The 72,089-nt window shown below is 47.0% G+C and overlaps 1 protein-coding gene across 2 annotated transcripts; it reads right to left on the bottom strand.

Annotated features, from left to right (window-relative positions):
* Positions 1-29,734: 29,734 nt before the first annotated feature.
* On the bottom strand, positions 29,735-71,882 carry p3h1 (prolyl 3-hydroxylase 1). Of its 2 annotated transcripts, none has more exons than XM_080215067.1 (16): positions 71,858-71,882; positions 70,798-71,237; positions 63,630-63,782; positions 60,861-61,050; positions 57,412-57,543; positions 56,027-56,166; positions 54,565-54,654; positions 53,861-53,913; positions 52,015-52,136; positions 49,218-49,345; positions 47,755-47,850; positions 43,922-44,072; positions 41,401-41,518; positions 35,610-35,685; positions 34,100-34,240; positions 29,735-32,621 (listed from the first exon to the last, which is right to left on the bottom strand). In XM_080215067.1, the coding sequence occupies exons 2-16, from the start codon at positions 71,233-71,235 to the stop codon at positions 32,271-32,273; spliced, it is 2,379 nt and encodes a 792-aa protein (XP_080071193.1). In that variant the 5' UTR covers positions 71,236-71,237; positions 71,858-71,882; the 3' UTR covers positions 29,735-32,270. The 2 variants fall into 2 exon arrangements, with proteins under 2 accessions (XP_080071193.1, XP_080071192.1); XM_080215066.1 differs by lacking the exon at positions 71,858-71,882 and adding an exon at positions 71,544-71,575.
* Positions 71,883-72,089: the final 207 nt, after the last annotated feature.

The raw sequence follows: 72,089 nt of genomic DNA, 5'->3' as shown, positions 1-72,089 counted from the left end.
TTTATCACGTCTCAGGATGTCTCCAAGTACGTTCCAGCTAATGAAGTACATTTGTGACGTGTAATGTAAAATTACTGCTGTCAAAATACAGCAGACCATTTTTGCACAGGAAACAGCAAAGTGGCCAAGACCAGATTATTTTCAATGTAAATTTGGTTGTGAATTGATTTCTGGTCATCCTGCTATAGGATGGATGTTATTAAAATAGAAAGGGTGCAGAAAAGATTTACAAGGATGTTACCGGGACTGGAATATTTGAATTATAAAGATAGGCTGGGACTTTTTTCCCTGGAGCGTAGGAGGATGAGGGGTGACCTTATAGAGGTTTGTTTATTAAACCATGACGGGCATAGATAAGGTGAATAACTAAAGTCTTTTCCCTAAGGTAAGAGAATCCAAAACTAGATTTAAGGTGAGAGGGGAAAGGTTCAGAAAGGACCTGAGGGGCAACTTTTACACACACAGGGTGGGGCGTGTATGGAATGAGCTGCCTGAGGAGGCAGGGTCATTGAAACTTTTTATGGCGGAGGTAGATAGATTCTCGTTAGGCAAGGGCTCGTCAGCCATGATCTTATTCATTGAGGGATCGAATGGCCTACTTCTGCTCCAATTTCATACGTTTGTATATAAATATGCCACACAAGTCACTGCCTTGGCACATTTACAAGAAAGACCCACATGAGCTAATTACCAGTGAGGAATGGTCCTTCAAACAAGTTCTAAGAGTTGGAAGGAATGGTTAATGTTGTAGGGTGTTGGATACTGTTCATCAGGTCTTAATGGACAGTAGTCTTAAATAGATTAACTGTATGTACTTATTAACTACAAGAAATGTGCATACATAGAAACTAGAAGCAGGAGTAGGGGAGTAGGCCTTTCAGCTCTTCGAGCCTGCTCCACCATTCATTTTGATCATGGCTGATCATCAAATTCAATGTCCTGATTCCCCCCTTCCTCCCATATCACTTGATCCCTTTAGCCCCAAGAGCTATATCTAATTTCTTCTTGAAATCAGACAACATTTTGGCCTCAACTACTCTCTACGGTAGCAAACTCCACATATTCACCACCCTCTGGGCAAAGCAATTTCTCCTCACCTCAGTCCCTTCAAGTAATAATCTGTCTTCCTATTATTGTTACCAAAGTGGATAACCTCACCTTTATCCACACTGACTGCCTACACACTCAGCCTGTCCAAATCACACTGATGCATCTCTGCATCCTCCTCACAGCTCACCCTCCCACCCAACTTTGTATCATCTGCAAATTTGGAGATAATACATTCAGTTCCCTCTTCCAAATCATTAATATATAATGTAATAATACAGTAAATAATAATACAAGAGTTCAAGTTGGGAGCTGTTTCCATGCTTGCTTGTGCACACAGCTCTGTCCAACACTGTACTGGGCCTTAGGTGCAGGTCATGTGTTCTCTTACATCACTGTGTGGGCGGTACTGTACCAGTCCCACGTTAACCCTGTATCTGCCAGATCCTATAGCCAAGGGGCTGAAAATATCTTGATTTAGAGCATTTGTGGAATTGGTTGAAGACAGAATTACATTAATACAGCCCTCATTCTCACTCGGTCAGCACCAATCACTCAACACTACACCAGGCACTCCCTGGGTGGAGACACAGAGAATAAAAGAGGTGATGCTGTCTGCAGGCTGTAATATTAGTGCCACTGGGCATAGACGCAGTTCAGGGAATTACTCAAGGGCCTCATAATGTGTCTGAAAATAAGTCAAATGCGTCAGAGACCCAAAAACGCTCCCCCCTCCCTCACACACACAATGTATAAAGTTAGCACTCTGCTAGGAAAGGCCAGCCCAGTAGTAGAGCAGAATGCCCGTCACATCGGGAGTGTTTAACCGTGGAATTGTAACTTGGTAATGACGCCGTTTGTCTGTTATTACTTTGCCCAAGGTCAAGATCACATTAATGGGTAAATAAAGTGCCCATTCCAATCACCATGGAGGTTAATGCATGGTAATGGCCCACATTCTTAAAGCCATCATTGCTTCCTAATGGTAACAATGAACATTCCAGCATTTTTAATTCTGCAAAACAGGAGTTGAGAGCACTTAGTCGCCTCAATGACCCTGTCTGCACTTTGTTCAGCTCCAGCTCCAGCATAAAATGCATATGAAAGGTCACAGAAGGCGTGTGCCTTCAACAGCAGAGGCCCCTCCCTGAACCTCTCTATCCTCCTTAAAGATATCCTTTAAAATCCATCCCTTTGACCAAGCTTTTATCATCAGCCCTAATGTCACTTAATGAGGCTCAAACTTTCTTTGAAAATAGTCTTGTGAAGCACTTGGGATGTTTTATTATGTTGAAAGAACCATATAAAAGCAAATTTTTGTTGTATAGCAGTTAAAGTTCAAAAGTTTATTCATTAGTGTCACAAGTAGGCTTACATTAACACTGCAATGAAGTTATTATGAAAATCCCCTAGGTGCCACATTCTGGTGCCTGTTTGGGTACACGGAGGGAGAATTTAGCATGTCCAATGCACCTAACCAGCACGTCTTTCAGACTGTGGGAGGAAACGGGAGCACCTGGAGGAAACCCACACAGACACAGGGAGAACATGTAGACTCCACACAGTCAGTGACCCAAGCCGGGAATTCGAACCCTGGTCCCTGGTGCTGTGAGGTAGCAGTGCTAACCACTGTGCCACCGTGCCGCCCCTATGCAGTTCTTTATGTAGACAGCTGCATCACCCATTATCAGCATACTGCCATGGTTAAAATTCTACTAACAGCATTAAGAAAGACCATACCATTCGGTGATTACTGCTAGCCCACGTGTGAACCTCAGATAACCAACTAGATTGGCCTCATTTCCGATGCACTGTACAGTTGAATAGCTCCTTGCGTTTGCATGGGAGGGACATGAGCTTCAAGAAGGCATGATGTGGGGATGCCAGCGTTGGACTGGGGTAAACACAATAAGAAGTCTCACAACACCAGGTTAAAGTCCAACGGGTTTATTTGGTAGCAAAAACCACTAGCTTTCGGAGCGCTGCTCCTCCGTCAGCTGACAAAGGAGCAGCAAGCGCTCCGAACGCTAGTGGCTTTTGCTACCAAATAAGGCTTCAAGAAGGCACCAGAGGTGCTGGTGTTGGTGTTGCTGGAGGGGGAAAGGACTGTAGAAAGACAGAATGGTTACAGCACAGTAGGAAGCCACTTGGCATGCTGTGTCCATTCCAGATGCCTGCACCAGCGTTTTGGAGATTATTTTATCCAAACTTGGTGCAAGGTGAAAGGACGGAAATTGGAATGATTTAATTCACAGTTAGTGACACTGAGTGCGAATGTTGAGGCAGTTTCTCTGCACATGTGCCTCTGGCATTCATTTACTCGTTATTGCATTCATTAACAGATTCTAATCGCAATGACCACAAATTGAAACAAGCATGATTCATTACAGTAATTACAGGCCACCTTAATCCCAAAGACCAGTGGGGAAGCACAAGCAAGGAATCCTAAATCCAACCCTCTCAGTGGAGAGTAACATGAAATTATAATCTGTGCAAGAGAGAAAGAAGTTGCATTTACATAGCACCTGCGCTAAATCTTGGCCTAGGACACAAGGGCGAATCTCTTGCTCTCTTAAGTAATGCCAATGGGATCTTATGCATTCACCTGTGAACGATCTTGGGCTAATATCAGATCTGAAAGACGACACCTCCCCTATAACAGTTCATTACTATACTGGAATGTAGGCTGAAGTTGAGGTACTCGGATCTCTGGGTTGGGATTTGAATTCTCAAATTCTGAGAAGGCTTGACAGGATAGATACAGAAAGGTTGTTCCCCCCTGGGCTGGAGAGTCCAGAATTAAGGGGCTCAGTCTCAGGATAATGCACTACCTGCTGCAATAGTGGAGTTAGATACTTTAGGAACTTTCATGTGGTTATTGGGTAGGCACATGGAGCACACCAGAATGATAGGGAGTGGGATAGCTTGATCTTGGGTTTGGACATAGCTCGGCACAACATTGAGGGCTGAAGGGCCTGTACTGTGCTGTACTGTTCTACGTTCTATAATAGGTCAGCCATTTTGAGCTGAAACGAGGAGAAATGTCTTCGTTCAGAGGATTGTGAATCTTTGAAATTCTCTTCCCCAGAGGATTGTGATTGCTCAGTCGATGAGCATATTCGAGACTGAGATTTAGAGATCTTGGGTGCTAAAAGAATCAAATGTTGTGGGGATAGGGCAGGAAGGTGGGGACCAGCCATGATCTAATTAAATGGTGGAGCTGGTTTGAAGGTCTATATAGCCAACCCCTGCTCTTATCTGTCATACTGTATCCCCATCCTCTTCCATCAGTGTAACCACTGCATTGACCAAAGTACTCCAGCCAGTACACCGGAAAGTCTCCAAAAGCACACACCTTGAGTACAGTCCCCATCGGAAGCTTAGGAAAAGCCCTTAAGAGATCCACCAAATATATATATTTTTAATTCATTTTACGGGATGGCAGTGTCACTGGCTGGACCAGTATTTATTTCTTGTCTCTAACTGCCGTCCATTTAAGAGTCAACCACACAGTGCTGTGGATCGGGAGTCACATGTAGGCCAGACCGGGTAAGAATGGCAGATTTCCTTCCCTAAAGGACATTTGTGAACTAGATTGATTTTTTACAACAATCAACACTGGTTATCATTAGACTTTTAATTCCAGATTTTTTTTAATTGAATTCAAATTTCACCATCTGCCTTGGCAGGATTTGAACCCGAGTCCCCAGATCTTGTTGTGCTTCTCTGGATTATTACTCCGGTGACAATGCCACTGTGCCACTACCTCCCCTTTACATTAGTATTGGTATAACATTATTACATTAACCTGTCAGATTAACACCATTAAAGTATAACCTGTGTGAACATTAGTCCACTTCCTCTGAGATTAATTTTTTTTTATTCATTCATGGGACATGAGTGTCGCTGGCTGGCCAACATTTATTGCCCATCCCTAGTTGCCCAAGGGCAGCTGAGAGTCAACACATTGCTGTGGCTCTGGAGTCACATGTAGGCCAGACCAGATAAGGATGGCAGATTTCCTTCCCTAAAGGACATTAGTGAACCAGATGGGTTTTCCCGATAATTGATAATGGTTTCACGGTCATCAGTAGATTCTCAATTCCAGATAATTTTCCTGAATTCAAATTCCATCATCTGCCATTATGGGGTTTGATCTCAAATCCCCAGAACATTACTTGAGTTTCTGGATTAATAGTCTACTGATAATACCATTAGGCCTTTCCCTTAAATGACTGCAAGGATTGTTTGTTTCTTGAATGGACAGGCTATACTCTGTGGCAGTGCGGTGGCACAGTGGTTAGCATTCTGCCTCACAACGCTAGGGACCCGGGTTCGATTCCCAGTCTTGGGGAGGTCACTGTCTGTGCGGAGTCTGCACGTTCTCCCTGTGTCTGTGTGGGTTTCCTCTAGTTTCCTCCCATGGTCTGAAAGACGTGCTGGTTAGGTGCATTGGCCATGCTAAATTCTCCCTCAGTCTACCCGAACAGGCACTGGAGTATGGTGACAAGGGCAGTGTTAATGTAAACCTACTTGGGCCACTAATAAAAAACTTCAAACTTTGAACTGTCAGGATATATCTCCCACAAAACAGACATGCACAACACAGGGCTGAGACTGCACCGCTTTGACCTGTTTGATGTTTAGTGCAAAGCAGCAAGGTTAGTGATTGACTGTCCCAAATGTACCATACACAATCTGCTCTCTCATTAAGCTTACCAGCTGAATGTAGCCAGCCACAGTCAAGAGGGCTTAATGTCAGCTACAGCACAAGTGAGTTTACTGATTAACCCAACAGAGGAAAGAGGACAGCACCTTCTACTCAGAGAGCTCGTGGTGGTGCGACCTGGGTTTGTGCTTTTGTTCTGAGAAAACAGAGGCGATGGCTTAGTGGTATTAGCGTGAGACTATTAATCTAGAAACTCAGCGAATGTTCCAGGCACATTTGAATTCTGCCACAGCAGGTGGTGGAATTTGAATTCAATAAAATATATCTGGAGTTAAGAATCTACTGATGACCATGAAATCATTGTTGATTATCGCAAAAACCCATCTGGTTCACTGTTGTCCTTTAGGGAAGGAAATCTGTCGTCCTTAGCTGGTGTGGCCAAAATGTGACTCCAAAGCCACAGCAATGTGGCTGACTCTCAACTGCCCTCTGAACAAGGGCAACTAAGGACGGGCAATAAATGCTGGTCCAGCCAGTGGGTCCCTTGTCCCACAAATGAACATTAAAAAAAAGACTGAGAATCATGTGCCAGGATGCAGAACACTGCCAAAGCTCACAACAGTAAGAAAAAAGAACTTATATGGCAACCCACCACATCCTCAGGATAAGCTCAAAGCACTTCACAAACAATTATAGCAGTTGGCATGAAGACACAGCTTTTTAAAACACGGCAAAATCACACAAACAGGAGATGATTGATATATGTGACCCGCTGCTGTCAGTGTTTATTGAGGGAGAAATGTTCTTCTTTGGATGATTCTATGTTTGTAACACCACCGCACTGCTCCACTGCTCTGTAGAGCCAGCCTAAATGGTAGGATTGCATTGGAGAGGATGCAGAGGAGATTCACCAGGACGCTGCCTGGGATGGAACATCTAAGTTATGAAGAGAGATTGGACAGGCTTGTGTTGTTTTCGTTGGAGTAGAGAAGATTGAGTGGTGATCGAAGTGTACAGGATTATGAGGGACATGGACAGAGTGGATAAGCAGCTGTTCCCCTTAGTTGAAGGGTCAGTCACGAGGGGATAGAGGTTCAAGGCGAGGAGCTGGAGGATTAGGGAGGATGTGAGGAAAAACCTTTTTACCCAGAGGGTGGTGACAGTGCAGGATGCACTGCCTGGGGGGGGTGATAGAGGCGATTTGCCTCAGATCCTTTAAAATGTACCTGGATGAGCACTTGGCATGTCATAACATTCAAGGTTGTGGGCCAAGTGCTGGTAAATGAGGTTAGGTGGGGGGTCAGGTGATTCTCGTGTGTTGGTGTAGACTCAATGGGCTGAAGGGCCTCTTCTGCACTGTATGATTCTAAGCCTCTAATCCAAACCATTCCACCTCCGAGGTGAAAGCACTACCACCTGAGCCAAAATGTTGCATTCAGAAGATAACACTCGAGATTAATAGGAGCTAGGATTTAGAGATTGTTAGCAGACTTACCTCTCGCCAAACACAAAATTCTACAGCTCACAAGAAATGAGTGTCATATATTACAGCCTATGGAATCTTCAACCTCGCCTCCTCAATAGGAACTGATCCAACTTCCTTTCAAAGTGTTCAAAAGTTATTTATTTATTGTCACAAGTAGGCTTACATGAACACTGCAATGAAGTTACTGTGAAAATCCCCTAGTTTCCACACTCCGGCACCTGTTTGGGTACACTGAGTGAGAATTTAGCACGGCCAATGCACACAACCAGCACGTCTTTAGGACTACAGGAGGAAACTGGAGCACCCGGAGAAAACACACGCGGACAACATGTAGTCTCCACACAGACAGTGACCCAAGCCGGGAATCGAACCCGGTGCCCTGGTGCTGTGAGGCAGCAGTGTTAACCATTGTGCCACCGTCCCACCCAGTCCCTGATACATCTGATCTCCAACCTCCTCCCTCTACTGAAATGAAGAGGAAATGCTGGGACTTTCCAGCAGGTCAGGCACTTTCCCTCTCCGCTGATACTGCCTGAGTATTTCTAGTGGTTTCTGTTTTTATTTCAGGCTTCCACAGTATTTTGCTTTCATTCATGTCCTGTCACTGGAGGTATTGAGCAGGCAGCAAAACAACATAGAAAGAACAATCTGCACCATCTTAATACTGCAATGGGGCGCTATCTCCCAGGGCTGAGAACATTGTGGTGCCTGTCGCTTCAGTGGAGAAATAATTGCCCCTTTAGTGTGACAGAGAATTACCCTCAGTCCATTCAGAGCCATCAGTTTGAGTGGGGGAGGAACTGCATGATGAAGGTCTGCACTCTCAGTAGGCTCTCCAACATTGTATGTGCAGAGTTGTTGGTTCTGAGAACCACACAGTTGTCATTTCATCAGAGCCTTATCTTTTCAACTGTACTTCAACCAGAACCAAAGAAATACTCCAACCAAAGCCCCTGACTCTGTGATTAGTTAAATATACTATTTACTGGACGTTTCCCAAAGCTTCAGGATTAACAGTTGAAAAATACAAAGCCCCACATAAATTCTTAGAAAAACTCTTGAAGGGAGAGAAAATGGTCTTGTCACATGACCCTCGAGACCCTGGTACTGAATGCACCAGCGATTTGAGAAGTGGGTATGACCTAAGTGCCTGGTACTGTAACCATGAGTCACGGTTAGGGTTTTTAAAAATATATTTGGTATGTGGTTACACTGGCGAAGCTTGCTAATCGCCCAAAGATTCCTCAAGGAGATCTTTCTTCTCAGTGATGGTTTGTACAAGTGATCTCACTTGTCCACTTCCAAAGGGGTTAAAGGTTAAGCTCGGGGAAGGTTTTCCAGACCAATATCTGGAATGGGCACATTGCCTTATGAAGAAAGGCTGGACAGGCGAGGCTTGTACCCGCTAGAGTTTAGAAGTGTTGCTTTATTGAAACATATAAGATCCTGAGGGATCTTTACAGGATGGATGTGGAGAGGATGCTTCCTCTTGTGGGAGAATCTGGAACTAGGGGTCACTGCTTAAAAATAAGTGGCTGCCCATTTTAAACTGAGGTGAGGCGATATCTTTTCTCTCAAAGGATCGTGAGACTGTGGAACTGTCTTCCTGAAAAGATGGTGGAAGCAGAGTCTTTGAATAATTGTAAGGCAGAGAATGGATAGAGTTTTGGTAAGCAAGGAGTGATAAGTTGTCGAGGGTAGGTGGGATATAGAGTTGGGGTTACCATCAGCTCAGCCGTGATCTTATTAAATGGTGGGGCAGCATTGGAGGGCTGAATGGTCTCATTCCGCTACCTGCTCAGATCTTCACAATCTGTATATCAGATGAGATGAGTGAGGTTCTCTGACATAAAACATTCTCTGGAGCCATTTTGAAAAGTGTTCAGTGGTATCCTGACCAATATTGATCTTTCAACCAACATTATTTATGAAAAACTGAAGGTCTGGCTGGTATCATGTTGAAGTTTGTCAAAGCTTGCAGTGCATAAATTGACTGCTGCTTTTCTTGCACCACTGAATACACTTTGAAAGTATTTACTTATCAAATACTTTGGTACACACCAAGATGCTGTATAAATTTAAGTCTTAATTTCCTTTCAATCAAATAGAGTGGAATAAAATTCTAGGAACATTAGGGAACCAGTTTAGGTTTTATTAGAGTTTGGGGGTCAGGGGGCAGCACAGTTGTTAGCACTGCTGCCTCACAGCACCAGGGACCTGATTCAACTCCCAGCTTGGGTCACTGTCTGTATGGAGTTTGCACATTCTCCCCATGTCTGCATGGGTTTCCACCGGACGCTCCGGTTTCCTCCCACAGTCCAAAAGACATGCTGGTTAGATGCATTAATCTGAACAGGCGCTAGAATGTGGTAACTAGGGAAATTCACAGTAACTTCATTGCAGCGTTAATGTAAGCCTTACCTGTGATTAATCAATAACTTTAATTTAGATTGGGTGTGTTGAGATTGAAACTCACCACCCTGAGTTAAAAAAGACCATGTGAGCAATGATGGGCTGGATAAGAGTCTCTGGACCATTGAGGTTGTCCCACACATCTGCAATGCCTTTTGTATTTCAATCTAAATACTGTCCACCCCATACAACGGCCAACTCATCGCTTGGAAGAGGTGATGAATCCAATTAACAGTCCAGATTAAGGAGAAGAAAAACCTGGAAAGTTCTTCCCTGATCCCCATAGACGATCAAAACTAATCCGGTGGATTAGTTCGACTATTGCTGTTTTAGCCAATATATTACCAGTGTAAGGAAGGTGGTTATGATCCACCTCACTCTGGGTTATCCCATCATATCTGCCTGGACCTCAGTGTGAATGAGCCCCCAGGGTTCCTCCCAGTTATGATGCTACAATCTTAAATTAAATCTCAAAACATTGACAACCAATTTAAGATTGTCTTTCAAGCTCGCAGTGTGTTGCATTTGCATGAACTGGGAGCTTCATATATTAACATACAGGGTTCTGTTCTTTGCAGACAGAAAGGACAGGTACACACATTGTGCTTGTTTCAGCTAACCAAAATAAGTGACAGACATTCACTGATTCATCCCACAGGGCAACGCCTTGACCAATCAGGCCAGTTGAAATTTCGAACAATGACTGGCAGTTATTTGCCAGTCACTATCAACTGATGCATTCTCTATGGCAACAATTCTACTAATCAGAATCCATTTGCCAACCAATCGCCATTTCCTTCTCATACAGTATGAATTGTAGTTTTTCCCTTCTCCTGTTATTCTTGTATCTTGATGAATCTAAGGTAAAAAGCTTCAACATGTCTCTTTTCCAGCAACGCAAGAGAAATGAGAATCAGGAGGCCATTCAGCCCATTGAGCCTACTGTACCATACAATAAAGTCATGGCTATTCTGAGTGTGGACTTAACGCCACATTATTGTGTGTCCGCCATAACCCTTGATTCCCTTGCCAATCAAAAACCTTTCCAATTCAGCCTCAAACATATTCAATGACCCAGCCTTCCCTGCTCACTGAGGACGTGAGCTCCAAAGACTAATGAACTCGAAGAGAAGAAGCATATCATCCCCAACTTAAATGGGAGTCCTCTTAATTTTTGAAATGTGCGTCCCTAATCCTAGATTCCTCCGAGAGAGAAAATACCCACTCTACCCCATCAAGCCCCCTCAGAATCTTATATATGTTTCAGTAATTTCACCTGAAATGCATGTTCAAGCCAAGACTCCAGTGAATAAGGAGAAGGGGAAATCCACAATTTATACTGTATGAGAAGGGAATGACAAATGGTTAGCAAGTGGATTCTGATTGGTAGAGGTGTTTCCATGGAGAATGCATCAGTTGATAGTGACTGAGAAATAACTGCCAATCATTGCTCAAAATTTAAACCAGCCTAATTGGTCAAGGCATTGCCCTGTGGAATGAATCATTGAATGGCCGTCATTTATTTTGCTTAGCTGAAACAAGCGCAATATGTGTACCTGTCCTTTCTGTCTGCAAAGAACAGGATCCTGTGTATTAATACATGAAGCTCCCAGTATATTCAAATGCAACACAGCAAGCCTGAAAGACAATCTCAAATTAGTTGTCAGGGTCTTGAGATTTAATTTAAGATTGTAGCTTCATAACTGAGATGAACAGTGGGCAGCACAGTGGCACAGTGGGTAGCATGGTGGCACAGTGGTTAGCACTGCTGCCTCACAGCACCAGGGATCTGGTTTCATTTCCTGGCTTGGGTTGCTGCGTGTGGAGTTTACACATTCTTTCGGTGTCTGCATGGGTTTCCTCCAGGTGCTCCGGTTTCGTCCCACAGTCCAAAGATGCGGGGGTTAGGTGGATTGGCCATGCTAAAATTGCTCCTTAATGAAAGGGGGCTAGCTAGGGGTTATGGGGATGGGAACCGGGTGGGATTGTGGTTGGTGCAGGCTCGATGGGCCAAATGGCCTCCTTCTGTACTGTAGGATTCTATGCTTCCCGGCAGCTCTTTCACACTGAGGTCCAGGCAGATATTATGGGATGACCCAGAGTGAGGTGGATCATAATCACTTCCCTTACATTGATAATATAGCGGCTAAGACAACAACAGGGCCGAATTAATCCACTGGATTAGTTTTGGTCATGTGCGCTGTGAGGCAGCAGTGCTAACCACTGTGTCAACGTGGCACCCCGATCCCTCAGATTAGATTCTGGTCTTTGAATGTGGTGCTAAGCAAGGGCCTCTCAGCCTGTTTGAGTGAAGGTCAAAGGTGTTGTGCCAACGTTCAAAGGAGAACAGATGTCAACCAGATGGATATTTCATCTTCAAATACCAGCATGAGAAAATAGGTGAATTAATTATTTGTGAGATTTTTCACCTGCACAGAATGCGTACCTGCAGTGGAGTTGTGGGGGCCCGTGAGGGGGTGTGGGAGAGGTGGGGTAGGATGATGGGGGTTGCAGTCAACATGTCTGTACGTGCCATGTCTGGACATCTTTTACACAGAGGGTGGTGGGGGCCCGGAATGCACTGCCAAGCAGGGTGGTGGAGGCGGACACACTGGGATCGTTTGAGACTTACCTGGATAGTCACATGAGCAGATTGGGAATGGAGGGATACAAACGAATGGACTAGTTGGACCAATGAACGGCACAGGCTCGGAGGGCCGAAGGGCCTGTTTCCTGTGCTGTACTGTTCTTTGTTCAAGCGAACTGCATTTCGGAGTTATCCTGTCACATCAGGCCCACTCCTACCTGGCACCCAACTGCCATTATTTATTTATTATTATTTATTAATGTCAAAGGTAGATTTAATGTTAACATTGCAATGAAGTTATTGTGAAAATCCCCTTGTTGCCACACTCCAGTGCCTGTCCAGGTACACTGAGGGAGAATTTAGCATGGCCAATGCACCTAACCAGCGTGTCTTTCGGATTGTGGGAGAACCCGGAGGAAACCCACGCAGACACAGGGAGAGTGTGCAGACTCCACACAGACAGTGACCCAAGCTGGGAATCGAACCCGGGTCCCTGACACTGTGAGGCGGCTGTGCTAACCACTGTGCCATCATGCTGCCCCAGTAGATCGAGTCCCTCACATTAGATTGAGCCCTCTCCCCTTGTGAATCTGGATTAAAATTCAGCTGCTGCAATGTATGAAGACTTTTATTTGTCAAATTAGCCTATCAATTCTGGGCTTAGATTCCCAGTGGTCCCGGCAGAACTGTACTGAGAAATGGTGGGATTTATCTTTATCCAGAGTCTTCGCCTTCCAAAGCCACTTGAAATCCTTACAGAATTCTTCATCCTCATTTTCAAATCATCTCTAATCCTTTCGAGATTCTTGTTTTGAGTTGGTTCAAAGTACGTCACATACAGTCCCTCACGTTAACATCCTTAAACCATGACAGAAAATAAATTGATGTTCACATTCTCCTTCATTAAGCTGTAAATCCAAGCCTTGCTTCAGTGTTAGAACAGAATAACTCTGACAACTCTTCTCTTCTTCTGGTCATCAATCAGACCTGTATCGTTATAGAACTGTCATAGTTTTGTGGTGGTAATGTCTCTTATTAGCTTACGGATGACATTTTGGGCACCCAGAGAGAGAGAGGGAGTGGGAGCCGGGCCATCAAATTTATTAAATGATGTTCAAGGAAAAAAATTACCAATAAAATGTCACTTTTAGGGGAGGCAATGGGCTAGTGGTATTATTGCTGGACTATAAATCCAGGAAGTCAGCTCATGTTCTGGGGACCTAGGTTCGAATCCCATCACGGTAGATGATGGAACTTGAATTCAGGAGTGGCACAGTGACTTAGTGGTTAGCACTGTTGCCACATAGTGCCAGGGACTCGGGTTCAACTCCAGCCTTGGATCACTGTCTGTGTGGAGATTGCACATTCTCCCTGTGTCTGTGTGCGTTCCCTCTGGGTGCTCCTGTTTCCTCCCATAGTCCAAAGATGTGCAAGTTAAGTTGATTGGCCATGCTAAATTGCCCCTTAGTGTCCCAAGATTTGTAAATTAGAGGGAGTAGTTGGGTAAATGCATGGGGTTATGGGGATAGGGGCTAGGTGGGATTGTAGTCGGTGTAGATTCAATGGGTCGAATGGCCTCCTCTGTACTTTAGGGATTCTACCCCATGATGCAACAGTAGCATCAACAGAGGAGAAGATTTGGAATTAAACAAATAAGATTATGAAGCAGTGTAATTAACTCAATGAGGTCCATGAGGTTGGTCTCTTTGAGTATGAGCTCCCTGATTGAGGCAATGATTGCATACCCAATCAGGGAGCCTCACCTGTGTATGTATTGAGGAGAGTCGGGGTTACTGACACCCCGGATTCTGACTTTGGACCTGAAGCGCTCCAAGGAGTGGAATTGAGTTTGTAAATAAAAGGAATCTGGTGAAGGGACTGAGGAGTTATTATTTCAAGCAGATTCTGACAAAAGGGGACAGAAATTAGGGATGTGTTGCAGAAAATAGAAAGTTTGATGTAAGTTTCCACAAAAGCAAGTGTAAAAGTACTGAGGAAAAATAGCAAAAAGACCTGATCAGAAGTGGAGAAAAGAAAAAATCAAAACTGACTGTAAGAGAGGGAGAAAAACTGTCAGGAAAACAAGCTGGAGCAACAGCCCATGAAACGGCTGTACCACATCCAAAAATATGCAGACCCACTACAATGGGTTAAGCGCGCCTCAGAGTTAATCTCCTTTGTTACAAATGCCAGCAACAGTCACTGCAAACTGCAGGCATCTGCTCCAGCCCTGGCAAATATTTTCTTTAAGCGCCCTGGATGCCCAAGCACAGCCTTCACCTCATGCTGTGCATTCCACGTAATGTCTGAGGCCTGCTGGGCAAGCTGTAATCCTGGAGCAAGTGTAAGCGCATGCTGGACCCGTCTCCACGGCAACTGTGGAGATGGGAAAGCAGTGCTGGGGAGAGGTTGGGAGCTTTCATCTGTAGATTAAACCGAGTTGTTTTAGAGAATTCCCAAACGTAATCAGCTCTCAAAGGGCATGTTTACGATTTCTCGACTTTCGATTTCATGCATAGTGTCACAACTGACTTTACTTTCTGCCTGTCCTCCTTAACGGGCTAATAGATTTGGACATGGTTGTGTTTTTGACGATATCTCCTTTAACTGTGCCACATCCAGGGGGTTTTGGGGCCAGGATGCTTTGCTGAGCATCAGAGGAGAAAAAGAATCGAAAAGTTTGCTAAGATATCATTACAATTGTTTGAAGATTTTACTTTCTTCAGGTGGCACGGTGGCACAGTGGTTGGCACTGCTGCCTCACAACACCAGGGACCCGGGTTTGATTCCCAGCTTGGGTCTCTGTCTGCATGCATTCTGCACATTCTCCCCGTGTCTGCGTGGCTTCCTTCTGGTTTCCTCCCGCAGTGCAGGTTAGGTTGATTGGCTGTGCTGAATTGACCCTTAGTGTCCCGGGACATGTGTGTTAGAGGGATTAGTGGGGTAGATATGTGGGGTTTTGGGGATAGGGCCTGGGTGGGACTATTGTTGGTGCAGACTCAATGGGCCGAATGGCCTCTTGGCTATGCATGTCTGTATGTATCCAGTTTGGTGTTGTGATCTGACTGGGATGCAAAAATTTACTTTACCCTCAACCAAGATTCTATAAACCTCACAAGGCTATTTGATCCATTAATTCATTCGCATTATTTCTTAGCCAATGCAATTACCGAACCCTTAGCGATAGCTTCCTCATTTGCTGAGTTTAAATCCACCACCTGGTCTATTGAGCGGCCAATCCTTCGTCACATGTAGCATTTTCTGTCTCTTTCCACAAGTACTTAATGAGTATATCGAAACTCCGGCAAATGGAGGTTGGCCTCACAGGCTGTTGTCTGTCCTGAACCTGTTTAGTCAGGATCACTGTCACTGTGCCAGTTCAAAGCCTGTGTGACAGATGGGGGTTTGTCACAAGAAACATGTTAGTGGCTTTCTGGAATTCCCATATCATGACCCAAAGAATGTCTGTTGGTAGATCTGTCCAGAAGGGTGCTCCATATAAGGTACTGCTGATGACAAAAATGGAAAATGCACCAGTTGAAGGTGACTGACAGTTAACTGCTGGTACATTTTCCATGGCAATGCCTCTTCCAATCAGAGTCCACTTGCCAACCAATCAACACTTTCTTCTACAGCATGAATTTGTTGATTTCCCTTGCATTCTTGCAAATGTCCTGATGAGTGCAAGATAGAATCATAGAATCCCTACAGTGCAGAAGGACGCCATTCGGCCCATTGAGTCTGGACCAACAACAATTCCACCCAGACCCTAGCCCCATAATCTCATGTATTTACCTTGCTAATTCTACCAACCACTAATGGTCAATTTAGCCTGACCAATCAATCTAACTCACACATCTTTGGAGTGTGGGAGGAAACCGGAGCACGCGGAGGAAACCCACGCAGACACAGGGAGAATGTGAAAACTCCACACAGACAGTCACCTGAGGCCAGAAATGAATGCAGGTCCCTGGCACTGTGAGACAGCAGTGCTAACCACTGTGCCACCCATGATGAGAAACTTCTACAAAAAAAGTCTCCTTCAGCAATTGTCAAGTGCTTTAGTATCAAACAACTAATGAGAGAACAATCGAATCGTACCGACAGAGGAGGGCTTATCTATGCTGGCTCTTCAGAATTACCCAAACTGTCCCCCTCTCTTGTCCTTTCATCAAAGCACCACAGCTTCCTTCTCTTCCAAGTGTCTATCCAACTCTCTTTTGAAATTTACCATTCGGTCTGCTTCCACCAACCTTTCAGGCTCAACATTTTACACAGAACAACTCGATGTGCAAAAGGAAGTCTTTTCACCTCCGTCTGGTTCTGTTACCAATTAGCCCCAGTCTGTTTCCTCTGCTTACCAAGATCTTGCGAGGGGGAACAGGTTCTCTTTGTCTGACTAAAACACACAGGCCAGGGTTTCATGCTCCCTGCCAGAGGGTTTGTGGGTCTGTAGTGACCTTAATCAGGCAATTGAGGTGGGCCAGTTAGAACAAGGGCCATATTGATGGGGCCTGTTGCTTTGTATCTGACCAGGAGTGTCTGTTCCTCTGGGACTCTTAGTGTAGACTGTGAGTTGAAAACACTCTGTATTCTGTTGGCAGACTTGTAAATAAAGGGATATTGGTGAAGGGATTTCTGCTTCCGAAGATTTATTACAGGGCGGTTAAGGGTTATGTATAAAATTCATCAAATGGTCTTCCCTACTGGATTCCCGCCTGCCCCGCCCTCTCACAATTTCACACTGGGAGGGTTAAGGCAGGGCGGAGGGCAAGGCCTGACTGCCCTTTCCCCAACTGAGGCCCTTAAGTGGCTAATTATTGCTCTGAAGGCTTTCTGCTGTCCAGCCTCAATCTTCAAGTAGGTGGGAAGAGTCCCGTGGTATGTGGGGGGAAAATTGAAAATAAGCCTCAAAGTGACCCATTGGGGAGATCTTTATTCAGCTGATCTCAGCATCACAAAGACTTGCAAAAGACAATATGCAGTTAAAAGCATTCTCTATTTGGCCAACACTTGTCAGGACAGAGATGAGTGGGGAGTGGGTGCCACAATCAGCAACCTTCTTTTAACATCGACACCCCGCCATAAGGTGCTGTCACTCCCCGGCTAGCCTCTCCACCGACACTCCAATGCCCTCTCTGTCCACATCCCAGGCCTCACCTACCCTCGCTACTCTAAGGCCCCAAACCCTTCCTGGCCCTGCACTCAGGCTCTGGGGGATTGCTTGCAGTTCTGGCCCTGTCCACTGCAGCTTGTGGCGCTGCAGGGACTAGGGAGCTGATGGCCAATCAGATTGGCCGGCAGCAGTTTGAGGTGAGACTTCCTCCCGATGTGAGGGGTGGAAATCCCATCTCCAGCCATTTATTTGTTTACTTGTAGGAGTATTAAATGGCTGTAGGGCAGCGGGCAAGTGATTCCCAGCGAGTCCATGTATAGTGGGAAGGCAAACCCAGCCATCCAGAAAATCCTGGCCCTCTTCATTTTGAATGTTTCATTAAATCTCTGCTTCGCCTCCTCATTCTGGGGTGAACAATGATATGTTGAATTCCAACTGGATCCTACATACGAGGAGCAGAAATAGGCCATTTGGCCCCTTGAATCTGCTCCATCATCCAATAAGATTATGGCTGATCGGATTGTGGCCACACCTCCTCTCTCCTGTCTGTTCCCCCCAAAACCATTGACTCCCTCATAGATCAACAATCTGTCTGACTCACGTTCTGAATATTTTTCAATGGCCCAACCTCCACTGGTTGGAGGAGTTTTTACACAGAGAGTAGTGAAATTCTAGTAGTAAGAAACCCATGCAGACAGTCACCAGAGCTGGGAATTGAACCCGGGTCCCTGGCGCTGTGAGGGATCACAGTGCTAACCACTGTGCCACCCACAGTCTAGATTTCCCCACAAGGGGAATCATCTTCTCAACACCCTACTCTGTCAAACTCCTCCCCTTCCAACCTCTATAACTTTGGTAAGATGACTTCTTAGGCAAGTGTACAGTCACACAGCAAGGGGGAACATATCACACAGGGAACAAGCAAGCCATGTAGAAGCAATGGTCCCTTTAAGCTGCATAACAGTCTTAAAGGGACTACATATTGCAACAGGCTGGACTGAGCACAACAAACAAAGAACAAAGAGAATTACAGCACAGGAACAGGCCCTTCAGCCCTTCAAGCTTGCATTGACCATGCTGCCCGACTTAACTAAAACTCCCTATCCTTCCAGGGACTATATCCCTCTATTCCCATCCTATTCATATATTTGTCGAGACTCCCCTTAAAAGTCACTACCATATCCGCTTCCACTACCTCCCCTGGCAACGAGTTCCAGGCACCCATTACTGTCTATGTATATCTCTTTTAAACCTTAAACCTATGCCCCCTAATAATTGACTCTTCCACCCTGGGAATAAACTTCTGACTATCCACTCTGTCCATGCCTCTCATAATTTTGTAGACTTGTATCAGGTCACCCCTCAACCTCTGTCGTTCCAGTGAGAACAAACCAAGTTTCTGCAATCTCTCATCACAGCTAATGCCCTCCATACCAGGCAAGATCCTGGTAAATGTTTTCTGTACCCTCTCCAAAGCCTCCACACCCTTCTGGGAGTGTGGCGACCAGAATTGAACATTATATTCCAAGAAGGGCCTAACTAAGGTTCTATAAAGCTGCAACATGACTTGTCAATTTTTAAACTCAGTACCCCAGCTGATGAAGGCAAGCATGCCGTATGCTTTCTTGACTTCCTTCTTCACCTGCATTGCCACTTTTAGTGACCTGTGTACCTGTACACCCAGATCCCTTTGCCTATCAATACTTTCAAGGGTTCTGCCATTTACTGTATATTTCCTATCTGTATTAGACCTTCCAAACTGCATTACCTCACATTTGTTCAGATTAAACTCCATCTGCCATCTCTCCGCCCAAGTCTCCAGCTAATCTATATCCTCTGATGGTCCTCATCGCTATCCACAAATCCACAAACAGAAGTTAGAAGGAATATTGCTCTCAGATACCCAAAGTTAGTGACAAGGAGTATCTTGTATCTTGGCCATGTATATAGATGGGTTTGCTGGTACCCACTACCCAAGCTCAAACATAAATGAATATTTTGGCATTTTGCCATTCAATTGTTCTGTATTTGATTATGTGAGTCTGTTTACTATTGTACACAATTGGTTAAGCCTGGGATTAGGGGAAAAGTAAACAATCGAGACAAGAAGTTAAAAGCTAAAACCAAAAGAGAAAATGCTGGAAAATCTCAGCAGGTCAGGCAGCATTTATAAGGAGAGAAAAGAGCTGACGTTTCAAGTCCAGTTGACCCTCTGTCAAAGCTGAGTTAAAAGCTAACATTGAAGCGTGGAGCAGACATTTCAAAGCACTGTGAATGGAATCTGTTACACACCTAGAAACACTAGTGTCATCTCTGCATAGCTTCCAGATATAAAATGTACAACAGGTGAGGTTCTCTAAACCAGCTCATGCTTTTCGAAGCATGTGTAGCACAGTGGTTAGCGCTGCTGCTTCACAGCTCCAGGGACCTGGGTTCAATTCCCGGTTTGGGTCACTGTCTGTGTGGAGTTTGCACATTCTCCTCGTGTCTGCGTGGGTTTCCTCCGGGTGATACGGTTTCCTCCCACAGTCCAAAGATGTGCAGGTTAGGTTAATTGGCCATGCTAAAGATTGCCCCTTAGAGTCCTGAGATGCTTAGATTACAGGGATTAATGGGTAAATATGTAGGGATACGGGGATAGGGCCTGGATGGGATTGTGGTCAGTGCAGACTCAATGGGCCAAATGGCCTCTTTCTGAACTGTAGGGTTTCTATGATTCTATGAATTGTATGCAGTATCCCAAATGTGGCCTTAGCAATGACTGGTGAAAGAAAAGGAAACAGTTTCACACTGGTTCAGTGGAGTCCTGTGGGACACAGTCCGGTGAGCTTGGACCTGAGCCACATTGATGGGGCAGAACAGATGCAGCTTTACATTCTGTATACATGAGCTATTCCTGACATTGTGGGTGCTGGGTGTCTGTGGCAACAGGAATAGAGAAAAACATCTCCTCCCTTACCTCAATAACCTCAAAATATACTGAAAAGTGGTTACTCCTGAATCTACAATCGTTTGACAACTAGTTAAATCTCTGTGTGGAAAAGTAATGTTCCTGTTCCTTCATCCAAATCCTCCACTATACATCTCTGCTTTCTCAGAAAACTAAGGAAATTTGGCATGTCCGCTACGACTCTCACCAACTTTTACAGATGCACCATAGAAAGCATTCTTTCTGATTGTATCACAGTTTGGTATGGGCTCCTGCTCTGTCCAAGACCGCAAGGAACTACAAAAGGTCATGGCTCAAGCCCAATCCATCACGTAAAATAACCTCCCATCCACTGAGTCTGTCTACACTTCCTGCTGCCTCGGAAAAGCAGCCAGCATAATTAAGCACCCCGGCCATTTTCTCTTCCACCTTTTTTTCGGGAAAAAGATACAAAAATCTGAGGTCACGTACCAACCCGATTCAAGAACAGCTTTTTCCCTGCTGAAATTGGACTCTTGAATGGACCTATCTCGCATTAAGTTGATCTTTCTCTACACCCTAGCTATGACTGTAACACTACATTCTGCACTCTTTTCCTTCTCTATGAATGGTATGCTTTGTTTGTATACCGCGCAAGAAACAATACTTTTCACTGTGTGGGATGCATAGGCTAGAGGGATTAGTGGGTAAATGAGCAGGGACGTGGGGCATGGCCTGGGTGGGATTGTACTCGGTGCAGACTCGATGGGCCGAAGGGCCTCTTTCTGCACTGTAGGGTTTCTATGATTCTGATGAAGGAGGGGTTGAGAATACAAAAGGGTAAAATAACAGCAATGGTACAGGGATTTGACAGAGCAGAAAGTATAGCAACAACATTCCACACCTTGGAAAGGTCGTTGAATGTTAACAATTTAGCTGGCGATACTTAACTCAAAAGCAATCTCTCTGGAATCCTCTCACAGGGTGTTGCGTGGTTCTGGCTGGAGTACATGTTTGAGGGGTTAGGTCACACCTTATTATAATGTAAGCCTTCCTCACAAATCTAATCTCCATTAATTAACTTCCATTCATTTAAGCATGTTATTACCCAAACCTCATCCAAAACATTTGAACACAGTCTTACAGAGAATCACACTGTTGGAAAAAAAAATTTATAGCGTAAAGAAATTATACAAAAGACTTGGATTTATATAGCACCTTTCACAAAGCTATCCCAGAACAATTGACAGCCAATGATGTACGGCTGAAAGTAATCACAGTTGTTATGTGAGAATATGTAACACTGCAACGTTAAAAATTAAACCAGACAATGTTCGGTTCTGTTCCTTTTCCTGAAAGGTCCGACTGATTGAAATCAGCAGGTTAGGTGGGCTTGGCACAAACGGATGGCATCGTCAATTCCCGGTGAGGTTGGGAATGGGTGCGGGCATGATTTAAAAATCACATTCCGGAAGGGATTTCTGGATCCCGGTGCCTCCGGAACGCACTCCGCTTTTCAAAGGGAGAGTGGGGTGGAGGGGTATAATAAGTCCTCGGAAGTCCCTCCACCAGAATTCCTTTATTTACAACATCCAACAACACTACACAGAGTGCTGTCAGCGTGCAGCCGATATCCGGAGTGCCAGAGGAACCGACACGCCTGTACAGAGCGTGGGGTTCCCTGATTGGGACCATCAATCTGGCCCTTAATCAGGAGTTCATATTCAAGAAGACCCACCTCAATTGCCTGATTGAAGTCATTACAGAGGCTGGGCGGTGAGGGGGGGATGGTGGTGTGAGTAGGTGTTACAGGGAACCCGCTCGCCTCATATCCGTGGCCTATTAAGCTCCTTGAGAAACTTATAAACCGGCCGGAGAGGGAGAGACTGCACCTCGCGGAGCTGAATTCAGTGAACCCAAGCAATCTGGTGTACACTGTTCAATGATGGGAGCAATATAAGGTTTTACCAATATGATGAAAGGTCTTGGGATTTGAATTTATATAGCACCTTTCACAAAGCTGTCTCAAATAACTGACAGCCAATGACGTACTGATTAAAGTAATCACGATTGTCATGTGAGAATATGTAACATTGCAATGGATCTTACACTTTACATTTGTCATTTTGTGTGTGTTTAGCTGCTGGCCACTGGGTTTCTGTCTCCTCTCTCCTGCAAGGCAAGTCCCCAAGATGGCAGCCATCTGCCTTCGTCACTTGGATACCGCAAACGATTCCTGCCTACTGGACACCGCTATAAGAGCCAAATTTGACTCCTGATCAATGAGGGCATTTACATTCCAAAATGGCATTGCCAGGAGCAACGGAGTTCACGTTGTCTGGAATGTATCCAGACATTGGGTTCCAGATCCTGCTTTGAAAACCCAGGCCATGCTTTCCTCCCCTCACATGCAGTCCTGACTGATGGTTGAGAGGTTCCTCTGCTCCTGGTTGTAAGGGTCCTTTTCCATTCTTTATGGACAAAAACTGCCCACAACTCACTGCTAATGGGATTAATCCTCCTTTAGTGGTTGATATTGTCAGTGCAGACTCGATGGGCCGAAGGGCCTTTTCTGCAGTTTGTGACTCTATGACTGGTACTCTTACTCAGTAAAACAGTACGATAGAGTCACAGATATCAGCCAGGTTTCCTAAACTGAACTAGTTCTATGTGCCTGTGTTTGGCCCGTATTCCTCTAAACCTTTCCCATTCATGTATCTGTCCAAATGTCTTTTAAATGTTGTAACTGTACCAGTCTCTACCACCTCCCCTGGCAGCTCATTCCATACAGTTCATTCTGTGTGAAAAAGTTGCCCCTCAGGTCCCTTTTAAATCTTTCCCCTCTCACCTTAAACCTATGCCCTCTAGTTTTGGATTCCCCTACCCTGGGGAGAAGACCTTGGCTATTCACCTTATCTAAGACCTTCATGATTTTATAAACCTCTATAAGATCACCCCGCATCCTCCTACACTCCAGGGAAAGAAGTCCCAGCCTATCCAGCCTCTCCTTATAATTCAAACCTTCCAGTCCTGGTAGCATCCTTGTAAATCTTTTTCTGCACCCTTTCCAGTTTAATAACATCCATCCTGTAGCAGGACAATCAGAATTGTCTTCCTGCTGTAGGTCAGCTTGGGTCACTGTCTGTGTGGAGTTTGCACATTCTCCTCATGTCTGTGTGGGTTTCCTCCGAATGCTCCGGTTTTCTCCCACAGTCCAAAGATGTGCGGGTTAGGTTAATTGGCCATGCTAAGAAATTGTCCCTTAGAGTCCTGAGATGTGTAGATTAGAGGGATTAATGGGTAAATATGTAGGGATACGGGGATAGGGCCTGGATGGGATTGTGGTCAGTGCAGACTCAATGGGCCAAATGGCCTCTTTCTGAACTGTAGGGTTTCTATGATTCTATGAATTGTATGCAGTATCCCAAATGTGGCCTTAGCAATGACTGGTGAAAGAAAAGGAAACAGTTTCACACTGGTTCAGTGGAGTCCTGTGGGACACAGTCCGGTGAGCTTGGACCTGAGCCACATTGATGGGGCAGAACAGATGCAGCTTTATATTCTGTATACATGAGCTATTCCTGACATTGTGGGTGCTGGGTGTCTGTGACAACAGGAATAGAGAAAAACATCTCCTCCCTTACCTCAATAACCTCAAAGTACACTGAAAAGTGGTTACTCCTGAATCAACAATCATTTGACAACTAGTTAAATCTCTGTGTGGAAAAGTAATGTTCCTGTTCCTTCATCCAAATCCTCCACTATACATCTCTGCTTTCTCAGAAAACTAAGGAAATTTGGCATGTCCGCTACGACTCTCACCAACTTTTACAGATGCACCATAGAAAGCATTCTTTCTGATTGTATCACAGTTTGGTATGGGCTCCTGCTCTGTCCAAGACCGCAAGGAACTACAAAAGGTCATGACTCAAGCTCAATCCATCACGCAAAATAGCCTCCCATCCACTGACTCTGTCTACACTTCCTGCTGCCTCGGAAAAGCAGCCAGCATAATTAAGCACCCCGGCCATTTTCTCTTCCACCTTTTTTTCCTGTCGGGAAAAAGATACAAAAATCTGAGGTCACGTACCAACCCAATTCAAGAACAGCTTCTTCCCTGCTGAAATTGGACTTTTGAATGGACCTATCTCGCATTAAATTGATCTTTCTCTACACCCTAGCTATGACTGTAACACTACATTCTGCACTCTTTTCCTTCTCTATGAATGGTATGCTTTGTTTGTATACCGCGCAAGAAACAATACTTTTCACTGTATGCTAATACATGTGACAATAATAAATCAAATCAAATCAAACCAAATAATCAGATGAACATTGTGTGCTCTGTATCACTTTGCTAGTTCTATAATAACATTAGATGTGAGAAAATACTTAGCTTTGAAGGTGATTTGTTATTCTAAGAAAAAAAGAACTTTTATTAATATTTCTCATTATTCCTCAAACCTCAACCGTGGTTTAAATTTTACGCGGTGGTGGGGTGGAAGGGGAGGGACTGGTGAACCAGTTGAGTCACATCAGGACAGTGATACCCTCACCGGTCCTCTGGCAAATCAAATAAACCAAATTAAATAAACTGAAGGATGAAGGAAAGTGGGGGGGGAACAGCCCCTTAAAGAGAGGGGACTGCCCAAAACAAAAAAACAAAAGGAAACCTAAAACTTCAAACCAAAATGTGATTAAAGAGGTTAACAACACGCCCCAGTCTCTGTGGTTCCCAACAAGCAAGGAAGGCCTCAAGCCCGTGGACAGTGCATGTTCCCTCTCCAGGGACACTCGGTCACAAATCTAGCTGCGGGAGAGGGGCAGACAGTCAGGCAGTCTCACCCAAGTCACAAATTTGTGGCCTGAAGTCCCACTCCATTTCAGATGCTCAAAATAAATTGCTGCTATTTTCACCCTGACCACTCGGTGGTATCAGTGAGTCAGATGCAGCTGACCGGACTATCACAGGCTTCAGTGCAGTACTGAGGAAGTGTAGCATTGCCAAATGCTAAGGCCACGTTTGGGAATATTGCGTACAATTCATAGAATCATAGAAACCCTACAGTGCAGAAAGAGGCCATTTGGCCCATCGAGTCTGCACCGATCACAATCCCACCCAGGCACTACCCCCATATCCCTACATGTTTACCCACTAATCCCTCTCACCTTTCAGACCCTCCTAACCTCCAGACCGTTCTAACCCTCTCAGGAGAACGTAAGAGCAAGGGGACCTCTCTCGTGTCCAGACCAACATTTGATCCTTCAGCCAGTCTCACTGACAACCAGTGATCTTATTATTTATCTGCTGGCTGAATGTTGGGGAGATTGCTGTGTGACATTTCTCACAGTACAACAGTGACAATGACTTAATGGGCTGTAAAGAGCTGTAGGACACCCTGAGATTGTGAAAGGGGCTATATAAATGCAGGTTCCTTTTTGCTAATGTTGGCTGAAGCCTGGGGAAACAGTTAGTCCTTCAGTCCCGCAGGCTGCGTCTAACTCACTGATACCACCATGTGGTCCAGGTCAAAATAGCAGCATTTTACTTTTGAAGTAACTCCTTGAAGTAACTCACATTGATATAGTTCCTTCTTACACCCCAATGTGCCTTACCATCGACGGACGTTCTACCTGCTTCTGTTGGGTAAAAGATACAAAAGTCTGAGCTCACATATCAATTGACTTCATAACAGATTTTTCCCTACTGCCATCAGACTTTTGAATGGACTTACCTTACATTAAGTTGACCTTTCTCTACATCCGAGCTAGGTTGGTCGGCATGGTGGCACAGTGGTTAGCACTGCTGCTTCATGGTGCAAGAGATCCGGGTTCGGTTCCTGGCTTGGGTCACTGTCTGTGTGGAGTCTGCACATTCTCCCCGTGTCTGCGTGGGTTTCCCCCAGTTTCAACTCCAAAGATGTGCGGGATAGGTTGATTGGCCATACTAAATTGACCCTGGAGGTTAGGAGGGTCTGAAAGGTGAGAGGGATTAGTGGGTAAACATGTAGGGATATGGGGGTAGTGCCTGGGTGGGATTGTGATCGGTGCAGACTCGATGGGCCAAATGGCCTCTTTCTGCACTGTAGGGTTTCTATGATTCTATGAATTGTACGCAATATTCCCAAACGTGGCCTTAGCATTTGGCAATGCTACACTTCCTCAGTACTGCACTAGAGCCTGTGATAGTGTCAGGAGAATTAGCAGGGTAAATGTGTGGGTTTTACAGGGATAGGGCCTGGATGGGATTGTGGTCAGTACAGACTCCATGGGCTGAATGGCCTCCTATACTGTAGGGATGCAATGGATTCTTTGACTGTAACACAACAATCTGCACCCTCTCTTTTCCTTCTCCCATATGTACTCTCTGAATGGTATGCTTTGTCTGTAGACCGTGCCAGAAACAATGCTTTTCACTGTATCCCAATACACATGACGATAATAAATCAATTCAACTTAACTCAGTTATATATGTCCCCTTATTTTCATGCATCAGCCCTGACCCCTCTGACCTCTGAACTGTAACCTCACCTCCCCTGCTCTCTCTCAAGTTCCAGAACAACCAGTCATCGTCCGCTACTTCTCGTGTGCCCCTGCCCCTTCATCCCACTGCCCCCAGTTCCAGAACCATCACACCTATGGTCACTTCCCCAAACTGGTGCCCATTACCTCAGTCCCTCGGTAATGTCCCTCCAATTAATGGAACAGTTTGCTCCGTTGAGAGTGAAATCAGGCTCAGAAATTCTTTCACTCAGGACCTTCAAATTTTCTTCCCCCAATCCCACTGAAGAGACTCATCAACTTCCACCCCAAATTCTGTTTTTCTTTTAATGGGATATGGGCATCACTGCCCATGCCCAAATGCCCTTGAATGAGTGGCACACTCGACCATTGCAGGGAGCATTTAAGAGATAACCACATTGTGGATCTGGAGTCGCGTGTAGGACAGCAGATTTCCTTCCCTAAAGGGCATTAGTGAGTCAGATAGGTTTTTAACAAATTTTTTAACAGCAATTTTAATGGTGGGATATGAACCCATACCCCCAGATCCTTATCCTGGGGCCTCTGGATTACTAGGCCCCTGACATTTTGGGCGGCCAGGTGGCACAGTGGTTAGCACTGCTGCCTCACAGCGCCAGGGACCCAGGTTCAATTCCGACTTTGGGTGACTGTCTGTGTGGAATTTTGGAGTTTGCACGTTCTTCCCACGTCTGCGTGGGTTTCAAACAACAAAGAACAACACAGCACGGGAAACAGGCCCTTCGGCCCAACGAGCCCGCGCCACCATCTTAACAATGTGCTTTTCCTACTCCACCCTTGACCCATGTCTATGCTTATGGTACGTCCATTGGAAACCAGATTCAGGGGAGAATAATTTAGGGACAATTTGTTACACCAATCAGCCTAAGAGCACATCTTTGGGGTGTGGGAGGAAACCGGAGCACCCGGAGAAAACCCACACAACCACAGGGAGAATGCGCAAACTCCCACAGACAGTGGCCCAAATCCATGTATCTGCACAGCAAACAAGGATAGTCACTGAGCTGTCATGGTGCCCATCTGCTGGTCCAGTTTTAAGCACACACAAACGACGCGAAGTACTAGACTACACTCGAAACATCCAAGAGCAGCCCTCGCACGACCCACCGTGTGTTAGACAACAAGGTGGACCTACGCACCTGTGGAGTAAAAGAGAAAAACATCAACACATATAACAGTTGATTTCCAGGAATGTCCCGAGGCTCTGATCCTTATTTAAAACAGTCTCCTATAACCCTCCATCCCTATTTCGCTCATGTATCGATCTCAGCAAACCTTAAACAAGTCCAGCGTGCCTGCCTCCACCCCCTTACTTGGCAGTGCATTCCATACCCCCACGACCCTCTGTGTGAGAAACCTCCCTCTAGCATCCAAATTATACCCCTCTCCCCTCACCTTAAGCCCGTGGCCCCTCGTGATATTTGTCTCCAATCTAGGAAAAAGCCTGCCACTGTTTACTCAATCTATACCCTTCATTATCTTATACACCTCTATTAGATCCCCCTTCAATCTCCGTCTTTCTAAGGAAAACAGCCCCAATTTACCCAATCTTTCCTCATTACCCAGTCCTTCCATACCAGGCAGATGCTCCGGTTTCCTCCCACACTCCAAAGATGTGCAGGTTAGGTGGATCTGCTATGCTAAATTGACCATTAGTGTCCTAAAATGTGTAGGTGAGGGAGATGTGTGAGGTAACTATGAGGGGTTACTGGGATATGGCAGGGAGTGGGCCTGAGTAAGATGCTCTGTTAGAGAGTTGGTGCACACTCGATGGGCTGAATGGCCTCCTTCCGCCCTGTAGGGATTCTCACTATGCCACTATCTTTACTCAGAGAATAGTAAGAGTGTGGAATGCCCTGCCTGCACAGTAGTGGACTTGCCAACATTAAGGGCATTTAAATGGTGATTGGATAAAAGTATGGATGATATTGGAATAGTGTAGATTAGTTGGGCTTTAGATTGGTTTCACAGGTCGGCGCAACATCAAGGGGCTGAAGGGCCTGTTCTATGTACTATCTCCCCCAGTTCCACACTGCAGCATCTTTTACAGGATTAATAACACCCTGATTAATAATAGCCCTGACAGCGCCTTTCCAATAGAGGAATGGGAGGAGGCCATTCAGCCCCTCAAACCTGTTCTACTAATAAATTCGACCTTGCTCCATCTGCATCTTAATAGGGTTTACAAGTCTTGGTTCCATATCCGTTGATAATTCTTACCCAACAAAAATCACATTTTTGAAATTTTCTTCTGATCCCATCCCCTCACCCATTCCACCCCCGCCCCACACACACATCTCCACCTCAAGGAGCTTTTTGGGAGGGAGAGTTACAAATTTCCATCACCGCTCGTGTCAAGAGGTGTTTCCTGATCTCACGGCTGGATGGTCTCACTCAAATTTGACGTTATGCTCTCTTCCACCGGACCAACCCACCAAAGGAAATAGTTTCTCTCTTACCCATCCCGTCCCTTCCTTTAATCATCACAAACACTTCAATTAGATCACTCCTTTAATTCAATTTATTCTACAGTGCAGAAGGAAGCCATTCAGCCCATCGAGTCTGCACCAAACACAGGCCCTATCCCCATGCATTTACCCTAGCTAGTCCCTTTGACACTGAGGAGCAAGTTGGAATGGCCACTCCGCTTAACCAGCACATCTTTGGACTGTGGGAGGAAACCGGGGCACCCGGAGGAAACCCACACAGACAAGAGGAGAATGTGCAGACTCCACACAGACAGTGACCCAAGTCGGGATTCGAACCCTGGTCCCTGGCGCTGTGAGGCATCAATGCTAACCACTGTGTCAACGTGCTGCTCTTTAATCTTCTCTACTTAAAGATGTACAAACTGAGTCAATACAACATGCTTCTGATCTCTTAAAAATAAGTTTGAGCCTCTTTACAACGCGCGTCGGTGGCAAACCAGTCCAGGTGAGTCACAAATCAGAGTCACGCTGAGGTACACAGTGGGGAAAAAAAAGATCGTTTATTTGTGGATAAAACTCCACAAGTGTCCAGTGCTGAAACCCTGATGAGCTATGGACTTGAACATTGAGATACTTAAGATAAAAATACATTGAGACAAGTAGTGTTCTGAAACCTCACAATGCATTTGTGTTACTGAGAACAGTAATGAGTATAAATATGAACAGTGTCAGTCGGGGCTGGTGAGGAACAGCAGGGACAGACCTGTAAATATTTACCCAGGACAGTGCAGAGTGGGGGAAAGATCTTCTCATTCACTGGGGGATATCAGGTTGTTGAAGCTCGAGCGTGACTTCTGCAGTGAGGGGAAAATACTGCTGGAACCATAGTTTGTTACAGAATTATGTTCATAACAGAGAATGCATTTGTAAATTTACATTTGTAAAGGCTTGCTGTTTCGCCGTTTGCAGTTTCCTCTCCATATTTCCTGAAGGCTGTTCATCACCATGGCGATGAACCCCTGGTCACTGGACAGCGATTGGGAGCAGTCATGAGAGTTGATTTCCTTTATTTTGCCCTTTGCACCTTGGGCCATGGGGAATACAAATCCGTTAGCAGCTTCTGCTGGCTTTGAAGCTCTCCCGCCAGACATACAATTATTACAGTGCAGACGGAGGCCATTCAGCCCATCATGTCTGCACCAACTCTCTGACAGAGCATCTTACCTAGGCCCATATCCTGTCCTATCCCCATAACCCATACATTTACCATGGCTAATCCATCTAATCTACACATCTTTGAACACTAAGGGGCAATTTACCATGGCCAATCCACCTAACCAGCACATCTTTGGATATTAAGGGGCAATTTGACATGACCAATCTACCTAACCCATACAACTTTGGACTGTGGGAAGAAATCCACACAGACGTGGGGAGAACGTGCAAGGTCTACACAGACAGTGACCCAAGGCTGGAATTGAACCCAGGTCCCTGACGCCGTGAAGCAGCAGTGCTAACCACTGTGTTACCGCGTGTCACAGAGCAGAGACTGTCAGAAGTGCTGAGATTGTCATCTAAGCTACTTCCTGTTTGAGAGGTGCTAACTCAGCACAGACCAGGAATCAAAGCAGGAGGTATATACTGCTCCAGAATGTCTCAGAATTTATCAGAACAAGTACCTCTCTCTATGAATCAGTCTGACAATTGGTGACTTGCATTCACCCATTCTCTCCAACGTATTTAGAAAAGCCAATCCACAACCTTATTTCAGTGACTCTCTTTGCCGAATGAACATTGTCACAAAGAGAACAGTTACCCACATAGCATTCTCCAATCACAGAATCCATACAGTGCAGAAGGAGGCTATTCGGCCCATCAAGCCTGCACTGATAACAATCCCACCTAGGCCCCATCCCCATAAACCCAGGTATTTACCCTGCAAGATCCCTGACTCTAATTGACAATTTTGCACGGGCAATCAACCGAATCTTTGGTGTGTGGGAGGAAACCGCAGCACCTGGAGGAAACCCACACAGACACGGGGAGAAGGTGCAAGCTCCACATAGACAGCGGCCTGAGGCTGGGATTGAACCTGGATCCTGGGCGCTGTGAGGCAGCCGTGCTGACCACTGTGCCACCCATCCATTCTATGGGCAAACATTTCTCAGATTACCACTTGTATAAGATTTCCTTCATTGGGAACTGAGAGGGTGGTGCTCGTGGGAAGGGGGCAGAGTATCGGGAAGTGTCACAGAGTGACACAAACCATGCACTGAAGGGTGGACAGCAAAGGGGGAATGGCTCTAAGTTACCTTACCCCCAGCACCTTCTGCAGAGGGGGGCTGAACACTGGGATGGGGGTTGGGTGGTGGGGACAGTTATAAATAATAGGATAGAGTGATTGAGGAGCAGCGATCACTGTGGACACAACTCCCTGTATAGGACATGGAGGAATACAGCAAACACAACAGATCTCTCCCCCACTCCTCTACAAATACTAATTGACAGTAAATGTGTGACAGTGAATCCACTTTCCCTTCATGACACCAACCTCTCACTAGACGTGCGAACACTGCCAAACCTGGAGTGCAACCCATGCCTGGCGCTGGGCATCAGTGACCCAGCCTGTTGCCATGACAGATGAGGTCAGAGGAACAACATTCATTCTCCTGTTGCTCGGCAAGGCTGGGCCTTAATAGCCAGAACTTTCCGCCATTTACATATGATGCAAATGCCGGGGTTGCGGAGGAGGGAGTGGGAAGAAGGACCTTACTGTGTAATGGGCAAGGTTCCCACTTGGGTAGAAATGGCAAAGACCAGAGTGTGGCTACATCATCGAGGGTGGGAGGGTCGGGGAGAAGAGGAGGCAAATAGAAGGAGTCAGATGTGGAAATACGTGGTCAAGCTTTGAGTTCCAAAGCCTGCAGACAGAGGAGGAGGAACGTGAGTAATGGGCTCCACAGTTTTTGGGTCTGGAATTGGAAGATTGGCCCCTCAGCAACTCAATAAACAAAACAAGGGTTTTTTTTAGTCAGGCTGATTGGCGCAGTTCCATTGTGCACACTTGTAAATCATATTACAATTCCTGCTTTTCAGAGGGCATGTTCCGAGCCGCCGTGGCTTTTTGATCTAAGACAGGAGGTGTTGTCTCCGGGGAGGAGTCTGATGTGTTTATTGTGGAGGAGTCAGACACGGGGACTCCCTCGCTTGCTGCCTTCAGCCCCTCCGCCTCGGTCTGTTCCGGTGGGCCTCCTGCTTTAGGTTTTGCCGCTTCCTCGGTTTGTGGCTCGCTCATAGGCTCAGCGGCCAAAGTCTCTGCTGGCTTTTGGTCCTCAGGGTCGGGTTTGCTGATCACCTCCTCATCGTTCTGCAGCTCCTCTTCCATCTCAAACAATAACTTCACCAAATCGTCGGCCGCAATCCTCTCCTGAGGGACACAGAGTTTCAGGAATGCTTGTGAGATTACTGTCAAATAAACTGGTTGGACTCTAACCTGGTGTTGTGAGACTTCTTACTACAACACAGAGTGAGCCAGAGGGCTAACCGAAACCAAGGCTAGGCCGCAGCCTCATTCCGAACTATCCCAGAGCACCAGGCTGAAGCCTCGCTTCCTCTCCATCCCCCCCCACCCCCCCACACACAAACCGAGCCGATTCCCCAGGTTCTGCTCACTCTCTCGGCCCCTGAGATCTCAGCCCAGGCTGCTGTCCATCAGTTCCCTAGGCTCAGACTGTGCCAGCGCGTTGGAACACAGCTCGAATGGCTAGAGAGAGAAGGCAACTCAAAGAGAGGAGGAAGGCAAACTTCACCAGGTCATAAAATTATTTTCCACTCGGCTACACTAACTTTAAACAGCTGAGGGAAATACTTTGAACAGAAAATGGCCCAGAGCTCACTCTGCCTACACTGTGTTCCCCTCTTCCTGATTCTATACCTGCTTCCCCCGACACTCTGCCCCTCCCCCGACACTCTGCCCCCTCCCCCGATACTCTGCCCCCTCCCCCGACACTTACCCCCTCCCCCGACACTCTGCCCCTCCCCCGACACTTACCCCCTCCCCCAACACTCTGCCCCTCCCCCAACACTCTGCCCCCTCCCCCGATACTCTGCCCCCTCCCCCGACACTTACCCCCTCCCCCGACACTCTGCCCCCTCCCCCGACACTTACCCCCTCCCCCGACACTCTGCCCCTCCCCCGACACTTACCCCCTCCCCCGATACTCTGCCCCCTCCCCTGACACTCTGCCCCCTCCCTCCCTCCCCGACACTCTGCCCCCTCCCCCGACACTTACCCCCTCCCCCGACACTTACCCACTCCCCGACACTCTGCCCCCTCCCTCCCTCCCTGATACTCTGCCCCCTCCCCCGACACTTACCCACTCCCCGACACTCTGCCCCCTCCCTCCCTCCCCGATACTCTGCCCCCTCCCCCGACACTTACCCACTCCCCGACACTCTGCCCCCTCCCTCCCTCCCCGACACTCTGCCCCCTCCCCCGACACTTACCCCCTCCCCCGACACTCTGCCCCCTCCCCCGACACTTACCCACTCCCCGACACTCTGCCCCCTCCCTCCCTCCCCGACACTCTGCCCCCTCCCCCAACACTTACCCACTCCCCGACACTCTGCCCCTCCCTCCCCTGATACTGTGCCCCCTCTTCTGACAATCTGCCCCCTCCCCTGACACTCTGCCCCCTTCCCCCAACACTGTGCCCACTCCTCCACACCATGTCTACCACCTCAACACTGTGCCCACTCCCTCACTGTGCCCACTCCCCTGACACTGAGTTCCCCTTGTGACTATGTGCCCCCTGACACTGCGCCCCCCTCCCCCCCACCAGCAAGACCGAATCACCATTTTGTTTCTACCATATTCCGCTATGAAAAGGCTGCGTATTCCCGTACCCGTTCCTTATGCCGGGGGTCCAGAGTGAACCACAGTGCCACCGCGCATCGCTGCCCTTTGGTCACAGCCTGGACTCCGTGTGGATTCTCAGCCCCCGATGAAAAGCCCACCACACGGCCACACCTTGGCTGCACCGTCGCCTGTGGGGAAAAAAGGAGATGATTGGGAATAATTTCTCAACGTGGCTCGTGTTAACAAACTGAGGTGAAGTGTCAAGGGTCATAGTGCAGGAATCCACTTCTAGACTTGAAGGAGGGGATGTGATAATCGGCTAACAGCAGTGCTGGGTTATCAAACTGTGTAGATTGTGGGTGGAGGGAAGATTGGGGGCGGGGGGTTGGCTGTGGGGGTAAGACTGTGTCTGGGCTCTCAGAGAGACGCAGTTCAAATGGGGCTTGGTGCACGTTTGAGCTGAATAAGCAGAAAATGCTGGATAAACTCAGCAAGTCTGGCAGCATCCGTGCAGTCAAAATGACCCTTCCACAGTTTGGGAGAACAAGTGGCGCAGTGGTTAGCACTGCTGCCTCACAACGCCAGGGGCCCAGGTTCGATTCCCGGCTTGGCTCACTGTCTGTGCGGACTCAGCACAATCTCTCCATGTCTGTGTGGGTTTCCTCTGAGTGCTCTAGTTTCCTCCCACAGTCCAAAAGATGTGCGAACTAGGTGGATTGGCCATGCTAAGTTGCCCCTTAGTGTCAGGGGGACTAGCTAGGATAAGTGCATGGGGTTATGGGGCTAGGGCCTGGGTGGGATTGTTGTCGATGCAGGCCTGATGGGCTGAATGGCCTCTTTCTGCATTTTAGGGATTCTATGAAGCTTGACTTCAGCGATGAATGTAGGGGTGTCGATAAATTCAAAATAAGGGCGGAATGGAGAGAAGGTCAGATAGTAAAGGGGAGTCATTGGGGCAAATTTTCCCATCCTGCCCGCCGTGGGAATTTGGGGGAGGGCGGGTGGCGGAGGGGTGGACCACACAAAGGTCCATTGATCTCGGGCAGGATTTTCCAGTTTTGGAACGAGTGTGGCTGCAAAATCCCACCCATGGTCCGTCACGTGTTATGGTCTCCCATTAGGAGTGGGGAAGGTGGTGGCGTAGGGAGTAGCGTCTCTGCCTCTGAGCCAGAAGCCCCAGGTTCAGATCCTACTCTGGGACTCGATAGTCGAGGAAGGTGCGTCTATCAAATTTACCAACCCGTGACTCCTTCCAAAGTGCCTACAGCAGACAGGGAGTGATTCCTGATCAGCCACGTCTGAAGTGAACTTGGAACCCATGAAGATATGGCCTCTACTGTCAGATTAGTGACCTGTTCCGGGTAAAACAATACTGGAAGTAGACCCAAGCACACGTTTTGTCTGTCTTGTGTTCCCTAGACATGGGAAGCCTTCTAATATTGGGAGTGAAGGAGAGGCATTAGAAAAGTCTCAGCAGGTAAGAGAGAAGGTATCTTCAAAAAAAATGTATTTTAAAAACTATAAATCATCAAAAATGAATGAGGGGTAATAACTCACGGTGATAACCTTTGCGTCGATTTCGGTGAATATGAAATTTCCACCTTCAAAATCATGGTTTAAGTAAAGAATGGCACTGGAAAAAATACAATCTTTGATCATTACGGATCTGTAACAAACACTTGCCAGCATTCACAGATAATACTGAGTGTACAGGAGAGGCACAGGCTGGGCCTTTCCGAGTCCCATCGTGTAGGGAGCAGGAGGCTCAGAGAGGCAGCCAAACATCCATTTAAAATCCCAGCCATTGAGTGAGTCATTGTAACAGGGAAGCTGGTCATTTGGCCATTCGAAGATAAACTGTCATCCCCTCTGCCAGCAGTGGAGGTACCAGCCCAAAGAAACTGAGGCCAGACAGAGCACCACAACAGAAACCAGCTGATTACAGACAAGAGATTATTCTTTCCATAAGACCATAAGATACTGGAGCAGAATTAGGCCATTCAGCCCATCGTGTCTGCTCCACCATTCATTCGTGGCTGATGTGTTTCTCACCCCCATTCTCCTGCCTTTTCCCCAGAACCTTTGATCCCCTTATCAATCAAGATCCTATCTCTCGCTGTCAATGACCTGGCCCCCATGGCCTTCTGTAGCAATAAATTTCATAGATTCACCACCTTCTGGCTTCTGACATCTCAAATAGTCACTGCAGTAATGTTTTGAGTCACTGGGCAGCAGGTCCATGGTGAGGCCGCAAAGTGGGATTTTTAATTTTATTGTGGATGTTGCAGATAAGGCCAGCGTATATTGCCCATCCTTAATTGCCCTCGAGAAGGTGGTGGTGAGCCGCCTTCTTGAACCGCTGCAGTCCATGTGCTGCTGTTAGGGAAGGAGTTCTAATATCTTGATTCAGCAACAGTGAAGGAACAGCTATGTATTTCCAAATCAGGATGGGAGTGTGGCTTGCGGAGGGAACCTCCAGGTGGTGGTGTTGCTCTTGCATCTGCTGCCCTCATCCTTCCAGGTAGGAGAGATCACAGGTTTGGAAGGTGCTGTCTCAGGAGCCTTGGTGAGCTGCTACAGTGCACACTGCTGCCACTGTGTATGGGTGGTGGAGTGAATGTTTATTTACCATTCAGTCACCAGGGAGTTGGCACGTGGTAATGCCAGGTGATCTATTTATCCATCAGAGAGCTGGCATGAAAAATATTTTGTGGGAATGATATGACTGTGCAGGGTTCATTAATGGTGATGAAGTTCATTAATGGTGATGAAAAAGCAAAGAGTCTTTACACTCTGGGTAAATTGGGATCTTATTTTCAATGTCTGCAGTTCAGAGTACAATACATGGGGGAGAGGGGATTGCAAAGAAACTTATAAAATTCTAACAGGGTTAGACAGAGTAGATTCAGAAAGAATGTTCCTGATGGTGGGAGAGTCCAGAACTAGGGGTCATAGTGTGAGGATAAGGGCTAGGGTTAGACTAAGCTTTTAGAACTAAGATGAGGAGAAATTTCTTCACCCAGAGAATGGTGAATGTGTGGAATTCACCATCACTGAATGTAACTGAGACCAAAACGATGTCTATTTCAAGCAGAAATTATATGTAGCTCTTGCGGACTGAAGGGATCAAGGGATATGGGGGAAAAGGGGATGAGGATGTTGAATTTGATGATCAGCCATGATCAAAATGAATGACAGAGCAGGCTCGATGGGTCAAATGGCCAACTCCAGGTTCTAGTTTCTATTGAGGTTGAGATATCAAGGATCTAGCTTGCCAGCTGGAGAGCTGGTGAGAGGCCTATGCACTTCCTCTTTGCTGGAAGGCCCACTGAGCCACAAGCCAGGGGCAGGGCCTCCCACTGGAATCAAGACTCTGGGGCGAATTTTCCCCTTCCGCCTGCCACAGGAATCGTAGCAGGTGAGGGGCAGATCATGGAAAGGTTTGTTGACCTCAGGCAGAATTTTCCGATTTCGGAGTAAGCATGACCTGAAAATCCCACCCCCTCGGAGCAGAAGTCTTGCCCACCTAAAATTGTCAGCCAATCAAGAGGCCGGCAGCTCTTGTGCTCAGCAGCACCTTGGGAAGACTGTGGCTACTGCTGGTTATGATGTGGATGTGCCGGCGTTGGACTGGGGTAAACACAGTAAAAAGTCTGACAACACCAGGTTTTAGTCCAACCGATTTATTTGATAGTAAACTCATCAGCTTTCGAGGGGACTCCCTCTTCGTCAGGTGAATGGAGAGTTACTGCCGGTAGGACAGGTACAGGAGTCCCAGGGTCGTGAAGTGATCCAGTTCTAGGCCACAGGTAAGTTGGGTGGGGGAAGGGTTTTGCAGGGTGGGGGTTGTGGGGAAAGGAGTGCAGGGGGTATTGGCAGCAAGGATTGGCAGCTCTCTGTGTCCCTCCCCACTTCCCAATGTCCAATCCAATTGATCAGGGGACTCCCACATTCCCCCACTCTCCCACATCAAGGTGACAAGCAGCCTATACAATTTCACCTGACGTGCATGCCACATGGCGATAGGTTTGCCAGCAGCTGGATCAACACCAGCGGTGGTGGGATAGGGGCTTTAACTGATCATTAATTGGTCACTATGAGGTGGCGGATGGGGTAGCATGATCAGCCATGGGCCTTCACACCCAGAACGTGATCGGGGTGGAGGTAAGGAGCTGACAGGATTCTGGTACATCACCACCCTGCCTAAGCACATGCCTTTCTGATCTTCAAACACATCACCAGCTGCACAAGGCACAGGGGTGGCATGGTGGCACAGTGGTTAGCACTGTTGCCTCACAGCACCAGGGACCTGGTTTCAATTCTGGCCTTGGGTGACTATCTGTTTAAAGTTTGCATGTTCTCCCTGTGTCTGTGTGAGTTTCCTCTGGGTGCTCCAGTTTCTTCCCATAGTCCAAAGAAGTACAGGTTAAGTGGACTGTCCATGCCAAATTGCCCCTTAATGTCCTGAGATGTGTGGGTTAGGTGGATTGGCCATGATAAATTGCCCCTAGTGTGTAGATTAGGTGGATTGGCCATGATAAATTGTCCCTTATTATCCTCAGATGTTTGGGTTAGGTGGATTGGCCATTGTAAGTTGCCCCGAGTGTATCGGCAGGTTAGGTGGATTAGCTGTGGTGGATGAGGCAGGAGACAGGCCTTGATGGGATTGCCTTTTGGGGGGTCGGAGCAGACACAATGGGGCAAATGGATTGTATCGCTCTTTCCTTCTCCTATTTGCCTGAGAAGATTTCTATTCAGAGACGGAGAAATCCCAGCTTTCACTCAGCGAGAGAAAGCTTTGACGTATGTGCTGCAATCTTTAGTAAATTAGAAACCATTTCATAAAATGGTGGATTCCACATAATTTGTCTTTATTCTCCCTGTCCAAAAGTGGCTGCACTCACTGAGAGTGGCACATCTCTGAAATCGAAAGATAATTGTGTGAGGAGCTGTGTGTACGCTCCATAAACTTCAGTTCACCCAGAATCCTGCGATCGTATCCTAACTCACACCAGGACCAGTTCACACACCAGCTGCTGAACTCACTGACCTACACTGGCTCCTGCTTGACCAATGCCTCAGTTTCGAAATTCTCCAGCTTGTGTTCCAATCCCTCTATCTCCTCACGCCTCCTCGTCTCTGTAACCTCCTTCAGCCCCACAGTTCCACAAAAGTGCTGCCTGTCTCCAATTTTGGCATTCTCTGTATCTCACAATTTTTACCATTCTGCCAGTGACAGCTGTGCTTTCAACCTAAAAACCTTTAAGTTTTTAGATGGTGAGATCACCAACAACCTGTCCTGGTCCCCCCCACGCCGGACTATAGTTAAGAAAGCCCACCAATGCCTCTACTTTCTCAGAAATCTAAGGAAATTTGGCATGTCCCCTTGACTCTCACCAACTTTTACAGATGCACCATAGAAAGCATTCTTTCTGGTTGTATCACAGTTTGGTATGGGCTCCTGCTCTGCCCAAGGCCGCAAGGAACTACAAAAGGTGGTGAATGTAGCCCAATCCATTACACAAACCAGCCTCCCATCCATTGACTCTGTCTATACTCCCCGCTGCCTCGGAAAAGCAGCCAGCATAATTACGGGCCCCACGCACCCCGGACATTCTCTCTTCTACCTTCTTCCATTGGGAAAAAGATATGAAAGTCTGAGGTCATGTACCAACCGACTCAAGAACAGCTTCTTCCCTGCTGCTGTCAGACTTTTGAATGGACCTACCTTGCATTAAGTTGATCTTTCTCTACACCCTAGCTCTGGCTGTAACACTACATTCTGCACCCTCTCCTTTCCTTCTCTATGAACGGTATGCTTTGTCTGTATAGCACGCAAGAAACAATACTTGTCACTGCCTGTTAATACATGTGACAATAAATCAAACCAAATCAAAAGCTCCGAGTCCCCAAAGTCTGCAATAATAAATGGATCGTAAGCCAGGTGGCAAAGTGTGAAAATAGTCAGCCATCCTTTTCTTGAGAGGAGGTTTATTCACAGAACGCAGCTTTATCCACCAGTTTCCCACCCACTAGCAGTACCTTTTCATCCCCTTTTAATTAAACACATCATAGAATCCATACAGTGCAAAAGGAGGCCATTCAGCCCATCGAGTCTGCACCGACCACAATCCCACCCAGGCCTTATTCCTGTAACCCTACATATTTATCCTGCTAATTCCCCCTGACATTATGGTCAATTTAGCATGGCCAATCTACCTAACCAGCACGTCTTTCGAACTGTAGGAGGAAACCGGAGCACCTGGAGGAAACCCACGCGGACACGGGGAGAACGTGCAAACTCCACACAGATGGTGACCCAAGGCTGGAATTGAATCCGGGTTCCTGGTGCTGTGAGGCAGCAGTGCCAACCACTGTGCCACCGTGGTTATGGTGGCACAGATTAAACACAAATGGCAGGAGGCGTTGACAGCCACTGGTGGGGTTCACTGCAACTAAAACTAAATATCAAAGAAAATCTCACTAACTAAATAAAACATCCTTCCCAGGGTGGGGGATGTGGGGGGGGTAAGAGGGGGTGGGGGAGGGGATGATGTACTCCAGCCCCCACAGAGCCTACCAATAATGGAAGGCCTGAAGCATGTTGGTGGACACCACGTTCCTTCTCAACAAGACCACCCTTCCGGTGAAGGTAACCACGGCAGAGGGTGAGGTCGGGTGCCCCCCACCCTCCCCCCGCCCCCCGAGTGCCTGCTGCCTGGACCTGTTAGTGACCATCTCGGCCAAGCCCAAGGAGCAGGCTTATAAGGAGGCACTCACCCCTCCTTGCTATCCGCCACTGCTACCGCTGTCACCACCACCACCCCGCTCCACGCCCCCACATTGAATGACCCAAAGGTGAGGAGCGTGGGGCTGTGGTGCATCTAAATGTTGAAAAACAGCCCCTTTAAGTTAAAAAAGAAGGTCGCAAGCTTAGGTAATCTATATAAACATGGAACACAGAATCTCTCAGGTTACAAAAAAGGCAAGTTCCTTTTTATGTACACTCTGAATCGCCCACCTGTGTATCCTTAACACTAACTATGTTGTTAGCATTAACAATTAACTCTGATCCTAAATCTCTCAGTCCCCCTCTTCCTCCTTCATGACCAATCAACCAATTTGACCAAACATTTTGTCACTGTTTCTAATATCTTTGTTTCTGTGAGGAAACTTGGGATGCTGCACCCCGCTACAGGTGCTTTATAAATGCACATTGCTGTTGTTTTAACCGAGGGCTCAGTGTCCCTGGATGTTGAGGGACACTTTGTGCGGGACTGTGACCACTGACAAAAGGTCAGTGAATTACGACTCTTACAGAGCAGCCACTGACTAGTTTCGGTTTTACCTGTAGTCCCTCTCAGTGTAGGCCGGATGTTCTTTCCGACACTCCAGTGCCTCGGAGTTTAATATACAGTTGTCAGCGTGGACTGAGTGACTCAAGTCATCCCGGTTGTCCTGAGTTCCTGGCAGAGGGGACGAGAAACCAAGGTTAATATTCCACAGAAATCAGACTGTGAGAACAATCTAACGGTGAAAATGTAAGAAAGGAAACAAACGTAGAAACATACATAGAAAACAGAAACACGAGTAGGCCATTCGGCCCCTCGAGCCTTCTCCTACATTTGCTTTGATCATCAAATTCGATACCCTGATCCCAACTTCCCCCTCCCCTATCCCTTAATCCCTTTAGCCCCTTGCCCCTGTCTACACCAAAGGGGACAAAGTAGAAATGGTCGAGAACTTCAAGTTTTTAGATGTCCAGATCACCAACAACATGTCCTGGTCCCCGCATTGCCAACACAATAGTTAAGAAATCCCACCAATGCCTCTACTTTCTCAGAAGACAAAGGAAATTTGGTATGTCCACTACGCTTCTCACCAACTTCTACTGATGCACCATAGAAAGTATTCTTTCTGGAAGGATCACAGCTTGGTCTGGCTCCTGCTCTGCCCAAGACCACAAGAAATTACAAAGAGTTGTGAACGAAGCCCAGTCCATCATGCAAACCAGTCGCCTGCACATTGTCATGGTCTACACTTCCCGCTGCCTCGGAAAAGCAGCCAGCTTAATCAAGGACCCCATGCATTCTCTCTTCCACCTTCCTCCATTGGGAAAAAGATACTAAAATCTGAGGTCATGTACCCACCGACTCAAGAACAGCTTCTTCCCTGATGCTATCAGGCTTTTGAATGGACTTACCTTGCATTAAGTTGATCTTTCTCTACACCCTAGCTATGACTGTACCAGTACATTCTGCACTCTCTCATTTTCCTCTCTGTAAATGGTATTCTTTGCCTGTATAGTGCGCAAGCAACAATACTTTTCATTGTATCCCAATACATGTGACAATAATAAATCAATTCAATGAATTCTGGAAATCTGAAACAAAAGCTGGAAATACAATGCAAGTCCATCAGTATCTGAAAGGAGAACTTCAGGAACTCCCGAAAACAGCAATTGATACAAAAACATCTGTTCATGCAGTTCCTTCAAAATTAAACTATAGATTCACTCTGAAGAAGAGTCACACAGACCCGAAACATGAACTCTTGTCTCTCCCTCCACAGATACTGACAGCCCTGTTTTCTTTCGGTTTGGGGAGGGCTAAATTAGAGAGCCTAATGTCACAACTGGAATTCAGGGAAGGGTAATGGGAAGCCTCCACAATTATTCATTGTTGTGATGGTGAGTGTCAGTCAGGTGGGAGGGAAGGCAGGTTGTAACAAGGTTATTAACAGTTTACAGAGAGATTTCGAGTGCGTGGGCAGAAAATTGGCAACAGGAATTCAATTTGGGGAAAATGTGAGATTGTTCATTTTGGAAGAAAGAATGAGAAGGTGGATTATTATATCAATGGAGAGAGGTTACCGAGTGCTAAAGCAGAAAGGGACTTGGTGGGAGTGGGGGCGTCCTTGTTCATGAAGCCTAGAAAGCCAGCAGGCAGGCACAGAAATAGGGAAGGCGAATACTGCCATTTATTTCAAAGGGGCTGGAGTATAAAGCAAAGTTGTTGCAATGGTCCAAGGTACGAGTGAGGCCACATTTAGAATCCTGTGTACAGTTTTGGTCCCCGTATTTAAAGAAAGATTTATTATCACTGGAGGCAGTACACAGGAGGTTTACTAGGATGATCCCGGGTATGGAGGGACTGTCACATGAGGAAAGATTAAACAGGTTGGATCTGTACTCATTGGAGTTCAGGAGAGAGTTCAGAAGGTCCTTGCCTTTGACCAGTCAGGGAGGGCCTCAATGGCCTCTGGTGAGGCCAACACAACTGCTCCAGTTACTGGGGACCAGGTGTTTTCCTGGCTGGAGAGAACCTCTCCCAGCGAGGACACAAAGGCAAGTGAGTCTGGACAATAGTGTCCCAGGCTGGCTAAACACATGGAAATGAAGATTAGAATAAATTTGAATGGTATACCCAGCCTCTCCCCAGAAATGTGCTAGAGGGTGATCACGCCGGATATCTGGTGCCAGGAAGATTGCAAGAGGCGAGAAATCGGGCGTAATCCTGATTTCTTGGTTCTCACACAATTTTACTGGCTTGCCCCACCGCTGGAAACTGACGATAAACGGATACCTTCACTGCCAGGGAATACATACGTACAGAGTATACATACCCCTCCTACAATGTAAGTACCTTTCCTGTGCCCAACCTCATGCATCACTCACTGTTTCTTTCAGTGTGCTTGTCCGAGGCAGATTAGGTCCCCTCTCTGTGAGACCTGCCCTTATGAACCCCATCCAGGGAAAGGATGAATCATGGCAAATCCCTCCTGCATATTGTCACACGCTATAAATCACAAACACGCTCACAGTCAGCAAGAAGACTTGCTCTCACGGCAAAGCTGAGGAAAAATCTCACCTTCCACTGCGGTCCGACAGACCAGGTGTGTATAGGAGAAGTAGAGTGGAGTTTCCAATCGGAAATACGACTCGAGGATCCGTCGGACTTTCTCGCTGATATCGTAAAACAGCTTGGATGTTTTAAGCGGAACTCTGCCTTGCTGACTGAGCTGTGGGAGAACACATGGTTGTGAAGAAAACACAGAAGGCAAATGGTGTCCAGCAATTATTTTATTTATTAATAAAGAACAAAGAACAACCCAGCACGGGAAACAGGCCCTTCGGCCCAACAAGCCCGCGCCGCCGCATCACCCTACACCTATTCTACCCTGCGTGTCTACGAATAGAACCCCTGACTTAGCCAGATTCAGGGGAGAATAGTGTCAATTTGGTAAAACCAATCAGCATCTTTGGGGTGTGGGAGGAAACCGGAGCGCCCGGAGGAAACCCACGCATCCACAGGGAGAATGCACAAACTCCCACAGACACAGGCCCAAATCCATGTATCTGCACAGCTAGCAGTGCTAGTCACCGAGCTGTTGCGGCGCCTGTCTACCGGTCCAGGATCAAGCACACACACCGACACGAAGTACTAGGCCACTCCCGGAACCTCCAAGAGTAGCCCACGCACGACCCACCGTGTACATGCCCCTCGTTTGACAATGAGGTGGACCTCCACCTGCGGAATAAAAGACAAAAACGTTAATCACAAGCCTGCCTTCCCGGTGTCTCCCGAGGTTCTAACCCTTATTTAATATCCCCTACCATAACCCTCCATCCTCATTTCACTCATGTGCCTATCTAACTGAACCTTAAACGAGTCCAATGTTCCCGCCTCCACCACCCCACTCGGTAGCGCGTTCCATACCCCCACAACTCTCTGCGTAAAGAACCTTCCTCTCATATCCAAATTATATCTCTCCCCCCTCACCCTTAAATCATGTCCTCTTGTATTTGTAACCAATCTAGGGAGCAGTCTCTCACTATTGACTCTGTCTATTCCCTTCAGTATCTTATATGCCTCTATCATGTCCCCCCTCAATCTTTGTCTTTCCAAGGAGAACAGTCCCAGTTTCTCCAACCTTTCCTCATACCCCAGCCCCTCCATGCCAGGCAACATCCTGGTAAACCTCCTCTGCACCCTTTCCAGAGCCTCCAGGTCCTTCCGGTAGTAAGGTGACCAGGTAGTAATGACACACGTAGGTTTACATTAACACTGCAATGAAGTTATTGTGAAAATCCCCTAGTCGCCACACTCCGGCACCTGTTCAGGTACACTAGGGTGAATTTGGCATGGCCAATGCACCTAACCAGCACATTTTTCACACTGCGGGACGAAACTGGAGCACCCAGAGGAAACCCATGTGGACATGGGGAGAATGTGCAGACTCCACACAGACAGTGACCCAAGCCAGGAATTGAACCCGTGTCCCTGATGCTGTGAGGCAGCAGTGCTAACCGCTGTGCCAGCCCTAATTCAATTCAAAACATGCCTCATGCACGATAGAAAAATCCACCATAAAGTGATATGGAACGCCGGAATGTGCATAAATAATAGGTTCGGGAGTGATTGAATGACAGCAAATAAATTGATCAAAAATTTTAACTCATGAATTGAACTTTATTCCCCTTGGTATTCAATATGTTATATAATTGCTGCTGTATTTCCTTGTGCCTTCAGTTCACTGTATGAACATGAGAACTAGGAGCAGGATTAGGCCATTCAGCCCCTCGAACCTGCTCTGCCACTCAACACGATTGTGGCTGATCTCATCTCAACCTCACTTCCACCATCCTGTCCGCTCCCCATAACCTTTCATCCTGCTTCTAATTAAAAACCAATCTTAAAGTTGTTTCGTGTTCCAGTGTGCACTGCACTCTGATGTAGAGAACTCCACAAATTCACCATCCTTTGGGTGAAGCAATTCCTCCTCATTTCTGTTTTAAATCTGCCACCCCTTAGCCTAAAACTATGGCCTCCTGTTCTAGCATGTCCAACAAGGCGAAACATCCACTCTATGTCTACCCTGTCAATCACCTTTAGCATCTTACATACCTCTAAGGGGTCTTCTCTTATTCTTTTAAATTCCAGAGAGTATAGGTCTGCTCAATCTCTTTTTGTAAGTCCATCATCCCTGAACCACCTCGCACACATTTACATCTTTCCTTAATTATGGGGATCAAAACTGCACAATACTCCAGATGCAGTCTCACTGATGCCCTATACAGTTGTAGCAACATTTCCTTACTTCCAAGCTGGGGTAGTAAGAAAGGGCTTGTGAGATTCAGCACTCACATTATGTTTGTCAGACGATAAGTTAAAAACAAGGCAACTATGGCAATTTTGGATTTTTCATTAAAATATATGCCAACCAATTAGCAACCTTTTCTCCTGCAGTATAAATTGTTGTTTCCTTTGAAATTTGGCATTCTTGTGTCTGTCCTGATGAGTGTGAGACATACAGTTTCAACAGCATGTCTCTTTTTTTTAGCAATAATCACATTTTGTACTATTATGCTACAAGTATTTATTAGTTGCTTTGAAGCAGTTTAAATATTGGTGTGAATCAGCTATTGGCTACTCATTGTACAAGTTTACTTCTGTGTAATTACATACTGTGTAAATAAATTTGACTGTTAGCTTGAATGACACAGTCTAATTGTATGATGCTTACTTTTGCTTTTGCATCAACATGTGTGTATGGGTTTTCAGTGCTTACAATCATGGTTAAAATGTGACTGTTGATTGACTGACACACACACTTTTCAACTTCCAGCATGCATAAGGCCATAGTCTTGAGGACATCGGGGTCAAGGGATCTGCTTGCATTAAATGTTATTGTTGTAAAGACAAATAGGAAATGCTGGGAGAGAACCTGAAATGTAACAGTTGGTGGTAGCTAAAGTTGGATAACCATCTTCAACACAAGAATTAGGCCACTCAATGCTTCAAGTGAAACGTTGGAAGTGAACAACAATGTTGTAATATTTAAACAAAACCATAGAAACATAGAAGATAGGAGCAGGAGAAGGCCATTCGGCCCTTCAAGCCTCACGATCATAGCTGATCATCAAATTCAATAGTCTAATTCTGCTTTCTCCCCATAACCTTTGATCCCATTCACTCCAAGTGCTATATCCAGCCACCTCTTCAATACATTCAATGTTTTCATTTCATGAATTCCACAGACTCACCACTCTTTGGGTGAAGAAACGCCTCCTCATCTCCATCCTAAATGGCCTATCCCGAATCTTCAGACTGTGACCCCTAGTTCTGGACTCCCCCACCAGAGGGAATATCCTTGCTGCCTCTACTCTGTTTAGTCCTGTTAGAATTTTATAAGTCTCTATGAGATCCCCCCCCCAATCAACTGAGCTCCAGCGAAAACAATCCTAATTTAGTCAATCTCATACATCAGACCCGCCGCTCTCGGAATCAGCCTCGTCAAAGAATTTCTCCTCTACGGTGTTGTGGCTAATTTGATTTGCCCAATCTACGTGCAGATTGAAATGGCCCACGATCACCGACATTCCCTTATCACATGCATCTTTAATTTTGTGCTTAATGCCATTCCCAACATCATCATTGTAGTTTGGGAGTCTAAAACTAGACAGAGCATTAGCCTGTTGGACAGTGGAGAGAAAAGACCAGGGCCGTGAATAACAAAAATTGCTTTAAACTAGAGGCTGAAACAAAGGCTTGGAATAGAGATTGAAGAAAAGGAATAGGAACTCCCAACTCAAGGAGGAACAAGAGGAGATGAGTGCTAGGGGGAAGCATAACTCAGGCACGAGACAGGGGAAAAGAACAGACTGTGCCAATGTACTCTCAAGGTTGCTCTAATCACTCACCTTTAATGATTTAAGGACTGTCACTCCCTGGAATCGCTCATTTGGTGTATGTGGAGACTGTTTCCCTTGGTAACCATCACCTGCTGAAGCAGCCGCCTGGAAATCCAGAATTGGAAAGTTAAGGATAGAAAAATTATAAGGAGAAGATGGCCCTTAGCAAGATTGTTATCCCTACAGCAAATTAAACTAGCACTTGGAACCTATCTGTACTGCCTACTTTCACTCAAAATATGATTACTATTTATTATTTGGATGAAAATGTTCACACTTGTAGTCCTCCTTCAGTCTGAAAGTGAATTGAGTGGCACGGTAGCACAGTGGTTAGCATTGCTGCTTCACAGCTCCAGGGTCCTGGGTTCGATTCCCAGCTTGGGTACTGTCTGTGTGGAGTTTGCACATTCTCCTCATGTCTGCATGGGTTTCCTCCAGGTGCTCCGGTTTCCTCCCACAGTCCAAAGATGTGTGGGTTAGGTTAGGTTGATTGGCCATGAGTAAGGAGCTGTCACTCACAGGTTGAGTTGAGTGAGGAACTGTCAGTCACAGGTTGAGTTGAGTGAGGAGCTGTCACTCACAGGTTGAGTTGAGTGAGGAGCTGTCACTCACAGGTTGAGTTGAGTGAGGAACTGTCACTCACAGGTTGAGTTGAGTAAGGAGTTGATACTCACAGGTTGAGTTGAGTAAGGAGCTGTCACTCACAGGTTGAGTTGAGTGAGGAACTGTCACTCACAGGTTGAGTTGAGTGAGGAGCTGTCACTCACAGGTTGAGTTGAGTGAGGAACTATCACTCCTAGACTGAGATAGGTAAGGAGTTGTTACTCTTAGGTTGAGGCAGATTAGGAGCGGTCACTCCTAGGCTGGATCAGGTAAGAGATCCTCACTCCTCAGGCAGGGAGGTAGTTGTCACTCCCAGGCCAGGTCAGGGTTATATCTATATATTCAAAGGAAATATGTCTCACTGGCAAGCCAGAATCACTGCCCATTCCTAATTACCCTTCAGCAGGAGTTGGTGAGATATCTTCTTGAACCACTGCAGTCTGTGAGGTGTAGGTGGACCCACAGTGCTGTTAGGGATTGAGTTACAGGTAGGCAGCTCTGAGGCCGGGACAGGGAGGGAGCTTCCAAAACTGAGCTGAAGCCAGATGTGTCCTGAGCTTGGAGAGGAAGATGACATTTTGGGAACATTTCCTGTGCAGGATGAGATTAGCTGGAAGGTAAAAACTTGGGAGTTTGTGTCCAGATCAATCTTTGCTTTCTACCCTAAAGGGCAGACTGAACTGAATCACCGGTGACTCACACCTTGCTCCTTGTATTGCTTCAAATACACTCTCCCCTGTTAAATCTCTGTGGCTAACACAAAATCCCTCCGCTCTGATGGACATTAGAGAGCTCGAGAATAATTCAAGACCAATTACATAGATGTCAAGCACATGACAAAGGACAGGGTGTTGTTGGAGGGTACTCACATTGGAGAGATAACGCAGTTCCTCGCATTCCTTGTCAGTGATCACTCCATCGAGCACCACCCTCTGAGTTCCATTCAAAAGCTTCGCGTTCATTAACACCTTGACTTCATTGTATAGTAAGGGGCCCCCTAGAGCAGGACAAGGGAGTTCAGGAAGATTTAGATATACAATACTAGGATGAGGAGCTGTGTCAGGCTAGCATGTAATCTTACTGTCAACAGTAGTTCCTGAAGCCTTTTCCCCATGATGTGACCCCTCCTAACCCCCCCACTCCTAGGTTGGGTTGCATAAGGAGCTGTCGCTCCGAGGTTGGATTGCGTAAGGAGCTGTCACTCCGAGGTTGGATTGCGTAAGGAGCTGTCACTCCGAGGTTGGATTGCGTAAGGAGCTGTCACTCTGAGGTTGGGTTGAGAAAGGAGGGTGGGAGTTATGGGAAAAGGTTTCAGGAACTACTGTTGACAATAAGATTGCATGATAGTTCCCCACCCTCCCCAGCACTCATAGCACATATAAAGGAGGTTGATGTTAATTCAATCCAGTGGTTAGCAGTGTTGCCTCACAGTGCCAGGGACCCAGGTTCAATTCTGGCCTTGAGCAACAGTCCATGTGGAGTTTGTACATTCTCCCCGTTTTTGTGTGGGTTTCCTCTGGATGCTCCAGTTCTCTCCCTTAGTCCAAGGATGTGTGGGTCAGGTTGATTGGCCATGCTAAATTGCCCGCCCCTTAATATTAGAGGGATTAGCAGGGTGAATATGTGGAGTTATGGGGAGAGGGACTGGGTGGGAATGTGGTTGGTACAGACTTGATGGGCTGAATGGCCTCCTTCTGCAGTGTAGGGATTCTATGATAATTTCCTGTGGGATGAGTTCCTGATCCTATATTCCCAGACCTGTGCCAGGAAAAGCGTAGAAACGCCCTCTTCAGTCCTGTTTCCTGTTGATCTCTAACGTGTAAAGGTGCAGCAGCTGAGCTCCCATCACCAAGTCTGCGTTAAAGGTTTACCATTTCAGGACAGATTTCATGCTTCCAGAACTACAATAAGTCTGAGGTAAAAGACGGAAAGATACAGTAAGAAACTTTACCCATTGGGAAACAACAGAAAACAGGATTGATGAAGGGGTTTTTTGCTGTTTTCCTACTCTTGGTCTGGGAATAGCGGCGCAGGAATTCAATCTGCAGGGAATTATGGATTGAACTAGCTTCATTGGCACTGCTGACATGAAAGACAAATATTTGTTTGGTGACTTTCATGAGCTCAGTGTGTTGAACGGCACTTCACTGTTTGGAAGTGTAGATGGGATTTTACAGCCACGCTCGAGTGAGACCAGAAATTCCCGCCCAATTTCCGTGGTCGGACACTCGCCTGTTCCAATTCCATGGCAGGCCGGGCAGTAGAGTTCTGGCGATAGTCACTATCGTAATGTTGAGGAACAGGAGAGCAAATGTACACACAGCAAGATCCCATAAAGAGCAACGGGTTCAGCTACCAATTAAACTGTTTACTAACACTGAGTGAGGAATAATTATTGCTCAGAAATCTAGGGGGATCTTCCATCTTCAAATTGAAATCTTATTGCACCCATTTGTGGGAGCAGGTGGGATCTCGGTTTGACATCTCGTCTTGGGACAGTGCAGCACTCCCTCGGTACTGTGCATATAGCATCAGCTTAGGATGTACTCTCCGGAGAGAGGAATGTACTCATGAGATTTCTCACTCTGAGGTAAGAGCACTACTAAGCTAAATATCTAGAGAGTTCTATCGCATTGTAGCACCAATTCTCAGATCCACGCACCTTGACAGCATGGCCCTCTGCTAGAACCACGGGACCATAAAACTACAGTCACATCCATATGGGTTGAAGACCGGTAATGAGATCAGGCACTGCTGCGGTGCTCTCCGTGGTCCTACAATGCTGACGTTCATTCAATATCACAGAATGAAGAAGTGCCACTGAGGGGGAAACTTGAGGACTGTTGGAATCCATGGGCCTGAACACCAACCAGAATCAGAAAGGAAATGGAGGGGATGAAATGGGATGATAGGGAAGGAGGAACAAGGGTGGGTGGTGATAGGGAAATAAGGAAATTAGAAGGAATATGGAAATTAGTAGGCCATTCCATCCTTCGAGCCTACTCCATCATTCGAGCCTACTCCATCATTCATTTTGATCATGGCTGATCATTGAATTCAACATCCTGATCCTCCATATCCTTTGATCGCTTTAGCCCCAAGAGCTATATCTAATTTTTTCCTGAAATTAGACAGCGTTTTAGCTTCAGTTACATTCGGTGATAGTGAATTCCACAAATTCACCACCTTCTGGGTGAAGAAATTTCTCCTCTAGAAGGTTTATCCCTTATCCTCAAACTATGACCCCTAGTTCTGGACTTTCCTCACCAGCAGGAACATTCTTTCTGAATCGAGCCTGTCTAATCCTGTTAGAATTATGTAAGTTTCTATGAGGAAGGGGGCACAATGGTGGGGGTTGTGATAAGGAAGGGAGTCTTGGCACGGTAGGGGAGAGAGGCAATGTGGGGGCAGGGTAGGGCAAATGGAGGCTGGAGTTGTGGCAGGGATGGGAAACGGAGATGGGGGTGATGGTAGGGAAGGGGATTGGAGGAGAGGGTCTTGGCAAAGTGGAGAGAAAGGAGGCGGGGAAGGGCAGTTTGTAAAAATGGTTTTGATGTGGGACAATTAAATCTTTGTTTGAAGAAAAGGTCACCCTTGCATGGTAGCATTGCCCTTGCGTCTGCACCTCTGCTCCATAAACAGCAACCTCCTCTCTCACCATCTTACCCTCTTTCACCATCTTCACAATCTCCGACGATTCTTTAGTCTTCTCGTCGACCAGATGCTCAATCTCCTTCATCAGGTTTCCAATTTCCTCGCTGATCCGAGCTGCAGTCTCTCGCTCCGCCCTGTGTCAAAGATTGTGTTTCTTTTAAAAGAAGGGTGTGTGAAGGAACAGATTTTTAAAAGGTTCTAAGTTTCCCCGGGGGGGGTAATATCTCACATTGTGGTAGATTTCACACTGGAGTCTTCACATTGAGTTTGTGCATTCGTGGTTGAGGTTTGGACATTGTCGTTGGGCCAAGCACTTTTCCAACCTAATGTCAACGCACTAGCTCACTCAGAAATCACTGAAGGCCAGGCTGGTTTTTACCCCACTTCCCCCAGCCCAGGGATTGGCAAGTGTTATTGTAATGAGGCAATTAATGAGATGGGCTTGTTAGAATATAAACTCCCTGATTAAGAACCAAATGGATAGGCCACTCAGGGAGCCTCTTGCTTTGTATTTAACCAGGAGTGTCAGTTCCTCTGGGACTCCTCGTGTAGACTGTGAACTGAAAGCGCTCTGTATCAGACTTGTAAATAAAGGGATTTTGGTGAAGGGACTCTGGCCTCTGGGGATTTATTACACTTATTAACAACCAGGCTGAAATCAGGCCTCAGCCGGAGTTAGTTCAGGCAAGGGCCTGAAAATAGGGCCTTCCTATCCGTGTATCTCAGTAGCTGTAAGTCAGTACGGAGGGGTCTGAATCACAATGTGAACCAAACAGTGACACCGGTCACGGAACCAGATCCCAGTAGATTCTGGAACCGGGTCCCTCTCCCAATCAAACTCAGGCAGTCAATTCCTCACAGTGCACAATGGAGAGAAGGGGAATCGGATTGTCACTTTCCCCCATTCAGGAACCCACAGCCTCCCAGTCCACCAGACAAATAAATCTTCACCCTTCCAAACTTCTCTAGTCACAGTTTTCCTGCCTGAATTTAATAATCCATTTAGATGGTGTCTTTCTCCCAATTGGTATTCTAATCTACTTTTTTTTCCAGATATGGTCGGATGTCAGGTAAAGGACCACCTCATCAAAATGACTTCCTTATCAACCAGCTCCCTCCACCAAACGCTGAGCTCCCCTGCACCCACTGCTAGCATCAGTTACCAGGGAGGGTCACTGAAGCTGACAGTGTGACGGCCCAAGAGGCAAACACATATGGGTGATGGACGGGGGGACACAGGAGAGATGACAGATTGATGAGGATTGTGTGGGAGAAGAGGAGCAAACTGACTGGACACAAGCTGTCACAGTCATTTCAATTAAATCAACTGGGATTCCTGGCCTAAAGCCAGCGGAGTTTGCTACAAATAAACCTGTTGGACTTTAACCTGGTGTTGGAAGACTTCTTACTTCATCTTAGAACACAGAAAATAAAACAGTACCGCACAGGAACAGGCCCTTTATTTAATGTGGCCAATTTAATTTTGGCCCTTTGACGCCAAATTAAACTATTCCCTTCTCTCTGCCCTTTGTCCATATCCCACTATTCCTCGCATATTCATGTGCTTATCTAAAAGTCCCTTAAATGTCCCTAATGTACCTGCCTCCACCGCCACCCCTAGCAGCACGTTCCAGACACCTACCACTTGTTATGTGAAAAAACTCTCACATCCCCTTTGAACTATCCCCCTCTCAGCTTAAGTGCGTGTCCCTTTGTATTAGACATTTAAACTCTGGGAAATGTATTCTGACTGTCAACCCTATCAATTCCTCTCATAATTTTAGAGGCTTCTATCAGGTCTCCCCTCGGCCTCCGCTGCTTAATAATCGACTTCAACCAGTGAGGGTTCGAATCTTACTTTTGCTTCTCTTTGAGCTTAACAGGCATCACGTCCTCAGGTGTCCACTTGTCCTGAAAAAGCAGGAGAAAGTTCATCGGTCACTTACTACTGGAAACCTTGGGGTCATTGTGAGCATTGGTTTGATATGGGGGATATCTGCACAAGTCTTTTGTTCTTCCATGGAACATGGGCATCTCTGACCAGGCCAGCATTATGTTGCTCATCCCTAATTACCCCTGCGAAGATGGTGGTGAGCTTCCTTCTTGGACCTGCGCAGTCCAACTAACGTGGGTACACCCACAGTGCCGGAGTGTGCCGACTGGGGGATTTTCACAGTAATTTCATTACTGTGTTACTGTAAGCCTACTTGTGGCACTAATAAATAAACTTTAAGTAGGCCTCTGGTGAAATGGGTGCTTTTCTGAGGTTGGGGCTAAGCAGAGTTTCACTCAGTACCTAACTGCAAAATCCTGTGTGGCTTGGCGCTGACTCCAGGCGCTGGGGTCTCCACGATTACGACGCTAACATCTTTCCACTTAATGAACACAGGATTGGCCAAGTGAAGCTCCCTCGGGCCCTGTGTAACAGAGTGTTTTCAGAGGCAGCCCCACTGCCAACGTTCAGAAGACAACAGGGACCATTTGCAATTGCTCTGCCAATCAAACTGAAGATCCTGACTGTTTTTCCTGAGGTTCCGCTCAGCCAGCTGACTCCATACTCACCGGGTCAATGAAGGTGATGCCAAAGATTTCGTTGGCAAAATAAAGCAGCTCTTTCTCCAGCAACGAGTTGTTGATGTATCTCTGGATAGGCTGTGGGGAAAGTTTGGAATTCAGCACTGTCAGATAAACCACAGCTATTTCTAATAGCAGCACTCACACAGCATAGAAAGATCCCAAAATGGCTCTGCACACCTCCAATCCCTGGAAGGGGGGCGTCACTGGAAGATTCCCATACTTGCACTAGGTTACCAGGTGGAAACGCCATATTAAGGACTCTTTCAGCCCTCTGCTTACCTTCTGTGCCAGGAGTAGCCACCTGCCCGTACCGAGCCCCCCTCACCCACACACTCATACACTCGCCAAAGCTGCCTACAACTTGAGAACCAATCTGTATTTTTAAGTGTTGCCCCCTTTGGGGTGAGTGGGGGCAGATGGTGGGGGAGGGGGGGAGGTCCAGATGCCTTGCCAGGCTGCACCGCACCAGAATGGGGAAGGGGCCCATTACTCCCACACACACTCTTCCTTGCCTGATCTTACTCAGGATACCGGCTGCCACTGAGAAAGTGGCACAGTCTTGCAGAAACTGGCAGAAGTGGTGGCAGTGGCTGGGGTGGGGTCCCCCTTTCCACAGGAGTTCTGCCAACCTCCTGCCACCAGACGACGAGGGGGTAAGAGAATGGGGAATAGGGTTAATGCATGAAAGTAGGATTAATGATTTAGTGGGAGATAAATACCAACATTGATGAGTTGCGCTGAACGGTCTGAGCTAGATGTTGTAATTTCTCTGCAATGCTATGTAAAGGTTCCTACGCTATTCCAGAGCACTCAAAATTACCAACACAATTCCAACTCCCTGTATTGATGGTGAGCCAGTGAAATCTCTGTTCACATCGGAGGAAGATACCACCAGCATGGGGGACTGCAAAATTCCAGCTTACTTTTCAAATTACTAGTTTGGCTATAAGGCCCTCTGGGCATTCTGCAACTGTAGAATCATAGAATCCCTACAGTGCAGAAGGAGGCCATTCGGCCCATCGAGTCTGCACCGACAACAATTCCACCGAGACCCCACCTTCTAAGCCCACATAATCCCCCTATCCCGAAGGAGATATCCCACCCAAACCTGTAACCGCAAGTATTTACCCCACTAATCCCTCTAACCTAGACTTGGGACACTAAGGGGAAATTTAGCATGGCCAATCCATCTAACCTGCACATCTTGAGTGTGGGAGGAAACCGGAGCACCGGAAGGAAACCCACTTAGACACATGCTTACAGACAGTGACCTGGGGCCGAGAATTGAACCTGGGTCCCTGGCGCTATGAGGCAGCAGTGCTAACACTGTGCCACTAGGTGAAAGGCACTATTTTAATGCTGTTCTTTATTTGTTATTGAGAAGAATATTTGAATTGGATGGAAATGAGGAATGATGTTGAAGTCTCCATATCTGGAGTAGGTGTACCTCTCTGTGGCTGAGGGATTTGGCCTGTTCTTCTCCCAATACTGCCTGGTAATACTGCAGGTTCTGGATCATTACTTCATCACTCGGATAGAAAAGCAGATAGGTCTTGGCACATTCTATGGCCTTGGGGTAGTTTCCAGCTGAAATTAGAATGAAGATGAAGTAGTTAAGAGCTGAGCCCCCAAAATGTGCATTTTAAGGAAACAGAAACTCAACAAACTCTGTTTTATTTTTCACTCAATAATCCAGCTGCCAACAGAGAAGGTAATCTTTTAACACCTTCCAATTGGGCTTCTCAAATATGGTCAGGCCAACGCTTACTCAATGGGCAGGATTTTCCATCCCCGCTTGCCTCAAGACTGGAAAATCAATGTACCTTTGCATGGTCTGCGCCCCCTCCATCCACTACGATTCCCGTGGCGGGGCGGGATGGGAAAATTCAGCTCAAATCTGTTGTTGAATATTAAGCTAGTAAACACAAATATTTTTCAAATTGGCACCGCTTATTTTCATATTCTTTATTCCAATTCAATCCAATCAAATCAAATTCAATTCAGAGTCCCAACAAGTTGAGACATTCCCGATCCAAGCTGACAAATCAGAGCTCTCACCTCCTGTCCTGGGCTTGATCTACATGATCCAAGCTGATTGGAGCAGGCATAGCTCCTCCTCCAAGGCTTGATCTCATTTGCATCTTAGCCAAAAGACCGAGATGCTGCTTTTAAAAATTGCTTCAAATGAAGCTTAAATGTAACCTAATGACTTCAACCAAGCACAGCATGTCCATACTACACTTGATCTTAGCCAAATTACTTCACAAGAAGAAGCTAGTTGGTTCAACTTGCCAGTACTAGTTCTTGGAAAGAGTTGTCCAGTTATTTCCACTTTTCTGTTCTTTTACCAAAGACTTGTAATTCTTTCCTTTCTAAATATATCTCATTATCCACAAAACACGTTCAGTAAGGTCAGGAGTGCGATGGAATAGTCTCCAGTTGCCTGGATGGGTGCAGCTCCAACGACACTCAAGAAGCCCGACACCATCCAGGACAAAGCAGCCCCTGCCTTCCACAAACATTCAATCCCTCCACCACGAACACTGGCAGCCGTGTGTACCATCTACAAGATGCACTGCGGGAATGCAACTAGGTTTTTTATTCATCATCCAAATGCATAGCCACTACCATCCAGAAGGACAGGAGCAGTGGGAACCCCACTACCTGGAAGTCCCCTCCAAGTCACTCACCGTCCTGTGTGAAAACCTCCCAGCTCACAGCACGAACTGAAACATTTTGCACGTTCTGGACTCCAGAAATGTAACCCCCTCCCCGTCCCTTGGCCTGATTCCGAGGTGACACCACCCCTTAAAGAAGACAAGACATACTCACAATTGTAATAAGCGAATTGAAGGTAGTCAAAATGGGCAGGGAGGAAGTCCTCGATGGGTGTTTCTCTGTCAGGTCGACTGGCCAGCTCTATCACACAATTCTGTTTGCAGTTCAGCACCTGAATATAGTGGTCTGAAAGGAGATGGCAAATAAGATGGACACATCACACTGCAACGCACCAATCCAAGTACATAAAAATCTGAACATGGCTCCAGCCACATTCACACACTTCCCATCAATACTTCCATAGACCCCTACAGTGCAGAAAGAGGCCCTTCGGCCCATCGAGTCTGCACCGAACACAATCCCACCCAGGCCCTACCTCCATGTCCCTACATATTATACCCACTAATCCCTCTAACCTACGCACCCCTGGACACTAAGGGGCAATTTCTTAGCATGACCAATCAACCTAACCTGCACATCTTTGGACTGTGGGAGGAAACCCATGCAGACATGAGGAGAACATGCAAACTCCACACATACAGTGACCCGAGCCAGGAATCGAACCCAGCACCCTGGAGCTATGAAGCAGCAGTGCTAACCACTGTGCTACTGTGCCACCCTAAATCTCCAAGGCAATTTGATCCAATTTTATACAAGAAGCTGGGGTCAACACCCCCAGTTAATCTGTTCCATTAGCAATGGCATCGCATTTGACTGGCATCTGACGCAGGAGTGACGAGTGACAACTTTGGAGTTGTGTCTGAGTTGAGGCCCGTGCTGCAATCATTAACAGCACTTGGAAATACATCACTGTTTCTTCACTATTCCTGGGTCAAAATCCTGGAACTCCCTCCCTAACAGCACAGTGGGTGTACCTACATCTCAGCAACTACATCGGCACAAGGTGACAGCTCATTGCCACCTTCTCGAGGGCAATTAGGGATGGACAATAAATGTGGGCCCAGCCAACGATGCCCATATCCCAGGAATGTTTTAAATAAAAACTAGCCCACACCCCATTAATGGCACACCATGATATAAGATTTTACGTACCAACTCTGCAGGCATATCTCTCTTGAGCTTTTGACTCTAAAAGTGGCTTTCATAAAATCCCCGCAGTGCAGAATGAGGCTATTTGGCCTATCAAGTCTGTACTGACTCTTACCTACGTTCTGTCCCCATAATCCCATGTATTTTATCCCACTAATCTAGATATCTTGGGACACTAGGGGGGCAATTTATCATGGTCAATCCACCTAACCTGCACATCTGGGAGGAAACCAGAGCAGCTGGAGGAAACCCACAGAAACATCAGGAGAAGGTGCAATCTCCACACAGTCAGCCAAGGCCGGAATCGAACCTCGGTCCCTGGCACTGTGAGGCAGCAGTGCCAACCACTGTGCTGCCCTTGGGCTGCCTAGTGGCTCAGTTGCTAAGCGGAACTCAGCCACACAGACCAAGAAGATCCAAGGTTCAGGCCGTGCCCCGTATCTCCATCTGGCGAATCCTGAGGTGTGATATTCCATACCAGTGGTGTGGACTATAAAGGGAAAATTGAACTTATCTTCCATGTGTGATTGTTATTCAGTCACACTCCCACCACGCCAATGGATTAGTGATGACACAATTGTGCAGAGCAAGATCCCACTATCGGCAATGGGACAATAGGCAGATAATTTTTTTAGCTAATATCTATCCCTCAGGTGATGATGTCAGCGGGATACATATTAGCTAAAACACCCAGGAGAACACCATTGATTTCTTTGAAATAATGCCATTGGGATCATTCGTACTCTCCTGGGAGCAAACTAAGTTCTCAGTCTAGCATTTCAGCTGAAAGGTGGTGGTGGTGTCAGCAACAGTGCAGCACTCCCTCAGTACTGACCCTCTGACAGTGCAGCACTCCCTCAGTACTGACCCTCTGACAGTGCGGCACTCCCTCAGTACTGACCCTCTGACAGTGCAGCACTCCCTCAGTACTGACCCTCTGACAGTGCAGCACTCCCTCAGTACTGACCCTCTGACAGTGCAGCACTCCCTCAGTACTGACCCTCTGACAGTGCAGCACTCCCTCAGTACTGACCCTCTGACAGTGCGGCACTCCCTCAGTACTGACCCTCTGACAGTGCGGCACTCCCTCAGTACTGACCCTCTGACAGTGCAGCACTCCCTCAGTACTGACCCTCTGACAGTGCAGCACTCCCTCAGTACTGACCCTCTGACAGTACAGCACTCCCTCAGTACTGACCCTCTGACAGTGCAGCACTCCCTCAGTACTGACCCTCTGACAGTGCAGCACTCCCTCAGTACTGACCCTCTGACAGTGCAGCACTCCCTCAGTACTGACCCTCTGACAGTGCAGCACTCCCTCAGTACTGACCCTCTGACAGTGCGGCACTCCCTCAGTACTGACCCTCTGACAGTGCAGCACTCCCTCAGTACTGACCCTCTGACAGTGCAGCACTCCCTCAGTACTGACCCTCTGACAGTGCAGCACTCCCTCAGTACTGACCCTCTGACAGTACAGCACTCCCTCAGTACTGACCCTCTGACAGTGCAGCACTCCCTCAGTACTGACCCTCTGACAGTACAGCACTCCCTCAGTACTGACCCTCTGACAGTGCAGCACTCCCTCAGTACTGACCCTCTGACAGTGCAGCACTCCCTCAGTACTGACCCTCTGACAGTGCAGCACTCCCTCAGTACTGACCCTCTGACAGTGCAGCACTCCCTCAGTACTGACCCTCTGACAGTACAGCACTCCCTCAGTACTGACCCTCTGACAGTGCAGCACTCCCTCAGTACTGACCCTCTGACAGTGCAGCACTCCCTCAGTACTGACCCTCTGACAGTGCAGCACTCCCTCAGTACTGACCCTCTGACAGTGCAGCACTCCCTCAGTACTGACCCTCTGACAGTGCAGCACTCCCTCAGTACTGACCCTCTGACAGTGCAGCACTCCCTCAGTACTGACCCTCTGACAGTGCAGCACTCCCTCAGTACTGACCCTCTGACAGTGCAGCACTCCCTCAGTACTGCGTTGGAGAATTAACCTAGATTTAGCTGCTCTTATTTCTGGAGAATCCCTACAGTGCAGAAGAAGGCCATTTGGCCCATCAAGTCAACACCAACAACGATCCCACCCAAGGCCTTTCCCCATAACATCATACATTTACCCTGCTAATCCCCCTGACACTAAGGGTCAATTTAGCATGGCCAATCAACCTACACATTTTTGGAGGAAACTGTAGCACCTAAAGGAATCCCATGCAGACATGGGGAGAACGTGCAAACTCCACACAGTCAGTGACCCAAGCTGGGAATTGGACCCGGATCCCTGGCACTGTGAGCCAGCAATGCTAAGCACTGTGCTACCTTGCCGCCCAGGGTCCTGAATCCACAACCACCTGACTGAGGTGTACAGGTGTTAGCTTATGAACTCCCATGGAAGTAGCTGATGAAAGATCCCTGGACCGTTTTGACTTCACAAGTGAAAGGGTTACCTGTTATAGCTTGGAAGAGGTCTGCATTGTATTCCATGTAACTGTAGCCATCAAAGTTGTATGGACCCTCACACAGAGCACGGCACTCCGTCTGGGCCTTGAAATATTCCACCAACGCATTTTCTAAATATTCAATAGCTGGCTCAAACTGCTCATCTGTGTAAAGTCGGACCCCTGTGCGGAAAGCTTCCTGAAAAACAAGGCAATAAAACAGACTAGCCATGCAAAGCGAACCATGTACAATACCTGCCTTAGAGTTCCCACATCTGACTTCCACATTGCAATAAAAAGTCTGACAACACCAGGTTTTAGTCCAACCTATTTATTTGATAATATACTCACAAGCTTTCGAGGGACACCCTCTTCGTCAGGTGAATGGAGAGTTCTGGCCTCAGACAGAGCATATAAAGCACAGACAGTTTAGAGATTACTGATTAGAATGCGAATCTTTACACCTAACCTGCTGTTCAAGACCTGAAGTGGCTGATAATGTGAGTGGAAGGAGCACTGATCACAGTTTAAAGAGATGTGTATTGTCTCCAGACAGTACAGTAAGTGAGGTTTTGCAAACCCAGGCAAGTCACGGGGGTTACAGATAGTGCGACATGAACCCAAGATCCCTGTTGAGACCGTCCTCATGTGTGCGGAACTTGGCTATCAGTCTCTGTTCAGCGACTCTGCACTGTCGTGTGTCATGAAGGCCGCCTTGGAGAATGCTTACCCGAAGGTCAGAGGCTGAATGCCCGTGACCACTGAAGTGTTTGCCAACAGGAAGGGAACAGTCTTGCCTGGAGGCCAGAACTCTCCATTCACCTGACGAAGAGGGTGTCCCTCGAAAGCTTGTGAGTATATTATCAAATAAATAGGTTGGACTAAAACCTGGTGTTGTCAGACTTTTTACTGTGTTTACGCCAGTCCAACGCTGGCATACCCACATCATGACTTCCACATTGCAAGCCAGAGTTCAGAGCAACACTTCTGATGTTAAAGAATCGTCACATTCACAACGCCGTACGCATGTCCCCAAGGCACGTTTAGATTTTTGGCTGCAGAATATCCACCTTCCCTACACCCCATTCTGTCTGTGAAGGATGTACAGGCTAACAGTACAGATAAACTGTATGCAAGGCTAACACAAGGGGACATTGCTTTAAATTGAGGGATGATAAATATAGGACGGAGGTCAGAGGTAGGTTCTTTACTCAGAGGGTAGTAAGGGTGTGGAATGCCCTGCCTGCAGCAGTAGTGGACTCGCCAACTTTAAGGGCATTCAAATGGTCATTGGATAGGCACATGGATAATATTGGAATAGTTTAGGTTAGAGGGTCATTAGATTGGTTCTACTGGTCGGTGCAACATCGAGGGCCGAAGGGCCTGTACTGTGCTGTAATGTTCTATGTTCTAAACTGACATGTTTTGTTTACACTGCACCCCTACTATAAAAGGGTCATTTAATGCAGGTCGTGCCCAACACAAACATGCCATACAAAGCAGAGTTGGAATGTCTAATACGAGGGGTCATGCACTTAAGGTGAGGGGGGACGTTTCAAAGAAGATGTGAGGGGCAAGTTTTTTTACGCAGGGAGTGGTAGGTGCAGAGGAACAGAGAGGAATACGCTGCCAGGGGTGGTGGTGGAGGCAGACGTGATAGGAGCGTTTAAGGGGCTTTTAGATAAGTACATGAATATGCAAGGAATAGAGGGATATGGATCAAGGGCAGGCAGAAGGGGTTAGTTTAATTTGGTGTCATGTACGGTACAACACTGTGGGCTGAAGGGCCTGTTCCTGTGCTGTACTATTCCTAGTTCTAATCCATATTGCAACTTTGTTGATTATGAAATACGCAACTTCAGTCAAAAAGGTTATACCATGGTCGATGTGGAATTATCCCGGGATTTTACTGTGTTCAATCATGCTCAGGATGTGGCTACCGCTGGCAAGGTTGGCATTTACTGCCCAGCCCTGGTTGTTCTTGAGATGATGGTGGTAAAACTTTCCTGGCAGTTTGATACAACTGAGTGGTTTGCTGGGATGTTTCATAGGGCTGTTAAGAATCAATCATATTGAGATAGGTCTGGTGCAAACACTAGGCCAGACTAGGGTGAGGAGAGCACCGAGTGGTTTGCTGGGATGTTTCATAGGGCTGTTAAGAATCAATCATATTGAGATAGATCTGGTGCAAACACTAGGCCAGACTAGGGTGAGGAGAGCAAGTTCTCCTCCCTGAAGGACATCAGTGAGCCAGTTAGTTTCTTTTAGCAAGAATCCAACATCTTTCTGGTCACTTTTACTAGATTTTTAAAACTAAGTTCAAATTCCCAAAACATCATGTGTGATTCTGAACTATTGTCTGCTTGGTAATTAGCTTAGGCCTGGTCCAATGAAATGCGAACACAAGAACTAGGAGCAGGAGTAGGCCATCTAGCCCCTCGAGCCTGCCCTGCCATTCAATAAGATCATGGCTGATCTTTTCGTGGACTCAACTCCACTTACCCGCCCGCCTACCATAACCCTTAATCCCTTTACTGTTCAAAAATTTATCTATCCTTGCCTTAAAAAAACATTTAACAAGGTAGTCTCAACTGGGCAGCAAATTCCACAGAGTCACAATATGTTAGATGAAGAAGTTCCTCCTCAACTCAGTCCTAAATCTGCTTCCCCTTATTGTGAGGCCATGCCCCCTAGTTCTAGTAACCCATATATAACTATCAGTACTACACTCCCTGTATCCAGCCTGGGGTACAGCTTTGCCAGTTGGTGAGTCGTTACCATGTGGGGTTTGGCTTCCAGATCCTTAAAGTCCGAATCCTTTACGCCAGCCATTAGCCGGTAATACTCCAGGTTCTGCCTCATCTCCAAGTGATCGGGATTCACCACGTAGAAGGTGTGAGCAGCGGCCACTGCCTTGTCCAGCTTCTTAATCTGTAACAGAAACAGGACACGGGGATATATTTCCCACGTCATCGTAAGGACATAATGAGGGGTGTAGAAAATGTAGGAAGGACCGCAGCAAATCTAATAAGAATCAGAGAACATTAGAACTTCTACAGTGCAGCAGGAGGTTATTCAGCCCATCGAGCCTGTACTGACAATGCTTTTGCTTCAGATTCCAGCATCCTCAGCACTGTATTGTCATAGAAGCTCTACAGCACAGAAAGAGACCATTTGACCCATCGAGTCTGCACCGACCACAATCCCACCCAGGCCCTACCCCATATCTCTACATATTTACCCACTAATCCCTCTAATCTATACATCTCAGGACACTAAGGTCAATTTAGCATGGCCAATCAACCTAACCCGCACATCTTTGGACTGTGGGACGAAACCAGGGCACCCGGAGGAAACCCACGCAGACACGAAGAGAATGTGCAAACTCCACACAGACGGTGACCCCAGCTGGGAATCGAACCCAGGTCCCTGGAGCTGTGAAGAGCAGTGCTAACCACTGTGCTACCCTTTTTGCATTTATCTTAATAAATAAACAATAGCCAGTTGGAATATGGCTTGGAAAGTTACCCAAGAGCAGGTAACGCCACCAGGAGGGGAGAGGAGAAAGTAGGATTGTAACGTGAAAGTTAGTCTCACGCTCCAAGTGATGTCTAAGAAGCAGAGGATTAATTAAATCTCCCGAGGTACACGAAAGGAACAATTTGCCATTCTATAGGACAGTTAGCACCGAAAACACCGAGCCCCATCACAGAGGAAAAGGGAAGAGGGATTACAGCGGAGAAGTGGCCATTCGGCCCATTCAACCCATACAGGCTGTCGTGTGAGTGAGTTAACAAAGATAATTGAAGGCTTGGTCGATATTTTAAAGACTGAGGGGCCATATTCCCTGTTGAGGTGTCCAAGATTATGAGGAGCATGAACAGGGTGGATAGGGTGCAGCTGTTCACCTTAATTGAAGGGTTAGTTACGAGGGGACACAAGTTCAAGGTAAGGGTCAGGAAGTTCAGGGGGTTGTGAGGAAAACCTTCTTACTTAGAGGATGGTGATGGTCTGGAATGTGCTGCCTGGGAGGGCGGTGGAGTCGGGATGCCTGACATCCTTTAAAAAGTCCCCGGACGAGCATTTGGCACGTCATAACATTCAAGGCTATGGGCCAAGTGCTGGCAAGTGGGATTAGGCGGGCAGGTCAGGACCTTCCATGCATAGGTACAGACCTGACGGGCTGAAGGGCCTCACCTGCACTGTAGCATTCTGTGATTCTGTGAAAGGTGGGGAGGGCAATGAGGAGGCAAAAGGGTTTGGGGGTGGGGGCAGGAATTTCAGAACTCGGAGAATGACAGGTTAATCACTTACACCCAACCATTTGAGAATTTGGTCATTTAAACTTCAGTGCAAGCCGAGTGACTAGAGGACAAGTTTATACATGAATCTAATCATTAGCAGAGCCCAGACTGATTACAATGTAGCATGCAGCAGTCGGGAATCTCACCCAGTCAAGACTATAGATAGTCAGGACGATCAGAATACAGTCCTGATATAGATCTTGGTAAGATTATTGTTTGATCTCAAGCCTGTCCTGACCTGTAGCAAACTCTGTAACTGGTGGCAAGGGCCCCGCCTCAGGCCAGCGATGGTGAACAGATAGTTTCAATCTAAATACCTCACACAAAGAGTGGAGATTGTGTGGAGTCGATTGCCCAGGTTTATCATTCAGACTGCTTCCCAATGCTTTAATGCGTCTACAGCATAAATGCCTTATAGCTGGGGTAGCTTTTCTATCAGGTGAACAGTGAACCCAATGAGCTATGCACCAAATATAGCGCTTCCAACCCCTCGGATTCTCCGAGCAGGTAGGGAACACCAGATAGCACAGCTCTGTCTAAATACTACACATCATTGTTGTTAAAGAGAAAGCTTTTATCAGAACAATCAGTTGACCAGAACATTCGTAGCAATTCATCACTTAATTTTCACAGATACCTTATCAATCTAAGTCCTGTATAGTGAGTCCCATATTCCTGTAACCTCCTCCACATAGCCACAGAATTCTCATGGTGTAGAAGGAGGCCATTTGGCCCATTCTGTCTGCACTGGCTACAACTCTCCAAGACCTCTGTGGTCCTCCAATTCTGGCCTCTTGCAGAATTGCTCCACCACCGGTGATGGTGCCTGCAGCTGCCTTGGTGTAAGCTCTGGAATTCCCTCCCTAAAATTATCCCCCATGCTTGCTTTCTCTAAGGTCTATACCATCCTCAGAGCGGAGAAACTACGACATCTCCTCCAGAGCTTTCAACATGTCATTGATGAAGACGAACATCTCGCCAAGGCCATCCCCACTCCCCCACTTTTTGCCCTCAAACAACTGCACAACCTAAAACAGACAATTGTCCGCAGCAAACTACCCAGCCTTCAGGAGAACAGTGGCCACAACACCACACAACCCTGCCACAGCAATCTCCGCAAGACGTGCCTGATCATCGACACGTAAGAACACCACCCACCAGGTATACGGCACATACTCTTGCAACTTGGCCAACATTGTCTACCTGATACGCTGCAGGAAAGGATGTCCCAAAGCATGGTACATTGGGGAGACCATGCAGACGCTATGACAACGGGTGAATGAACACCACTCGAAAATCACCAGGCAAGACTGTTCTCTTCCTGTTGGGGAACATTTTAGTGGTCACGGGCATTCGACCTCTGATCTTCGGGTAAGCGTTCTCCAAGGCAGCCTTCACAACACACAGCAACGCAGAGTTGCTGAGCAAAGACTGATAGCCAAGTTCTGCACACATGAGGACGTCCTCAACCAGAATCTTGGGTTCATGTCACACTATCTGTAACTCCCATGACTTGTCTGGACTTTCAAAGTCTCACTAACTGTCTTGTCTGGAGACAATACACATCTCTTTAACTTAGGCTTAATGCTATCTCCACTCACATTGTCTATACGTTTAAGATTTGATTACCTGTAAAGACTCGCATTTCAATCATTATTCTGTAAATTGAGTTTGTGCCTTTATATGCCCTGTTTGTGAAATGATCTCCCACTCACCTGACGAAGGAGCAGGAAGCGTTCCGAAAGCTAGTGGCATTTGCTATCAAATAAACCTGCTGGAATTTAACTTAGTGTTGTTAGGCTTCTTACTGTGTTTACCCCAGTCCAACACCGGCATCTCTACATCTTCTCTATGGTGGTATAGTGGTTAGCACTGCTGCTTCACAGTGCCAGGAAACTGGGTTCAATTCCTGGCTTAGCTCACTGTCTGTGTGGAGTTTGCACGTTCTCCTGTGTCAGTGTGGGTTTCCTTCGGGTACTCCAGTTTCCTCCCACAGTCCAAAGATGTGTGGGTTAGGTTGGTTGGCCATGCTAAATTGACCCTAGCATCAGGGGAATTAGCAGGGTAAATGCGTGGGGTTACGTGGATATTGGACTGTTGTCAGTGTAGGCTTGATGGACCGAATGGCCTCCTTCTGCACTTTAGGGATTCTACGATTCTTCCGTGAAGACCCGATTTAAAAGAAATACCTCCCTGAGAGCTTTTGGGTTTTCTCCCTCACAGGTCCAATGGTACTGGGGCCAACAGCGGAACCATGGCAGCTTCACCCTGCATGGACCACCAATTAAACCAGGGACCACAGATCTCACCTGCGCGCTGCAATCAGTAACAAATCCATCGAGGGCAGGATAGCTTGTTTTTCTTATTAGACAAGCATCTAATATCACAGGATATTTATAAATTCATTCTTTCTGCGTGAGATTTTTCAAAGTTAAGGTACCAAAGTGAATGGCCAAGCTACCTCCAGGATTGAAGATTAATAACATAGATCAGATATCGCTGAAGATAAAACTCAGCACCTCATCAAACCCTCAACAATCCCCTCCCTGAGCTGGCCAGTACCTCACGGGGATCACAAGCCAAATCTCTAAGGACCTCTGCTCTTGCCATCCTGTGCCCAACTGCAGGATACTATGCACCAGTGTGGCCCCAATCTGCCCATGCCAACCTTACTGATGTGCAACTCAACTCAACAATGGCCATAATTACAGGTACTCTGGCACTAACTCATGTCCCCTGGCTCCCAGTCCTGAGCAACATTGTCTCCACACCAATCCTCACCCCCAATTATCAGCAGGGTAATTGCAGCAGGCAAGTGGGGGGGAACGTCTACTCCAACCCAAGCCTGCCCTCATTCAATGACCTCCTCAGCCCACCGGCAGATGCTTTCCTCCATGCCATCCCATCTGACTACACCCACCATGCTGAGGAATAAGGGCTGGAGATCTATGGCAGGAGGATTGGTCGGATGAACATTCGCCACAAATCACTCTCTCATCGTAGTCCCTGCTGCTTGGTAATTGGCACTGATCTCCTACAGAGGCGCTGGGCCTATTTAAACCATTTCTGGACTGACCAAGGTCTCTGCGCAGTCATCTAACATTAGTGCCACCAGCAAGGCCATCCAGGCTGCATCTAAACATCAACGCAATTGTTGAGGCTGATTATACTTGAAGGTGGGATTAAAGAACTCCATCTAGCCACTGACAAGCCTGCCTCTGTGCCAAAAACTAAACAAATAGATGAAGGTGCTGTCAGCTGTGACTCAGATCAGAACTCCCTTGAAGGTTGTGGGACTGGGTCTCACTCCCCAGCCTGTAATGCACCGAGGGAGTGCTGAACAAGATGTTAAATCGAGGCCCTGTCTGATCTCTCGGCTGACTGGAATCTTCCACCCACACCTGATTCTCCGTCAGGAAAGTGCGCCAACGCCAAACGTGTTTGGGACAGCGTGGCGTGCGGAGGTCGGCGCTCACCTGAACAATGCCGGGGGCTGCCTCCTGAGTTCAGGATGGAGATCTCCTGCAATCCTGGATCCCGGAACACCACAGCAGTGGGCGGGGGAGCGTCTACCGATGGATCTTCCAGATTCAGTGGTCAGAGTTTTCCCGTCCCACCTGCTATGGGAAACGTAGTGGACGCGGGGAGGACCACGCAAAGGTCCGTTGATCTTGGGTGAGATTTTCCAGTTTCAGGGTGAGGGCAACCGGAAAATCCTGCCCAATGTCCTGGAAAGGATCCATTCTCCAGCCTCTGAATGTTCCCAGAGATCTACCATCTTCACCTCAGCAGCGGGACAGTGACGCTGGGCGCCTTTTCAATATGGCGCCTGGATATGATGGCAGGATACACACCAGCGAGTCTGCCCCACCACAGAATACAGCGCAAAGCAATTGGCTGCATAAATAATGAGGCGGGGTGCTGGAGAATATGGCGTGTTTTCCCACTAGCCTCCGTGGCGGGAAACAATCCACATTCCTGTCCCTTCCACGGGACTTAGTCCCAAATGGGAGATTTTCGCCCACCATCTTTATCCCTTCCTTGTACAACAAAATGCCATCAATCTCAGCTATAAAAGTAATAACTGATCTGGCATCGACAGCCATTTGTGGAGGAGAGTTCCAAACCTCTATCACTCTTTTTTCTGTGTACAGGTGTTTTGTAAGGTGGCACAGTGGTTAACCCTGCTGCCTCACAATACCAGGGACCTGGGTTCGATTCCTGCCTTGGGTCACTGTGTGGAGTCTGCACATTCTCCCCGTGTCCGCATGGGTTTCCTCCGGGTGCTCCAGTTTCCTCTCACGGTCCGAAAGACGTGTTGGTTAAGCGCATTGGCCATGCTCCCTCAGTGTACCCAAACGGGCACCGGAGTGTGGCTGCGAGGGGATTTTCACAGTAACATCATTGCAGTGTTGATGTTAAGCCTACCTGTGACACTAATAAACTTTAAACTTTTCCAAATGTGGCTCAAGAAGGGCTAATTTTTAATATTTCGATAGTGCCCTCTGGCTCCCTGAAGAAATTCTGATCTACCCCATCGGTCTCCCTTAGAAACTTGAAAGTTGTACTCAAATCACCCCTTAAGCTTCTGAATTCCAGGGACTAACAATCCCATATTGAAGCAAGTTTTTCTAATCATTTTTACAAAAAAAAACAAATAAATGCCACAGTGACAGGGAAAAATAATGAAGGGGCAGATGAAGATTATGTAAAACATTGTGAGGGAATCCTATTAAACAGCATGAGCATTAAACGTAAACATTTGCCACAAGTGACCTTTCAAATCACCCGAATTAAGGGCTGTTTCGAGGCGAGGAGCTAATTTTTAAAATTCAGTTTTCAGACAGGGGACCCTTGTGCGGCTCGGTGGGATTTTGATATCCTCTTGCAGACCACTGCAAAGGGAGCTGTAAGCAGCCACAGGGAGCTTCAGCTGACAGCTAACTTCGACGTGGCACTCGGGCGAGTGGGTTTGGCTGGGGGAGGGGGCGGTAGAGGGGAGAGCACGGCTCCAGCTCTCCACCAAAGACAGGAGTAAAACTGACTAAACCTGTCGCCAGAAGACACCCGGGGCAAGCAACACCTCGCAACCCCTTCAACGCCCAAACTCACAAATGTCAAAAGAATGGCCACCGTGTAACCCTGAGAGAGAGAGAGCTCAAACTTTCAAATCAAAGTTAACACCATTCTTCAGATGCAGCAGGTCTTGCGAGTCTTCAGATCAAGTGAAAGTTAGACAAAGGAACCTTCTCAATCTAACCTTCACTGCTGACTCCTACAGCAGTTCTGAGCATTGCTAAACCAGAGTAAAATCAATATCATCCTTTGGCTCACAAGTTATTACCTCCCCTTTGCAAGGCAGAGTGGGCTCGAAAGAACTTTGAAATGGGAGACAGATCCATCCCCTAAGACTCCCACCCCTCATCAAAAGGTTTCAAAACTAAAGTGCACAAGCCAGCAGGATGTGAGCTGCCAGGAGAATCCTTTAAGATTCGGCCTCTGTGGGATTTTAGAACGGAAAACATGCAGACCGTTATTTTAAGCTGCTGTTAATCGCAGAAAGGCCCTACTCAGAGGTGCAGGAGCTGGCCTGGGTGAGAGTAGGTATGTAGGGCAAGGTTCCACTCAGTGCTTAGAATTACCTTGAAGTAAGCCATTTGGAGGTAGTTGTAAGGTGTCCTCTTCTGAAACTCCAGCAGCAGCTCCTCGGAGATCTGATACATGGAGTAGGGCCCCAGTTTGTCTCCCTCGCACTCCTTCAGGCAGTTGGCCTTCCTCAGCACCGAATCGAAGAAGTTTGTGTCAAAGAAGAACTCCTGTCCACTGCTGGAGATGACAAAGCCCGTCTGGTTGTTGCAGAGGGTCCAGCAGTGCACCTTTATCCGGCGCAGGCTGGCTTGGTTCTTGAGTGCCCGCTCCATGTTAATGATCACCCCGTGCCAGTCGTTTAGGTAGTACGCCTCCACCGCCGCACTGAACAGGCGGTCATACGGCTCCAGCGGGGCATGGTCTGCCTCCCGCTGCTGGGCCCTGTTCCCCGCAGCCAAGAAGAGCATGAGGAAGATAGGCCAGAGGGCCATGTCTGTGATGGAGAGAAAGAGAGGGAGAGAGTGAGAGAAAGAGAGAGAGAGAGAAGGAGAGACAGAGGCACCACCGCCTTATGAGGCGCAGGGGTAAGGATGCAATCTGAACTGGAGAGAACGATTCCACCCTGAGGGAGGAGTCTGGGCCTGTCTCCTCCTTGCAGCCAGTCACTCACAAGTGCTCACAAACTCCTTAAAAACTTGTAAGTTGGAATGTTATGCGCTACAGTTAGCAGTAAGCGTAAAGCAGAGAGAGGGCAGAGTTTCCTGAAATCTGGGGGGGGGAAACCAAGAAAAGGACTCACTGCGGAAAAACTGAACAAAAATCTTCACCCTCCAGCTCTGATTTTGTTGGGGGGGGTGGGGTTGCAGGGGGGAGCGTCAGGCTGCGGTTCGACATATTCCTATCCACACGTTGGAATCTTGTCGCCTCCCCTTCCTCCTGCTCCTTGCTGTCCAACTCCCACTCTGCGAAAGGCACCGGGATATTTGACCATTTTAAAAGGCGCCTTTTGTAAAGTGCAAGTTGTTCAACAGGACTCAGGGCTGCTTCACCCCAAAACTCAAGTCCGCTCTAGACAGTACCCGCAGGAGATCCCCTCGCTCTCCTCAGATTTACCGGGAGTTCTGGACTCCGGCTGTTCTGGGAACAATGGTGGAGATGAAAGTGTGTTCAGAACTAAAAATGAATGTACAAGTCGGGAAGGCAGGAATTCCTTCCTGTCCTCTTTTCTTTGACGTAGCAAAGCTTTGAAAGAATTGGGGGATTCTTTGCTTACATCCACTTGACGGAATCTAAAACAATCCTTATGTATCATTGTGGCACTAAGTAGACTGAGGAACATTTTTAC

Source organism: Carcharhinus amblyrhynchos, chromosome 30, assembly GCF_965287045.1.
Source record: "Carcharhinus amblyrhynchos chromosome 30, sCarAmb.v2.hapA, whole genome shotgun sequence".
NCBI lineage: Eukaryota > Metazoa > Chordata > Chondrichthyes > Carcharhiniformes > Carcharhinidae > Carcharhinus > Carcharhinus amblyrhynchos.
This window is presented reverse-complemented; position numbering and strand designations above follow the sequence as displayed.

Excerpts from the sequence above, each read along its gene's own strand:
- p3h1 (XM_080215067.1), bottom strand. The coding sequence starts at position 71,235 with ATGGCCCTCTGGCCTATCTTCCTCATGCTCTTCTTGGCTGCGGGGAAC. Across the intron at positions 56,167-57,411 it reads TCAATTCGCTTATTACAATT|CTGGAAACTACCCCAAGGCC; the intron begins GTGAGTATGTCT and ends TTCTAATTTCAG. Across the intron at positions 41,519-43,921 it reads CTGTCGGACCGCAGTGGAAG|GAACTCAGGACAACCGGGAT; the intron begins GTGAGATTTTTC and ends CCCCTCTGCCAG.